Source organism: Anoplolepis gracilipes, chromosome 14 (genome assembly GCF_047496725.1).
Source record: "Anoplolepis gracilipes chromosome 14, ASM4749672v1, whole genome shotgun sequence".
Classification (NCBI taxonomy): Eukaryota; Metazoa; Arthropoda; class Insecta; order Hymenoptera; family Formicidae; genus Anoplolepis; species Anoplolepis gracilipes.
The window spans coordinates 10430459-10502547 of record NC_132983.1 but is presented as its reverse complement, the minus strand read 5'-3'; the positions used below and the strand labels follow the sequence as shown (position 1 = coordinate 10502547).

General features: G+C 47.9%; 2 protein-coding genes and 3 pseudogenes across 2 annotated transcripts; 2 read left to right on the top strand and 3 right to left on the bottom strand.

Moving 5' to 3' along the window:
- The first annotated feature begins 33489 nt into the window (after positions 1-33489).
- On the top strand, positions 33490-34806 carry LOC140673349 (NADH-ubiquinone oxidoreductase chain 5-like; annotated as a pseudogene).
- Positions 34807-36054: 1248 nt separating this feature from the next.
- Positions 36055-37877, bottom strand: LOC140672946 (cytochrome c oxidase subunit 3-like; annotated as a pseudogene).
- Positions 37878-39421: 1544 nt separating this feature from the next.
- Positions 39422-45743, bottom strand: LOC140672945 (cytochrome c oxidase subunit 1-like; annotated as a pseudogene).
- A 1766-nt stretch (positions 45744-47509) lies between these two features.
- LOC140672944 (uncharacterized) lies at positions 47510-49892 on the top strand. Its single transcript, XM_072905422.1, has 2 exons — positions 47510-48583; positions 48732-49892. Exons 1-2 carry the CDS (start codon positions 47510-47512, stop codon positions 49890-49892), a joined length of 2235 nt encoding a protein of 744 aa, XP_072761523.1.
- Positions 49893-55764: 5872 nt separating this feature from the next.
- Positions 55765-56457, bottom strand: LOC140672942 (uncharacterized). The gene has a single exon (XM_072905421.1). It carries the CDS (start codon positions 56455-56457, stop codon positions 55765-55767), a length of 693 nt encoding a protein of 230 aa, XP_072761522.1.
- Positions 56458-72089: the final 15632 nt, after the last annotated feature.

Here is a 72089-nt window from a genome sequence, read left to right as displayed (position 1 = left end):
CCTCAGCGGGGGAGGTTTGCAACATGACGTCGCACATCCCTCCTCGCATCTGAGTCGCTCCATCGCAAATATCGGGGGAGATCTGTGACATAAAGTCACAGACCTCCCCCCCGACCCGCGATGCCTCCACAAAGGGAGGCCTGCACTGTCATCCCCCGCGTGGCTGGGCCTCATCCTGGACAATGGCGCTTCATCGCCCATTTTATCTGTCTGGCCCCGAGGCTTGACGCAGCGGCGGCCTCATTGGGTCGCCTGCTGCCCAACCTCGGTGGTCCAGACGGGCGTGTAAGGAAGCTGTATGGGTGGACGGTCCTGTCCATGGCTCTTTATAGGGCCCCGGTATGGGCGGCCGATATACGGGAGAACCTTTCAGTTTTCCCGATTTTATGCAGGGTCCAGCGCAAGGTGGCCCTGCGGGCCGCCCGGGCGTATAGGACCGTCGCCCATACAGCCGCCGTAGCCCTGGCGGGGACTTCGCCTGCGGAGCTCTTAGCCCAAATGTACGCCGACGTATATCGGCGTATACGGGAGCTTCGTGAAGGGGCGGGACCCAACACCATTATCCCCCACCAGGGTGTGGCAGGCGGTGAAGCGTCGCGCTCGGCGATGCCTGTTGGAGAGCTGGCAAGACCAGCTGCTCCACGTTGGCCCCGGCTAGCCGGGCCACAGGATCGCCGACGCGATTGGGCTCTATCTACCAGAATGAGTGGACAAGGTTTTTGATGGCACGTCCTACTAAATGACGCAGGTGATTTCCGGGCATAGGTGCTTCGGGGAATACCTGTGTCGCATTGAGAGGAAGCCCGCACTACGGTGCCACCACTGTGGAGCGAGAAATGATACCACTGACTTCAATTTCTTTGGCGTCAGTAGTATCATGACGGGGGCGGTGGACTCGGCACAGCACACGCTCGAGTACTGCTTGGCGTGGAGCGAGCTTCGCCGGGTTCTTATCGACCAGATCGGCGATGACCTCGATCTGTGGGCCGTGGTGCAAGCCATGGTCCGCAGCGAGGTCAACTGGCGGCCCCTTTAATAGTGCGCCACCTTGACGTGGTGGAGGGACTCTGTCCCGAAGCTCCGGGAAACCAGGGTGTAAGGATAGCTAAGAGCGCACCGATAGCCGGATACCTTCGTGGGCCCCGGCTCGGACAGGATGGATAGCACCGGCATGCATACCTGGGTGTCGGACGACTACGACTCGGTCTCCGCTACGGACGTGACGGTCACGGCCGAAATGATGGCGAACGCCACATAGGACATCGGGGCGGAATCCCTTAAGCCGGAGCGTGGCTGGGCGGGGGCTGGGGAGTAACGAAGACACTACGCGAGGGCCTTAGCGTGCCCGCCTGAAGAGCGTCCTTCCTTCCGGAGGAGTCCTCTTCAGAAGAGCCGATCGGATAGAGAGGCGCGCGAAGCTTAAGGCTCCCGGGTTCTGATCCTGAGGTGAGGCTTACGTGTCGCCTAAACCCAACTGGACGGGAGGCAAACGGTTGGGACACGGCTTCTTGAAGGAGGCGGACCTTCAGGTACCGACGAGCCTCCTGGGACGGTCGTTGCTTCCGAGCCGCCCGGTGGTGGGAGGTCTGTCGTTCCTTTGGGGATGGCGGGTCTCACCGGCACTATGCGGTCGTTTTAAAGTAAACGTACACTCTACAATGTAAAGTTTAAGTGAGACCTCGACCTGTTGGCTTGACAACAGGACGAGGCATCAGAGGTCCATTCCCCCCTGATTCGGTGGTTTTGGTGGTGGGTGATAGAGGGATCTTCGGCTAAATTCGAATCCCAAAGTCACTCAACACCGCAACAGGGGTTCCTTTTCCCCTGTATAAAAAAATGTCGAAAGGTCCGGTGGCAAGACGCCCAATGTGGATTGACTACGATCCCGATGGTACACACGGTACGCACAGGGGTCCGCCTTCTTTCCTTGTAAAAAACGCGAAGGCGGGGACACGGGTTAGGAAGCCCGATGTGGATTGACGGACAATGGTCCCGATGCTACACACGGTTCGCACAGGAGTACGCTTACCCCCTGTATAAAAACTCGGAGGCGTTCGGCACAGGATGTTCATCGGCATGCGATAACATCCTGGAAATGGTATGACCTGACCGGCGGCAATCGGCACGTACCGGATTTGGGCGTCGTTGCACAGAAAACCCACTGGGCCAAAAATACCCTTGGGCCAGTTTGTCTCGACTCCTTCCCTGGGAACTCGTCCAAGGGGAAGCGCCCTGCTGGATCGGGGACCTTAAACGGGTACCTGTTAGTAGTGGAACCCCAAAAGGGGTTTCTGCGAAAGCAGGGCCCTGTGGATGAGTCTTATCAAGGTGGGAACCCGTGAAGGTGGCGACCGGTCTGTCAACACAGGCGTCCGTCTAATGGTAACTCGTCTCGCCCACTATAAAAATCGAAAGACGCACGCGAAACGGCTATCCTCCGAGGGTGTACACTGGAGACAGAACGCCAGGGGTGTCACCTGGGGGATGCGAAAAACGGTGTGGCCCGGGCGAGCTAGGAGCCAAAGGGGATATCGCCCGGTCCGGTCAAACGGCACGGCCCGCACCACCGTGTACGTGGCCGGACCATACGGGCCATCTATCGACCCTCTTCGGGGGGTGCACCACCCTGACGGTGCGCCACCTTGTCGTGGTAGGGGAGTTCACCCCGAAGGTGACCCCGGTGTGATTATCGAATCTTAGGACTCACGAACCCTGGGCGATTCAGAGGGGTGCTAAGAGCGTACCAAAGAGAAGAAGCACCATGAAAGTCACACCAATTGTGAAGACCTTCGTAGTTTCGGATGCTACGGACCGGCGGAAGGGGGTATCGTCCCTGCCCTCCCTTTGTCGTCATCCTGCGAAGGGCCACCTAGGGATTGACGGCGAGTCCCCCGGGAGCATGGGTTATCGCCAATGAGACGAGGAACCCCATGGTTCTCATTGATATGGCCTTGAGGACATACTTCAAGGGATATTTGAGAGGGGCGGATCTTGAAACCACGATCCGGAAGAGATGGAGGAAATTTTGTGGGCTTGACCCGGACGAGGAGACCCGCGAGTGTGCCCTTGGTCTTGTGAGGGCAGGCGAGGATATCCTGGAGGCGGTCATATACCTCACAGAATTTCTAAGGAAAGGCTTTAGTGGATGGCGCTTGTGTAAGGATCCCTCATTACACAGTGATACTAAGGCCCCCTCGAGGGATGCCTCTACACAAACGGAGGCAACAGCAGTGGACACCCCCACTGATGTGGAAGCGTTCACGGAAGTAAAGAAGGCGTTGTGGCGCCTGATCAGAGAGGAGGTAGGGCTCATCCTTGCTGAAAGGCTGGATGGACCCACACGTCCCCTTCCTCTAAAAGAGAACACGACCATCGTGTCAGAAACGGGGTCATCACCGAGTGGCCCCGTTCCTATGGAGATGGAGGCACCACCCTTTGGGGAGGTTTGTTTCTCCCCTCTTCCTTCTCCTCCTCAAAAGAGGAAGAAGAAGAGAGAGGCTCCCTTTCCGCGGGACTCCCGCCTTCCTTTGGGGGGTGTTAGTTCCCCCGGAAAGATTGGTCCCTCTTTGGATGGAGGGACTCATTTTCCTCTTCGGAGAGGATGGATATCTCCCCCGTCGTTGTAGAGAGACGCAGTCCCGTCGTAGCCCCAGGGCAGCGGTGGCACCTGTCGTGAGGTGGGTGCAGGGGACACTTCCATCCTGACGCCTCTGCGGGGACTTTGGAGTCCCGGCTGCTCACCCTTTGGGGAAGGGGGACTATGCTCCCGTTCCCTGAGGGTGATACCGCAAAAGGATCCTCTCCGCCCGCTATCTAGGAGAACCGGTGGTGGGGATGAGTGGAGAGTAGTGGCGAGGAGGCCAGAAGGGAGAGGAGACGAGAGCGAGGACGGCTAAGCCGTCAAACCGGTGTCCCTCCCTGCTTTCCCTGTCCTTCCTTCCTTGTGGTGACGTGTCTGCATCCCACTTCGGCGGGCGTCTCATGGGGTTGGGGAGGGGCAGTGAACACAGGGTCGGTATATTTAATATGTCGACCTCTCGCCTCTCTGCCGCGGGAGCCGGTCGCAAATGGGGAGCGCGCTGGGGGAGCACACCCCAGTGTCCCCTCCTGTCTCCCCTCTTCCGGAACACCAATCCCACGGCGCGTGTAGGCAGGGGTGGAGGATTGGGGCACGGCGAGTTAACGCGTAAGCGTGCGCTTCTGGGCTCTGACTCCCTCCTCCGCTGGACAGTTAATGTGTGAGCCGTTCCCACGAATGGGAAAGGCCCGTGCTACCTCGCCCTTTCAGGCATACGCCACATATTTACATCTACTGTGTATCGGAACCGCCCCGAGACGGGCGATGGAAAAATCCAGTAGCGCCTGCTGGTTCGTTTGTGCAGGATGGACAGTTTGGCCACGACGAATAAGCCCATCCTTCCTTCCTTAGGGTGACATAAACTCCGCCGGCTGGCATTCGCCACTATCCGACTCCTTCATCCCGCTATCTTATCCGTCGTGCCCACGGGGACCACGGGGAGGCCTGTCCATTTGCATCCCGACCTGGATGAACGCTTCTGACCCTGTTGGGCGAAGAGAGTAATGGGATAGGTGGGCGTGTTAAAGTAAAGTGGAATCCTACCTAATTCTTTTTTTAACGCGACGCGAACGCTGCTCGAGAGCGTGGTTGTCCCGAGAAGATTACGGGGTCACACCCCCATACCTGAAGGCTCCGACCTCTTCGGTTGAACAACGGACCTACCTTATATATAATCTACGATTCGTATCCCTTCAGCCAGAGGGATTCTCGGCAATGTTCCGCTGGACAGGGAAGGGGACTCGGGCGGAAAACCTGGGTCTTTTTTCATCCAACCTCTCCAGTGAAGAGTGGCGGAGTGATTGGTGCACACTCCGCCATTGGGCCATTAAATAGGCCAGTAAAGAAAATGTGGCCCAACAACATCTGGGCTACAGTGAAGGGAGTTCCCTCTTGGGGTGAACTCAGGCCAGGGAAGGATCGCGGGATAATGCCGCTGGCATGGAACGCATAAGAAGGAGGGAGAGATCAGGCAGGTCATCCCCCCTATACTCCCCGTGGACCCTGACCCCCCGTGGTTCAGTGACGAAGGTAGCGGGGAGGAGGCGAGGAAGGGGAGAGAGCGGATGATGTTAAGAGGGGAGAAGAGTAACTCCCCTCTCATATCCCCCCTCTGGTGCATCGTCTTTATTACCCCTTTCCCTTTCCCTATTAAGCCTCCTCTCTTGCCATAAAGGAGCCGTGAAGTCGGGGTTTACCTTGAATTGGTAACTCCTCGCCCCGACACATAGCCGCCGGGGAAGGGTTGGATGGGATGGAAGAGGCTTTCCCCCTGTTAATCCGTCTGGCCTCCAACCTCTATTAAGCTGGATCCCTCACCATCTCCAAATAAGATCGCACCTATCAAAAAATTTAGTGCTAATTATGTGCTAATTTGTTGCCGTAGTCCGGATTTTGTTACTCTTATCGTTTAGCAGGAATTTACGTTCAAAATGGTGGAGGGGGCCAGCTTGACATTAAGCTAGCCCCTCCCATAATGAAAAAAAATATATAGAGTGTTCGAAACAAAAAATCGTCTGCACTAGAATTTGTTGCTATTTTGTTGCTCTAAGATAACGTGAAAAGAATTTTAAAAAATTATATAGAAATATGAAAACTTGATATCTTGTCGTTGTGTAACAGATACGCCGCGCACTAAAATCATTATAATTCCATAAAAAATGTGTTGCCAGCATGTATATGGTACTAAACTAATCTGTGAGCAATATACTATCGAAATATATATGTTATTGAATTTGTTGCTCGTTATAAAGTATCGAAAATCGACACTTTGTCGTGATACCGACTCTGTAACGACAAAGTGTCGATTTTCGACACTTTAAAACGAGTAACAAATTCAAAAACGTATATGTTTCGATAGAATATTGTCCACAGATTATTTTGCTACCAATAACACACGAGCAATCAATTTTTTTAATTAAGACGCGTAGGGTCTGCGACGACAAAGTGTCGCTTTTCGACACTTTAAAACGAGTAACAAATTCAAATAAAATTTTCATTTATGACGGAGGAATATATTCTTGCTGGGATAGTTAATTTCAAGCCACCTGCAAAACAAACAAGAAATACTATGGATCAAAATATTGGCCATTATACTGCCATTAATTATCGACGAAATAAGTGGATAGAGTACGATGATTGTAAAGAAGCAGAAACAATTTTAAAAGATAGTGGTATTGTTTGCCCACATAGAATTTTATATACAGCATAATTATAAAAAAGAGGTATTAAATATTACACACACATGCACGCGCACGTACATGCACACGCACGCACACACAATAAGCACGCATATATATATATGTGTATATATATATATATATAATATATAGCCATATGTGTATATAGTAATACTTGTCATACCTTATGTTTTTAGATTATTACTTTTTCAACAATTACACTAAGAGAAAGTCTTCCATGTAGATTTACATGTTGATATATAAAATTAACTTAGAAAATATATTAACTTATATGGATTTGCATATATATATATATATATATATATATATATATATATATCTGAAAGCTAGTATGCATATACCTTTTGAAATATGCTTTACTAAATAGTATTTCTTTTTTCTTATCATTTATTTTTTATAATAATTATGAAAATGTAAGATTTATAATTGATAAAGTGATTGTTAGTATGTTTTAATTTTGATATACTAACATAATTAATTTGCAAGTATTTCTCTTACGATCGCGTAATTTATTTATTGAATTTCAACGATTCTTATTATAGTAATATATATATATATATTTTTATATATTTTAATAGAGAAAATTTTTACTTCTATTTAGAAAATCAATATATAGTAGTACAATGATTGCAATTTTATAAATTTTTTTTTATTGATAAGGGTCAGTATTATTTTGTTAATACTTCTATGTAAGCAAGCAATATCCAATTTAATAGCTATATAATATTTTGCTCGATTAAATATTTTATTAAGCTGAATTTGAGAGATATACGTATATCTCATAGCATGTTTTATAATAATTCTAGCGGTATGTTTATTTTTTGAAAAATTTAATTTGAAATTTTTTTTGCGAGACGTTACACGATGTAGATTTACATGTTAATATATAAGATTAACTTAGAAAATATATTAACTTATATGGATTTGCATATATATCTGAAAGCTAGTATGCATATATCTTTTGAAATATGCTTTACTAAATAGTATTTCCTTTTTTCCTTATTATTTATTTTTTTATTAATAATTATGAAATTGTAAGATTTGTAATTGATAAAGCGATCGTTAGTATGATTTAATTTTGTTATAATAATATAATTGATTTCCAAATATTTCTATTACAATCGCATGATCTATTTATTAAATTTCAACGATTCCTATATTTTAATGAAGAAAATTTCAACTTTTATTTAGAAAATCAATATATAGTAATCTGATGATTGCAATTTTATGATTTCTTTACTGATAAGAGTCAGTATTATTTTGTTAATATTTCTATAAGCAAGCAATATCCAATTTAAGGGGATACCGTACCGTACTACCTTACCGATCAAAACGATTGTTTAGTTTTTAAAAGAAATTATTAAATTGGTGGCACAGAATGAAAAATGCTTCTCCATGATTAAAGTACATATAATAACGAACCAGGTTATGTTCAATTTTCAGTTAAAAACAAGAAAAAAAAATTACAGTTTTAAATTATCAACTGCTAGCGTCAAGTCATACATATATTTGTTTAATATAAAAGTTTTGCAATTTGCGCGTACAAAATAAGATAGATTCCCGCTTGGAAATGCATGAAAGAATATATGTAAACTTTTAGAAATGATTTTGAGATCTAGTAAAAATAATTTCGTTTTAAAACACTTTCGTGTATATTATCATATGAAAATCGAGGATAAATGGATAAAAAAGAGCAGTAGATTAGTGCACCAGCAGATTGATTGGTGTCGCGATAGTCAGAGCTCTAATCTTTTTCTGTGACAAGGAAGGACAATAGTACTATCCTTGTCTGTTTCATGCGTAGAGTAATATACATGCACGCCGGTGATACCGAACCGGACCCGTATGACACACACACAAGCGCGAGCCGTTTACATGTGAGCTTGGCACGTGCGCGGTGCCACATATACACGACTCGCGCTTGTGTGTACGTCATACGGAAAGTGAGCCATGCATCTAATTTGGCATTACTGATGCACGCTCTAATATTGTTTAGTGTAGTGAAGTTATTTGTGTAGTGTTAGTTATTTATGGGTCAACAGCACGATTGGAAATATTTGTCTCTCTGTCAACGTAGAGTTTTCTTCAAGGAAGACTGGATGAAAAGGTTAATATTTTCATTTATATAAAAGGAAATGTTTTAATGTTGTTATATCATATGTTATTTATTATATTATATTGTTATCCAAATATGTTATGGCATATCGTTTTCGAATGAAAGATTTCATTACTCAAAGAGCGATCTTATTTTCCAATAAATTTATATTTTTTATCAAATATGAATTTTGATTCATAAGTTATATATAAATAATATATACATATACAGGGTGTCCCATAATTCGCGAACCACCTGTTACGTGCAGGTAGAGTAGGTTAAACTGAGTAAAAAAATTATCTACCATTTTGCAATTTTCGCAATAGTTAATGAGATATTAATTATAAGAAATCAGCCAATCGGCGCTCGGCAGGAGCGCGCGGCACAAAGGAGCCTCCCATTGTTACTTGATACTAGGCGCGCCGACGAAGTGGTGGGAGGAATGCTCTGCATTGACAACATGAAGAGTCACACACATAGTCACACACACATATCGGCGCGCCTAGTATCAAGTAACAGTGAGAGGCTTCTTCGTACCGCGCGTTCTTGCCGATTGACTGATCTCTTCTAATTAATATCTCATTAACTATTGCGAAAATTGCAAAATGGTAGATAATTTTTTTACTTAGTTTAATCTACTCTACCTGCACGTAACGGGTGGTTCGCGAATTATGGGACACCCTGTATAATATATATATATATATATATATATATATATATATATATATATATATATATATATATATATGTAAAATATAATAATATATAATATTATTTAAATAATATAATATATATAGAGAAAGTTACAATGTCCCATTTGACACTTTCACTTTTATAAAGCACATACTTTATTCTCTAATAATTAAATTATCAAAATAATAAAATAATGTTATAATGTTCTTGAAATTGTCCATTGATCTAAAAATCCAAATATTTCTATTAACACAAGACGGATTTTTAACGTCATTAATCACACTTTTTGAGTGATGACTTGTTTCATTTGAAAACGATAATATTTCATAATTTGACTTCCATAAAGTCCATTAAAACATTAGTATTATGAAAATTGTTTTACATTTTTTTCCAAATTATATCTTTAAAACAATTCCTAAATAAAACATATAAGTAGTATATAAAGTCTATTATTAAAATATGGTTTGCATGTGCGCATTAGTTAAAAAATAATCCCAGAGGCAATTTAGTTGTAATCTGGTTGCAATATTTTATGCCAGATGCGGTTTGCAAAACGCACTGGTTAAAAAATTATCCCAGAGGCGATTTATTCGTGAGCTGGTTGTAATATTTCGTACTAAATGTGGTTTGCATGTGCGCATTGGTTAAAAAATAATCCTAGAGGCGATTTATTCGTGAGCTAGCTGCATTTTATGCCAGATGCGGTTTGCATGTGCGCACTGGTTAAAAAATTATCTTAGAGGCGATTTAGTCGTAATCTGGTTGCAATATTCTATGCCAGATGCAGTTTGCAAGGCACACTGGTTAAAAAATTATCCCAGAGGCGATTTATTCGTGAGCTGGTTGCATTTTATGCCAGATGCAGTTTGCATGTGCGCACTGGTTAGAAAATGATCCCAGAGGCGATTTATTCGTGAGCTGGTTGCATTTTATGCCAGATGCGGTTTGCATGTGCGTACTGGTTAAAAAATAATCCCAGAGGCGATTTATTCGTGAGCTGGTTGCATTTTATGCCAGATGCGATTTGCATGTGACATTTTGCGCTGCAATTGTAAAGAACATTTTGTTCCCTCCCTCTATCGATACCGCGGCTATGAAATATAGTTGCGAGAGGAAAAAAATTGCAAAAAAAATTGGACAAAAAATAAGAAAAAGAAGATTAAAACTTGCGGATTATTCATTGATGTTAAAAATCCATGCTTGGGTGCTTCTCCTGATGAGCTCATAGATAAAGATGGCCTGGTAGAAATAAAATAGTCGGTCGAACATCTAAATTTCATTATAATTACCCATTTAGTTTTGTCACTCTAGTTGCAGTACCTCAAAAATAAAAAGGAAACATAATATTAAGTACGCGTCCATAGAATAGCATAAATTAAGTAATAGCGATAATATAAGTCAATGTTCACTCCACCTCGCCGTCATCACTCTTACTAAACACAAACATACACTTACACATCACCATAGACACACGCATCGAGAATTAACCACCACCCGGTATAACAAAAATATAAAGAAAATCTATATCACAAGCTAAAATCACGCAAAGAAAGAACAACTGCGAATAAGCGGAAATACAACTCCCGACATGTTCACCTCAATAAATTGACACCTGGTATATAAACTAACATTGACATTATCGAAACATTAGTATAAAATAGTGTTTAACAACCAACCCATTCATTTCGTTAAATTACATTAGCAAATAAAAATTCGGTCAGCTATCATTTATAATTTATTCATATATCAACCATGAAGATAACTCGGTGCATACACATATACATATTTATATATATATATGCGACTCGCTGCAGAAATCATAATCCACAGATATTTTAAAGACAAATTATAATGACCTGACAAGAACTCCTCGAGGCTCAGACAACATTTAAGTGATCAATTAAAACCAATATTAAAAAAAATGGACCACTCATGATACATATATATATATATATATATATATATATATATATATATATATATATATATATATATATATATTATAGCGAAAACAATATAAATATCCCATAAAAAATTTAAAACGAATAAAGCTCTGGAAGATAACAAAAGTTAGACAGTCACACACAAATATATACAATTAATTAATTAACTCTTACTTATATAAGGTGTCCGAAATAACTTGAACACGATAATATTCTTAAAACCCCGTTTTCATTTTATTGGATATGAATAATAATTACAATATCCATATGCATAATTAACAAAATGATCATACCTATATACACGGTGGTACAATAACACACACATCATACATTATATAAATCAAGTATAAACGCATAATGAACACCTAGAAATAATTACATAGATACACGCTCCATAAGAAACACACCATAAAATTATATAACAATAGTCACCTAATATACCCGGTGATACAAAAATACGCGCGTTATAAACTTATTATATACACAATATTTAATCAGTATCTGACTATTATAGTTATGTTATCCACCCAGTAACACACAAATATACATATCCTATAAATAATTTATATACACGGTGACGCAATAGTACGCACAAACAACGCATTCTCAATAGACCTATTATAAACTTATTACAGGCATACACATATATTAATATATGCATAATCAACATATCATATACACGGTAACACAATAGTTCCGGATCTTATAGCTAATTCATACATATTCCATACACATTATTTAAATTACACACTCGATCTCTCACAATATAAACTTATCACACATTTATGCGTTTATACACATTTAGACACTTTTCATCCATTCATTGTAAATAAATCACGGCATATTACATGTACATTTATACCATTATTACTTATATATAATATATAAACTTTTACTACTAGTTATAATGATATACGTACACATAGTTATATAATAGCGAGTTTAATGTCTGTAAACTAATTTAGACCTTGTAATCCACAAATAACATTATGCGACATTATAAATAATTGTTAATTAATAAGTTAATTAGCGAAATGCTGTCACATCTCTACAATTATTTAAGTTCAACGAAATAATACGGTTTGCGATATTACAAATTGCTCGCAGTACTTTGAATAGTTTAGTATCGCATCAGTTGTCCGTACATAAGGTTGTGCTAAAAAATGTGCTCCACAAAAGAAACCAACAAGATGAATTTTTACATTCCGATTGAGAACGGTGAAATTTAATAAAAAAATGTAAGTTTTATTTATTTTCTAAATATTATTTTTTAATATATATTTTAATATTTTATATAGCGTTTCATCTCATCGTGCGGTTTGCATACTTGGTTATACCTTAACCCCGACATCTTACAAATATTTGGAGATTGGAATAAGCGTTGGAGCTATGTCTTATGTGGAATTGATACTTGGTGATAACCGAGGCAATCGAGTAGTATTGCCTATCGTACTCTGGCACTTATTGATGCAGAAACGTACAGACATTGAACGATATGTACAATTGACTGAAAGTCAGCCATTATAGATCTGCGATCTATCTATCCAAATGATTAAATTAAACGGATCGAGGATTGTTAAATTAACATTATCTAATAAGTCTTTGTATATGCAACCTTAAACATTATTACATTTATTCAATTTTGAAAATTATATCGATCATATGCATTCATGGTTGTGTCAAAATACACATCTCGTGAATGAAAAGTTTAAACAATTTTGTAACGTTTTGCAACGTAACAATATTATTAATGTAAATGATGCTGTGAAAGCGATTCGCGAGGTTAGGTTAGGTTAGGTTCCTCCCCCCGGTGCAAACAGTTGCACCCCCGCCCACACCCTTTCCCGACCAGGATGCAATTCGCATTCTTATTAGAGAGGAAGTGGCTCGGGCTCTCCATGAGAAGCCGAATTACACTGGAGAGAAAGATCCCAATAGGGTTCCCAAGGTGGGAGAGAAAAGGGAGACAAAGGAGAAAAAGGGACAGGAGCAGGAGTGGAGAGAGGTAAAGAAAAAAAGGAAGTCGGGGAAGGGTAACGGAGAGGTCCGACCCAGTAACACTGAGGGCGGAAAAGATGGGAAGGAGAGGAGAGGGGGTGGCGATAAGATCAAAAAAGATCTACAAGACAGCCCTCTGAGATGTTTCAGGTGCCTCACAGTGGAGCATCTGAGCACCTCCTGCCGCTCTGGAGTGGACCGTGGTAACAGGTGTTACACCTGTTAACCGGTGTGGTACACCTGTAACACCACTCCATGGTGGGATGCAGATCGGCCCCCAGGTGCCCCTTATGTGGGGACCTGGGGGTCGACGACGGTCATACTCTGGGTGGGGAGAACTATGTTCCGTCCCCCCTCGAGCGGAGAATAGGGGGAGGTGGAACACACCTCTCCCTCTGTCATCCCCCAATAAAGGGGGATGACGGTCAAGTGGGGGAGTAGGAAGGGGTAAGACATAGTCTTTTCCCCTCTCCCCCACGGGGCAGTGAACTCGGGGGGTCTTTTACCCTCCTCGCCCCAAAACGGCTTTCAATCAGGCCATTAGCGGGGGCGGTGAGAGTCATATTCTCACCTCTCCCAGGGGTCAAGGGGAAGTGGGTGCGGGAACACCCACTCCCCATTGCACCTTGGCCCCAGGGAAGGCGGCGGGGTTGCGTGGTGGTCCCGCAACGCCGCCGTTAATGCGTCACTGAAGTTTCTCTCAGTGACGCATTAAAAGGCAGGAATCTCTTCCGACCATCTGGGGGAGAAAGGCGGGGGTGGGTCCTGGTTGAATGCTAACGCGACACCAGAGCCCACCCGCCAACCGCCGAGAGGACCACCGTCTGGTTTTAGCGGGTATACCCCGTTAAATAGGGGGAGTACCACATACCCCCGGGGAGTTCCCGCCCCTCGGGGGATGCGTAACGCATTTTCAGACGAAAAAAAAAAAAAAAAGGTTAGGTTAAGTTCCTCCTCGTCGTGCGCCACCTTGTCGTGGTGAGAAGGCTTAACCCTGAAACCCCATGGAACACCCACACGGCTCCGGCCAAGTTGGGTTAACTTCCGGGGTGGAAGGGGAACTAAGAGCGCACCGTACCCTTAGTAAGGGTACAAGGGAAGCCCAGCGACTCCCTTAGAAACTACGGGAGGAGATAGTGGCCCTTCCGTCGCAGAGTAAAAGTTTGATTTGGAGAGGAGGAGAGTATAAAATATATTCTTTTCTCCCCTCCCTCCCAGGAAGAACTCCAACTAAGGAGTGCGGCGAGGGGAGGCTTTTGAAGTATTGCATCGCTAGTTCCAGGAGTCTCCTCTACAATCGCCGAAGATGCCACTCGTGAGGTTTTTAGTGGGTATGCCCTTAAATAGGGAGAGTCCCACATACCCCCCAGACACCCACATTCCGGGGGGATGCGTAATGCATTTTCCTCACGTAAAAAAAAAAAAAAAAAAAAAAGGTTCCTCCTCGTCGTGCGCCACCTTGTCGTGGTAAGGAGGCTTAACCCTGAAACCCCATGAAACAACCACACGGCTCCGGCCAAATTGGGTGAACCTCCGGGGTGAAAGGGGAACTAAAAGCGCACCGTACCCTTAGTAAGGGTACAAGGGAAGCCCAGCGACTCCCTTAGGAACTGTGCCCACCCTCTTGGGGGTGGTCTAAAGCGCGGACCTAATCGCTGGTAGGGGTAGGCGGCCCTGAGTGCAATCGCCCGGTGGTACGGCACCGTTGGGGGAGGACTGCTCCCCGCCCGTGACACACCGCTGGGTGCTCCTGGCACATGAGGGTTTCCACGCGTGCGGGTGTTCCCGCCGTGCGGCGTCCCTCGGGGGGATGTGGGTGCTGGTATGGGCTGGCGTCCCACAATCGTGGGGCTCCATCTCGCGTGCAGGCGGCTCAGTGGGTTCTACCCCTGAGTGCGCGCCGCGAGGAGAGCGGACGGGCCGATGGATCTCCGGAACTCCCGGACCCATCGGGCCGGGCCTCTTCCGAGCCGCTCGAACGTTTTCCGAGGACGGGGTCGGGGAGGCGGAGGAAGGCCGGCGCGGGCCGCACGGGCATAGCCCAACGGCGCCGGGTCGGCCCGGCCGTCGGAGCCGCTCGGACGTATTCCGAGGCAGGGTTCGACGGCGGGGCGGAGCCCGACGGTGCATCGCGACCGTTTCCCTTCCGAAGCAGTGCACCGTCGGGGCCCTCTGACGGGAGGTAACTTCCGTCAAGGGCGCGTGCAAGCTGGTCGCCATGGCGGGTAAGACTGGGCCGGGGAGCGGCGACCCAGTCCCAACCGTCCATGGGGCCCCCCGGGTGGCACCACCCGCTGCGGTATCCCGGAGGTCGGAGGCCGGGAACCCCCGAAAGCCCGTGGAGGCGTCAAAACTTCCATGGGTGAGTAAGGGGCCGGGGACCAGTGCCGGGGATGTATATCCCCCAGCCCGTGTCGTATGTCACTCCTCCGGGGGAACTTGGGGCCCTGTCGTGGAGTGTTGCCGGTCATGTTTCGGGACACTCTGCGGCAGGTGAGGGTACACCCTGGGTGACGGAGCCGCAGCGGGGAGCGGGATTATTCAGAACAATAAATTTCCAAAAAATAAATAAGAAGACCAAGGCGGAACCCACCGCAGAATTGTCTGCGGATGGAGCAATTGAGGAGACCTTTAAGGTCCCCAAAAAACCCGAGGGCTCTGAGGGGAAGGATATGCCTTCGTACCCAGGGCCATCGACATCCGGCAACAAACCTACCATCACGGCTATCCAGGATGGTAAGGCAGCGAGGGAGGCGTTGGAAAGGAGATACCTCCAATTTCCAATGGCCAAAAAGCAAGTGCCCTCAAAGCGCAAGGCATGTATGCCATAGCTGCCGAGCGAGCGGGAAAAGGAGGAAACATACCGATACAGGTATAACTCCTGCTCCTAGTGACGAGGACTTGGCGTTCCTAGCGGGATCACGCGCCAGTAGCGCGGCGGGTGATCCTGACGAGTACGAAGCAGGATCACACGCTGGTTCGTACTATGCCGGCTCGGAGGACGAACAGTCGAACGTTAGCTCCGTTAAAAGAGGCAGAGGAAGGCCCATCACCACGGGTGAAAAGACGAGGGAGAAAAGAGAGGCAAGGGCCAGAGCGAGGGAAGAGGCCAGAGAGAGAGGGGACACGGAGTGGGCCCTAAGTGCCTCAACGCCCGATGGACAGGCCTGGGAGAGATGCCGGGACAACCAGAGGATGGCGAGGGAGATTCCGCCACTCTCCGACACCGGCTGTGGTGTCGGATACCATAGCAAACTGCGTGACCATTTTCAAGAGTCTGCAGGTCTCCAAGAACATCAAGGGCCCACTGGAAGGGGAAATGAAGAAGGCTGTGGCGTCCATCATGGCTGCCACAGCAGTCCTGCACGACAGGACTGTATCGTCCTCGCCGAGCAACGCTGAAGCGGAGGAACTTTGGCACCAATTGGAGCTCCTCAAAACCGAGAAAGAAAAGAAGACGAGCGAGCTCAAAAAACAGATGGCGGAACTCTCCGAGGTAAGAGTGCTGACGAACCAGCTCAGTACTCGCCTGATCAAAAAGGGAAGCATCACAAAAAGTGAAAAGGAGAAAAGGGATAGGAACCTTAGAGGACGGAATCGCATAGAATCTGACCTAGAGTCAGATTCCGACAGCGAAGAGTGGCAGTCTGTTAGGCTGAGGACACCCCAAAAAGTCTCCTCAAAGCAGACCGCCCCGAGGAAGGGCAGACTATCTCCAGCATGCGTGTCCCCAAACCTAATTGGGGACCCCTGCATGGAGATAGAACCGCAGGCCGCGAGCGTAACGGAGGCACAGGGACCCCTTTTGAGTGGATCCCCCCGACCCCTTCCTCCAATCACTCGCTCTCCAGTACAGGATGAGTTCGCAATCCTGTACGAAGCCCTCAATCAACACCTACAAATCGGTGTTGATTTGAGGGAAAGGATGTTGCGATTCTTCGAAGCAACGAACGGGCAAGGGAAGGCGGTCCAATCTGCCCCCCTAAACGCACATACCCAGCCGCCAATGGGGAAGGAGGCCGAAGCTGAGATCCCCTCGCCAACTCAACCCAAGACGCGGAAAACCGCTCCAGCCAAAAGCAGCCAAAAAAGTAAAACGGCCAAGAAGGGAAAGAAGAAGGGAGGAAGCCAGGTTCGTAACACCAAAACCTCTCCCCCCCCTTCCCTGCCGGTACCCGCAGCCGATGAGAAAATACCTGGAAATAAATCTCGCCAGGATGCGGAACCCTCTGGGGCTCCACCCTCTGACGGAGGACCATTAGGCCCGGGGCCCTTCGACAAGAAGTCGACAGACCCCGGGACATATGGCTTCTCTCCGACCACTGAAACTCCGTGGAGCGTGGTGGTCGGACGTAAGGGAAAGAAAAAGGTAGGACAGACTCCCCTCCCCTCCAAAGCTGTACCCGTTGCTGCGGCCCGGTCACCGCCCAGCGAATAGGATAAGCGAAAGCGGGGGCAGGTAGCGGGGGGAGAGAAACCCGGTAAGAGGAAAGTTCCCAAAACCTCGGCGGTCATGATAACTTGCCCAGAAGGGAAATATGGCAAGAACATGGCCGCCATCAGAAAGGAGGTAAAACTTGACCAACTGGGAATCAAGGAAGGAAGCCTCAAGATAAGGAAAGGTCTCACCGGAGCCTTAATCCTGGAGATCTCCGGCGAGGACAAGGCACGCAAGGCGGGGCAACTCGCCGAACGCGTAAGAGAAGTGACTGGGGACAACGAAGGGGTGCGAGTCACGTGCCCCCAAAAAATGGCCGACCTCCGCATTCGGGGGCTAGAAGACTCCATTACCCGGGCGGAGATTGTTGCCGCAATCTCCGGGGAGAGTAAGTGCGGGTTCTCGGACGTCAAAGTGGGAGCGTTCGTGAAGGCCCCCCGCACCGGCTTCAATACGGTGTTGGTGCAGTGTCCAATAGACGCGGCCAACAAATTGACACAGATGGGAAAGATACCGATATCGTGGTATAAATTACCCATCGAGCTGTTGCCGCGGCTCCCTCTCCGATGCTTTAAGTGCATGGAGGAGGGGCATGTGCAGCAGCAATGTGGCAGCGACCGATCTTGTGCCAACCTGTGCTTCCGCTGCGGCAAAGAGGGCCACAGGGCCAACTCCTGCTCGGAGCAAAGAGTGCACTGCGCACTTTGTGCCGAACTTGGGGCACCCGCGGGGCACAGGATGGGGGGAATGAACTGCCACCCCCCGAAAAAACCCAATAGAAAGAAGGCCAAATCGATTCCTCCCTCCAAAAAACCCACCCCGTCGGTAGGAGGGGAGAAGGGGGGAATCGACAATAAAAACAATTCCGTCCCTGATGGAAGTCGTTGTGGGAGAAATCCCACAAGCGAACCAAACGGCCCCAGACGAGTCTGCGCCCGCGCCGATGGACACATCGGAGTGTCGCAAGCGGCGCGCGGACTCGGTCAGGGAAGAAAACGAGGAGGGTGCGGGGGGCAAAGAGCTTTGCTCCGACCTCCCCAACCCCCAAAGGAAGCCACGCTTAGGTAAAACTAAGCGAGGCAACGAGAAAGAAGACACCCTTACCCCGGGCGCAATTGAGCCCGTGCATAATGCATCATCGAACGCGGACGGAGCCCCCCTTCCACGGCCACGTGGTGCGGGGTCTGAAACAACGGAGGCCCATCCTACCGACAGCAATGAGGGCCTGTAGATTCATGCAAGCAAACATCAACCACGCTCGGCGGGCGCAGGATTTACTCCTGCAGACTATCGCCGAGCGTGGTATAGGACTGGCGATCGTGTCGGAGCCGTACTGTCCCCCGTTAAAACACCCTAACTGGAGGGTGGACGGCTCTGGCACGGTAGCGGTGGTACGCGGCACGGACAACCACAACCCCCCCTGCTCCTTACTCAAGTCAGGGAAGGGGTATGTGGCAGTGAAATGGGGTTCCATCGCGGTGGTGGCGTGTTACGCACCGCCTAGTTGGGGCCTCTCCCAATTTGAGCTGTATCTGGGGGAGTTGGAGCACTGCATACGCAGCATACTCCCTCAGGAGGTGGTGGTGGCCGGTGACTTTAACGCCAGAGCGCAAGCCTGGGGAGACCGGCTCACCACCCCCAAAGGAGAGGTCCTACTGGACTGGATGGGGGCTCTCGGGCTATGCCTACTAAACACCGGCAACGAGCCTACGTGCGACCGGCTGCTGCGGGGGGCGTCCATAGTGGATCTCACTATGATAACCCCCTCCGCGGCACGCCTAAATTGGTCATGGGGAGTGGTCGACCAAGAGACTTTATCGGACCACCGATATATAGAGTTCGGTTGCACCACCCTCCAGCCCAGGAGCCCGACCGGCGGTGCGCAACCGCCGCGATGAAACCTGAAAAAATTAGACCCGGATAGGTTGACGGCGGCCGTCCAGGCCATCCTCTGGCAACACCATCCGCCAGAGGAGGGAGTGGGGAGCCTGGTGGAAAATGTCGCGCACCTGGTAGACTCGATCACCCAGGCGTGCGACTTCTCCATGCCCAAGAGCAGGCCCCACTCGCGCCGGGCTGCGTACTGGTGGACGGAGGAGATCGCGTCTCTTCGCCGCTCCTCCGTCGCGGCCAGGGGACTTCTCAAACGCGCCCAGCGCCGTGGCGACGAGGCCTGGAAAGCCGAGGCACTCAGCGACTACCGGTCCGCTCGAGTGGCGCTGAGTGTCGCCATTCGCTCCTCCAGGACGAGATCGTGGGACGAACTGATCGCGTCCCTTGTCGCCGACCCGTCGAGGCGCCCATACAAGATAGTGACGAATAAACTACGTCACTGGGCGCCCCTCGTGACGGAAACTCTCCCCTCGGGATCCCTGGACCGAATAGTCGGGACTCTGTTCCCGACCAAACCCGATCCTCGAGGTCTCGATTGGGGCAGCGCGAACACCGGCGCTGCCGAAGCCTGGTCCAGGGATCTCGAAATCACCGAGGAGGAGTTGAGGGATGCCGTCCGGGGGGGGTCAAGAACAACAAGGCCCCTGGCACGGACGGCATCCCAGGGCGCGTCTGGAAGTTCGTCCTGGAGGAGCCAAACCTATCCGGGTGGCTGCGAGGCATCTTCAATAGATGCCTCGCGGAGGAGGAATTCCCCCCAACGTGGGGAAGGGCCAAGTTGGTTCTTCTCCACAAGGGCGGTAAGAAGGAGGGTGACCCGTCATCGTACCGGCCAATTTGCCTGCTGGACGAGGTCGGCAAAATATACGAGAGGATTCTCGTTTGCCGACTCGTCCAGCATCTGGCGCGCGATGAGGTCCCTTCCCTTCACGAGGAACAATACGGCTTTCGTGAGGGCAGGTCCACGGTGGACGCCGTACTGCGCGTCAGGGCCCTCACGGAGTCAGCTGTGGAACGCGGGAGGGTGGCATTGGCCGTCGCTTTGGACGTGTCCAACGCCTTTAACACCCTCCCGTAGAAGGCAATCGGGGACGCGATTAACACCCACCGCGTCCCCGAATACCTCGTGAGGGGTATTCGAGCCTACTTCGGTCACCGTAGGCTCGAATACAGGGACCAAGAGGGCCGGGGTCACACCCGTCGCGTGTACTGCGGGGTTCCACAGGGCTCGGTGTTGGGCCCGCTGTTGTGGAACCTCGGGTACGACGTGGTCCTCCATACCGCCCTCCCCCTCGACTGCCGGGTCATCGGGTATGCCGACGATACCCTGCTGGTAGCTGAGGGGGACAATTGGGGGGAAGCCCTAAACAGGGCTAACGAAGGGGTGGCAGGCCTCGTGAGGGCCATAAGCCGGACTGGCCTGAGGGTGGCTTCCAGCAAGACCGAGGCGGTCTACTTCTACAACCGCCGGGCCGCTGGGGAGCATCCCCCCACCTCCCGACTAGATGTGGACGGTACTGTTGTCCCAGTGGGGTCCCAGATTAAATACCTGGGGCTCCACATTGACGGCCGATGGAGCTTCGCGTGTCACTTTGACCGCCTGGTCCCGAGGGCGGAGAAGGCGGCGGCAGCGATTAGCCGCTTGCTGCCGAATCTCGGTGGGCCGGACGATCGGGTGCGCCGCATCTACGCGCACACCGTCCTTAGCATACTAATGTATGCAGCACCGGTGTGGGCGGGCGAGGCGATAGCCACCAGACGCATACAGGACGCGATGCGTCGCGTCCAGCGTAGATTGGCCATTCGTCTTGTCCGAGGCTACAGGACGGTGTCGCACGCGGCGGCCACCATCCTGGCCGGACTACCCCCCCTGCATATGTTCGCGGATTCATACAGACGTTTGTATGACCGGAAATCCGCGGCACGCAGAAGAGGAGTAGCCAAGATCCCGGCCAGGATACTGGGCACCTGGAAGCTCCAGGAGAAAAAGTCCCTCGAGCAGCGATGGATCGCGTCGCTGCACGAGCGCCCCCCAACATCCGGGGAGAGGACTATATCGGCCGTCCTGCCCTGTCTGGCGGAGTGGCTGGACAGGGCGTGGGGCAACAGTACATTCAGAATGCAGGTGCTCTCCGGACATGGGTGTTTTGGAGAGTACCTGCACCGCATCGGACGGGAGGCAAGCGAGGCCTGCCACCATTGCGGTCACGAGAAGGACACCGCGCAACACACCCTCCAAGCATGCCCAGCTTGGAGGGACGAGCGCGACGTCCTAACCCGGACTATCGGGGACGACTTGGCGCTGCCGAGCGTCGTTGTCAAGATGCTCGGCAGCGAAGACAACTGGAGAGCCGTGGCCGCCTTTTGCGAGGCGGTCATGGCTCAGAAGGAAAGCGCCGAGAGGGAGCGTAGGCCGGGACGGGCGAGGGGAAGAACTCCTGGCAGGAGACCCCAACCTCCCCCACCACCTGGGCGACTTCCGCCGCACCCGCCGCCGTCACCGTCGCCACCGGCGACAGCGCACCCATCGACACGTATAGGAGCGCCGCCGAGATGACAGTAAGTGGGAAGGAGGGAGCAGACTGGTTCTGCTCGTCCTTCCCCCCTTACTTCCCCCTCTTTTTTGCCCTCCCTGCTTAACCCTCCCAGATGAGAGGAGGGTCGAGATTCTAAATCTCGACTCTTTTCCTCCCCCCCATTGGGGGGAAGAGAAGACACGACGGGAGGAGATAGTGGCCCTTCCGTCGCAGAGTAAAAGTTTGATTTGGAGAGGAGGAGAGTATAAAATATATTCTTTTCTCCCCTCCCTCCCAGGAAGAACTCCAACTAAGGAGTGCGGCGAGGGGAGGCTTTTGAAGTATTGCATCGCTAGTTCCAGGAGTCTCCTCTACAATCGCCGAAGATGCCACTCGTGAGGTTTTTAGTGGGTATGCCCTTAAATAGGGAGAGTCCCACATACCCCCCAGACACCCACATTCCGGGGGGATGCGTAATGCATTTTCCTCACGTAAAAAAAAAAAAAAAAAAAAAGGTTCCTCCTCGTCGTGCGCCACCTTGTCGTGGTAAGGAGGCTTAACCCTGAAACCCCATGAAACACCCACACGGCTCCGGCCAAATTGGGTGAACCTCCGGGGTGAAAGGGGAACTAAAAGCGCACCGTACCCTTAGTAAGGGTACAAGGGAAGCCCAGCGACTCCCTTAGGAACTGCGCCCACCCTCTTGGGGGTGGTCTAAAGCGCGGACCTAATCGCTGGTAGGGGTAGGCGGCCCTGAGTGCAATCGCCCGGTGGTACGGCACCGTTGGGGGAGGACTGCTCCCCGCCCGTGACACACCGCTGGGTGCTCCTGGCACATGAGGGTTTCCACGCGTGCGGGTGTTCCCGCCGTGCGGCGTCCCTCGGGGGGATGTGGGTGCTGGTATGGGCTGGCGTCCCACAATCGTGGGGCTCCATCTCGCGTGCAGGCGGCTCAGTGGGTTCTACCCCTGAGTGCGCGCCGCGAGGAGAGCGGACGGGCCGATGGATCTCCGGAACTCCCGGACCCATCGGGCCGGGCCTCTTCCGAGCCGCTCGAACGTTTTCCGAGGACGGGGTCGGGGAGGCGGAGGAAGGCCGGCGCGGGCCGCACGGGCATAGCCCAACGGCGCCGGGTCGGCCCGGCCGTCGGAGCCGCTCGGACGTATTCCGAGGCAGGGTTCGACGGCGGGACGGAGCCCGACGGTGCATCGCGACCGTTTCCCTTCCGAAGCAGTGCACCGTCGGGGCCCTCTGACGGGAGGTAACTTCCGTCAAGGGCGCGTGCAAGCTGGTCGCCATGGCGGGTAAGACTGGGCCGGGGAGCGGCGACCCAGTCCCAACCGTCCATGGGGCCCCCCGGGTGGCACCACCCGCTGCGGTATCCCGGAGGTCGGAGGCCGGGAACCCCCGAAAGCCCGTGGAGGCGTCAAAACTTCCATGGGTGAGTAAGGGGCCGGGGACCAGTGCCGGGGATGTATATCCCCCAGCCCGTGTCGTATGTCACTCCTCCGGGGGAACTTGGGGCCCTGTCGTGGAGTGTTGCCGGTCATGTTTCGGGACACTCTGCGGCAGGTGAGGGTACACCCTGGGTGACGGAGCCGCAGCGGGGAGCGGGAATTAACAAAGAAATGAAGTCATTATCAAAAACAAATATGGAGACGGGCGTAAAGAGAAACACTGCGAGTCTCGCGGGAAGAAAAGGAAGGAGAGCCTCGGTCGGGGCGACCGCTAGTGTCCTGTGGTCAGGGAAACTAGGTTACTGACCGACCTGTAAAAAGCGACTCTAGACCCGGTCTTGAGAAAGATGAGGGCGAGACCGCTTAAAAAGGAGAGAAGCGAGAGCAAGAAAGAAAGGACCGGTGAGGTTATCGAGGTGGAGGATGATTCCGACGTTGACGGTTCGGAATCGGCCGGCTCGACGAACTCACAGAGCGATACCGGGTCCTTCCTCTTTGAAAAGAGGAAACAAGGTCGTCCGATAACCACGGGCGAATATGAGGTGAAAAAGACTATGGACCGGATCAAACAGGTTCAGGAAGAACTGGCTCTGTTCCAATGGGTCTATGACAGGTCTGCTCTACCAGGGGAAAGGAATAAAGCCTGGAAAAAGCTAAAATCGCAAAAGGAAATTGAGGAGGAATTGAAAAATTCTCCGGCAGCTGATGTCTGCGCAGAGATTCTCACCGCAACACAGGCGGTGGAGAAGGTGGCGAAGGTCTCCAAGAATCTCAAAGGAGACCTCGTCTGGCTTCTTAAGGAAGCCGTGCTGGTGACCTCTGCGGGGGCGGTTACCCTAGCCAGTAGGGGAAGCATGTCCTCCGATGAAGTAAGGAGGCAATTGGAGAAGACTAAGGCTCAGTTTGGGGCCCTCATTGAGGAAAATACCAAACTGAGAAGGGACGTCGAAGAACTGAAGGGAGCGAGCGGTTCCCTTCAGCGCCAGATGGAGGAGTTGACGCGGAGAGAGACCGCGCTTAAAGAGGAGAATGCACTCCTAAGGAAAAGAGTGGAAGAAGGAACGCCTATCAGGAGGAAAGAACCTCCCCTGGAGGTGGCTCCAAGTACCCCTACCCCTGCCCCTCGTACGAGGAGCAGAAAGGGTACGGGAGTAATTAATTACGCGGAAGAAGGCTCCAGCGAAGAGATGGAGACCGAACCGCTCCTGGGGAAAGGGGCCCCAAAAACCGATTCGGTGCTTCCTAAATCCATGGGGACAAACACATCCCCCGCGGGATCATACAAAGGAGGGAAGTTCCCAAATATAAAAAGAAAGGTGGGACCTGACAAAAGGGAAGGGAAAAATAAAAGAAAAAACAGAAAAAAGGGGGCGGCAAGGAAATTGGAGGTACCGCAACCCCAAGGTAAAGAACCGCCAATCTCCCTCTCGCTCATGGAGGAGGAAGAGATTAGAATCAGGGCCAACCCCGAGGTGGGCTGGAATGTGGAGGAGGTCGTGTCCGAGGCCCTTAAAGTTATCAAAGGGCGGAAGTATCTCAAGGAGGGAGACCCGATGGTAGAGGTTAGGTACGCCGAAAACCTCGCCTCGGGATCGACCTTTATGAGAGAAAATCAGGGCCCTTTCAGAGGGCAAAAAGAAAGAGGAGCGGGAACTAAAGCCGCCATAATTAAAGGCGGAGGAGGACCCGTTCCAAAACCGTCGCGGGCAGCCGACAAGGAGCGACTCACATATGCGGCGGCACTGGAAAAGAAAAGGAAGCTGAGGAGCGGGAAGGAGACCGCATCCCCGGCACCCCCGACAGCCAAGGTAAAGGGAAAGGAGAAGGGGGAGAAGAAGAGACCACCACCACCACCTGGACCCCCTGATGGGGGTAAGAAGAGAGCTGGTGCCCCCAGGCCGATAAGAGTCCCCCGCACTGCGGCGGTTGTTTTTACGTGCCCGGAGGGACAGTACAGCGAAATGGTCCGCCGTGCGAGGGGTCAGATCGACCTGACTGAGCTCAACATCACGGAGCTCAGGAACAGGAGGGCCCTTACAGGGGCGATTATATATGAAGTGGGAGGTGAGGGAGCCAGCCAAAAGGCTATGGCTTTTGCCTCCAAACTTAGAAAGGCGTTGGAGGGGGCGGAGGGAGTTAGGGTATCCCTCCCTATCAAGACCGCGGAGCTCCTGTTTCGGGACCTGGACGATGCAGTCCAGGCCTCGGAGGTAAGGGACGCAATCGCGGAAGTCGGTGGATGTGCCCACGGGGACATCAAAGTGGGGGCGATAAGAAGAGCCCCCAACGGGATGGGCTAGGCGTGGGCCAAATGCCCTGCAGCTGCCGCCAATCTGGTGGCAAAAGCCGGCAGAATAAGGGTTGGGTGGGCCCACGCCAGCGTTGAATTGCTGGAAGAGAGGCCCCTCCAATGCTTTAAATGCCTGGGTAGGGGACACGTACAGTCGAAATGCACGGCAACCGTGGAACGAAGATTCGGTTGCTTCCAATGCGGGGAGGAGGAACACCGAGCGGCGGACTGCAGGGCGGCGCCTAGATGTCCCATATGCGCGGATAGAGGGAAGCCGGCAAGACATAGGGCGGGGAGTGCGGCCTGCCCCATTGCGCAGGGTGGTCGCATAACTGGGCGAACTACCGGGGGCCCTTAGGGGGGGAACACGCAGGCCCGTAGAGGAAAGCACTGGCCGGAAACCTTCCTCTATAAAGGGGAAAGGATCCTCTATAAGGGAAAAAGGACACGACGCGGCGAAGAGGACAGTGAATGCGGGAACTCCCACACCCCGCGGCGCGTCGACCCCTAGGTCGCAACCGAAGAGGAAGAGAGAGGGAGAATTGGAGAAAAAAGCCAAAGACCTCAACAATTCCTGCTCCTCACCCCCCAACAAGCAGCTGAAAGAGGGGGGGAGGAAATGGAGGGGAATGAGGAAACGGAGGATGTCCCCACCACCATAAAAAGGGAGAATACCCTGGAAGGAGTACCCGCCGGTCAGCGGGTGGTGGGCGGTCTGGGATGGTGGGCAAGACCGAGGCAAAGATGGGAAACAAAGGGGAGGACGAGGATACAAATCTCCTCCCCCTAGACTATTCCCCTGAAGGAGAAGGTACAGGATGGGAAAGGGGTCCCGAAAGCCCCTCTTCATTAAAGGGATCGGAGGCAGGCCCGAGTCATAATTTAAATAATAAATAAATGGCGGCTCGGGTCTTGCAAGCAAATCTCAACCACGCCCGTCAGGCGCAAAACTTGTTTGTGCACACTCTGGCGGAGCGTGGTTTGGGCATTGCTGTGGAGCCGTACCGGATCCCCGAGCACCCTTCGTGGGTGGGGGACGAGTTGGGCTCCGTAGCGATTACATGGAGGGCGGATGCTCCGGCCTCACTTCCTGCCAAACTGGTGGCCAAGGGCAAAGGGTAAGTGGCGGTCAGATGGGGACCCGTTTTGGTCGTCGGGGTCTACCTGCCGCCTAGTCTGGACCTCTCAGGATTTGCTGAGAGGTTGGACTCCCTTACCGCTATCATCAGCGGGATGGGAGTGGGGCGGGTGGTGGTCTCGGGGGACTTTAACGCAAAATCGATGACGTGGGGTTCCCCGAGGACGGACCGCCGAGGTGTCGCGGTCGAGGAGTGGGCCGCGACACTGGATTTAAGGCTGCTGAACGAGGGAGGAATAAGCACCTGCATACGGGAAAGGGGCGAGTCGGTGGTGGACCTTACCTGGGCCTCCCTAGCGACCCTCAACAGGGTGCTAGGGTGGAGGGTGGCCACGGAGATCGAGACTTTGTCTGATCATAGGTACATAGTCTACGGCCTCATGGTCACACCCGAGCAGGTGCTCCAGTCGACGGCTGAGAGAGACGACCTCTCCTAGGCGCTGGAGCACAAAGAAAATGATCGAGGACGCCTTTATGGCCTCGATCCTCTCGATCACGTGGTTGGGGAGAGGAGAACCGGGAGAGGCCAACAGGGACATAGAGCAGGAAGTCGAGTGGATCCGGGGCGCCATGTCTGATGCATGTGACGCGTCAATGCCCCGGATCAAGGCTGGTCCGCAAGGCCGTAGAGCGGCGTACTGGTGGACCGGGGAGATCGCGAAATTGCGGCGGTCATCGGTCCATCAAAGGAGGAAATACGCCCGGGCCAAGAAGAAGGATAGGCCGGTAGAGGAAGTTAGAGGCCTTTACCAGGCGTACAAAGTGGCCAGGGACGCCCTACGCCTGGAAATAAAAAAAGCGAAAGCTAGGGCGTGGGACGAGCTCCTCTCGCACTTGGAAGAGAACCCTTGGGGACGGCCATACCAAATGGTGCTCAGGAAGCTTTGCAATAGAGGGCCACTGGCTACGGAGACCCTTTCCCCGGAAGCCCTGGACCGGGTGGTCGGAGGGCTCTTTCCACAGTCTGAGGAGGAGGATACCCCCTCCCCCATCTTTGCGAAAGGAGGACCCGAATGGTCAGAGGAGCTGGCGTTCTCGGGAGAAGAAATGGAGAGGTGCAGGCGGAGACTCTGCGGCATCAAGGCCCCCGGACCCGATGGACTCCCTAGGAAGGCGTGGGCTGGAGCCTTTGAGGTGATGGGTGGGCATCTTGCACACCTACACACGAAGTGCCTCAGACTGGGAGTCTTCCCCGAGAGGTGGAAGAGAGCCAATTTGGTCCTCTTGCAAAAGGAAGGCAAGGATATGGAGACCCTCTCGTCGTTCAGGCCCATATGTTTGCTCGACGAGGCTGGCAAAATCCTGGAGAAGATAGTCGCCAATCGCCTCGTCGAGCACCTGGAAAGCATCGGGCCGAACTTGGATGACCTGCCGGTCCGCAGTACGGCTTCCGCGGTGGAAGATCAACCGTGGACGCAGTACTGAGGGTGCGCGCCTTTGCGGAAGCCGCGGTGCGGGAGGGCAGGGTGGCGATCGGCGTCTCTTGACATCTCGAACGCCTTTAACACCCTGCCCTGGAGATGTATCCAAAGAGCCATGGCCCGCTTCGACGTGCCGGGATACCTCCGCCGGATCATCCAATCGTACCTCAGCGACCGCTCCCTACATTACACCAACAGGGACGCGGTAGAGGTTACGAGACGAGTGGGATGTGGAGTCCCACAGGGGTCGGTCCTCGGGCCACTCCTGTGGAACCTGGCCTTCGACGGGGTGGTAAGGACGGCCTCCCCCGGCTGCACGGTCGTCTGCTACGCGGACGATACGATCGTGTTAGCCGAGGGGGAAAACAGAAGGGAGGCCTCGGCCACGGTAGCGACGGCGTGTATTACGCGGGCTATCAAGGAGTTGGGCCTGAGGGTGGCGCCCCAGAAGACGGAGGCAATCATTTTCCGGCCAGGTGCTAGAAGTGTGCCGCCGAGCCTTCGGGTTATGGTGGAGGGGGTGGAGACGAAAGTGGGAAATACCCTTAAATATCTGGGGTTACTGCTGGACGGTGGGTGGCGCTTCGCCGCGCACTTTGCCCAGTTAGTTCCCCGCCTGGAGAAAGCAGCTGCCGCGCTGGGCCGTCTATTCCCGAACCTGGGAAGCCCTGACGGTCGAGTCAGGCGGCTGTATGGATGGACGGTTCACGCTATGATGCTATACGGGACACCCGTATGGGCCGAGGATATCAGCGGCAACCGGAGGACCCTGGGCATTTTGCACGGGGTCCAAAGGAAAATGGCATTACGGGTGGTACGTGTTTACCGTACAGTGTCATTCGAAGCGGCGACTGCTTTGGCGGGGATTCCTCCCGTGGAGTTTCTCGCGAAGATGTACACCGATGTGTACCGACGCATGCGAGAGCTCCGGGAGGCGGGGCGGAACATCGTCCCCCGGGCGAAGATTGCGGAGAGGCGGCAGCACCATAGAAAGATGCTGGAACGGTGGAAGCAGCAGTTGCTCTCTCCGTCTGGCAGAGCTGCGGGGCGTAGGGTGGCTGAGGCCATAGAGCCTCACTTAGAGGCCTGAGTGGAAAAAAGGAAGGGGGGAATGACCTTCCGTATGACTCAGGTGTTCACGGGGCACGGCTGCTTCGGCGAATATCTGGACCGTATTGGGTAGGAGACTACGGGCAAGTGCCACCACTGCACCGACCCCCTGGACTCAGCGCAGCACACCCTGGAGGTGTGTCCTGCGTGGGTGGAAAGCCGGGCGGAATTGTCCACGGCCGTGGCAGAGGATCTCTCCCTCGTAGCCATAGTGAAGGCTATGGTAGAAGGGGAGGATAAATGGAGGGCGGTGGCCTCTTTCTGTGGAGTAGTCTTCAGCACAAAGAAAGAGGCGGAGCGAGAAAGAGAGAGAGAAGAACGAGAGAGACGCCGGGGGAGGGAAGATAAGACCCCTCCTCCCTCTCCCGGGAATTCGGGCGAGAACCCCCAACAGCAGACCCCCACCCTTGGAAGCCGACCCCCACTAGTAAGTGGGCGGTCGGACCAGGGGGCCGGAGCAGGCAGTGGGGTGGACAAGGAAGTAAGACGAAAATGACGATAAAGGGGGGGACACGATTATCCCCCCCCCCATTACGTCTCTGGTGTGGGAGAGACGCAGAGCCGGAAGTGGGGTAGGAAACGGACATTCCACCTCCGTCTACTGCAATCTGGGAAGGAGAAGACCCCGGTTGGTATCCCGGGGTCGTAATAGGGAAGGGACGCTCCTGCGAGTGCTCGTTGGACCCAGGTCCAAGCGTGTGTGTGTACGAGACGGGCAGGAGGAGGGAAAGTGCCGATGGCGAGGCCCTCCTTTCTGCATAAACCGTCTGGGAAGGATACCCAGGGGGGGTTTTAGTGGGTATTCCGGTGCTTCCTCTATAGCGCCGGCGAGTCCCACATACCCCGGCCAACCAATACCAGGCCGGGGATGCGTAAAGGCATTTCCCCCTCGTAACAAAAAAAAAAAAAAAAAAGGTTAGGTTAGGTTAGGTTAGGTTAGGTTACCTCCCTACTCCTTCCCGATGATGCGCCACCTTGACATGGTGGGGAGGCTCTGTCCTGAAGCCCGGGAAACCGGAGTGGAGAGATAGCTAAAAGCGCATCTTTAGCCGGATTTCCTCTTGGACCCGGGCTCGGGCAGGATGCATAGCACCGGCATGCATACCTGGGTGTCGGACGCGTACGAATCGGTTCCTGCTACAGACGCGACGGTCGCGGCGGAAATGATGGTGAACGCCACATAGTACGCCGGGGGCGAAAGCCCTTAAGCCGGAGCGTGGCTGGGCGGGGGTTGAGGAGTAACAAAGACACTACGCGAGGGCCTTAGCGTGCCCGCCTGAAGAGTGTCCTCCCTTCCGGAGGAGTCCTTTTCAGAAAAGCCGATCGGATGGAGAGGCAACCGATGCTGATCGGGCTCCCCGGGTGCCGATCCTGAAGTGAGGCTTACGCGTCGCAAATCCCAACAAGACGGGAAGCGAGCGGTCGGGGCGCGGCTTCTTGGAGGGAGGCGGATCTACGGGTGCCGACGAGCCTCCTGGGACGGTCGCGCTTCCGGGCCATCTCGGTGTCGGGGGATCCTCCGGCTCTTCGGGGACGGCGGGTTTGGCCGGCATCGCTTTGGTCGTTGTAGGGTAGTCGCCACCCTACGATGCAGGGTTCGGGTAGGACCTCGACCAGTTGGCTTGACAGCAGGGCGAGGTGTCAGGGGGTCGCTCATCTCTGATTCGGGTCTTGGTGGTGGGTGATGGAGGGATTTTCGGCTGGATCCGAGTCCCAAAGTCACCAAACACCGCAACAGGGGTCCTCTTTCCTCTGTATAGGAAACTCGAAAGACGGATCGGTTGACAGGACGCCCGATGTAGGTTGAAGGACCGCAGTCCCGATGCTATACACGGTACGCACAGGGGTCCGCCTTCCCCCTCGTATAAAAACGCGGAGGCGGGGACACGGGTCAGGAAGCCCGATGTGGGTTGAAGGACACTACCGTCCCGATGCTACACACGGTTCGAGCTGGGGTGCGCTTAGCCCCTGTACAAAACACGGAGACGTTCGGGGCAGGATGTTGATCGACAATGCGATAACATCCTGTGAAATGGCTGGTGCCTGACCGGGGGAAACCGGTTCGCGTTGATTGGGGCGTCGTTGCACCGAAGACCCCTCCGAGCCAAGTGCCGTTGGGGCTAGTACGTGTCTCGACTCCTTCCCTGGGAACTCGTCCAAGGGGAAGGGCTCTGCTGGATCGGGAACTGGAAGCGGGAACCTGTTAGTAGTGGAACCCAGGAGGGGTTCTGCGAAACCAGGGCCCTGCGGAAGCTTCTCGTCAAGGTGGGGACCCATGAAGCGCGGCCGGACCGCCAATACAGGAGTCCGCCTAGTGGTGATTTGTCTTGGCCACTATAATAACCGAAAGACGCACGCGAATGGCTACCCTTCGAGGGTGGACACCGGAGACAAGAGTGTGAGCCAGGGGTGTCACCCGGGGGATGCCAAAGAGGTGTCTGGTCCGGGCGAGTTTAGGGCTAAAAGGGATGTCGCCCCGGTCTGGTCAAACGGCACGGCCCGCACGACCGTGTACGCGGCCGGACCACTATGGTATAATTAAATTATTCTATTATTTATTTTTTTTGAATTAATATGATAAAATTTTTATTTTTTTTTATATTTATAATTTTATTAATAAAAAATAAAAAAATTATATTTTTTTATAATTCATGTTTTATTTTTAGATTTTTATTTTTATTTAAATTTATATTTAAAGATGATATTTGAATTAGGGTGAGAATATTTATAGGGTTTGATTTTTATTCATTTTTTTATTAGCTTTAAGATTTTGAATTTTAGCTTTAATAAAAATAGTTATTCAGTTGGAGGAGAGGAGTGGTAGGCTAATTAAAATAAATTATGAGAAAAAATTGTTAATATTTGAAATTATATTATTAATTTTAATTATTTATTTTTCTTCTATAAATTTAATATTATTTTATTTAATGTTTGTGAGTTAAGATTAATTCCTATGTTTATTGTCATTATTTATTGAGGGTTAAATTTTGAACGAACCTCTGCATTTTATTATTTATTAATATATACAATATTTATTTCTTTGCCTTTATTAATTTATTTATTTGAAATTTATAAGCATAATATAACATTTGATTTTAATTTATTGATAAAAAATATAATAATTAATATAGGATTTTGAGATTATTTAGTTTATTTTATAGCATTTTTTATTAAGCTACCAATTTTTATTTTTCATGTTTGGTTGCCTAAGGCCCATGTTGAAGCGCCTGTTTATGGGTCAATAATTTTAGCTGCTGTTTTATTGAAATTAGGGGGGTATGGTTTATTACGTTTTATTATAATATTTATTTTTCAAAGGAATAAATATAGGTATGTAATTTTTAGAGTTGGGATTGTAGGAAGGTTGTTTATTGATATTTTATGTTTAGTTGAAATTGATATAAAAAGTTTGGTGGTTTATTCTTCTGTTGTACATATAAATGTAATAATATGTTCAATATTAACAATAATAAAATTAGGATTTATTAGTGCTTATATTTTAATAATTTCTCATGGCCTATGTTCATCAGGTTTATTTTTTATAGTGAATTTATATTATGAGCGATCAGGGAGTCGGTTGATTTTTTTTAATAAAGGAATATTAAATATTTTTCCGTCTTTAAGAATTTGATGATTTTTATTATGTGCTGCTAACTTTTCTTTTCCTTTTTCTTTAAATTTTTTTAGAGAGATTTTTATAATTAGAGTTTTAATTAGATGAGAGATATCTGTTATTATTTATATAATAATGATTTGTTTTTTTAGGAGTGCTTATTCATTATATTTATATTCATATATTCAGCATGGATTTAATTATTTTGAAGAAAAATTTTCAACAATTTATTTATATAAAAGATTATATGATTATTTTGATTCATTTAATTCCTTTAATTTTAATAATTTTAAATTTAAGTTTAACACATTAATTTTTTTAAATAGAATTTAGTTTTGTTATATTAGTCAATATAGATAATATTAATTATTAATAAATAAGTAATGTTTATTATTTATTTATTTTATTATAATGTCATTATTTAAGTAGTTTAAAATAAAATATTAATTTGTGAAATTAGTGATATAAAAAAAATTTATCTTAGATTATTATAAATTTATTCATTTTTTATAATAATTATTTTTATGTTATTTTTTTTTATAAGATTATATTTAAATTTAATAAATTTAAGATATATAATGGAATGATTATTTTTTAATTTTAATTCAATTAATGTAGAATTTTATATTTTATTTGATTGAGTCTCATTGTTCATTGGGGTAGTTATATTAATTTCTTCAATAATTATATTACATAGAATAATTTATATAGGCGATGACATATTTATTGATCGGTTTATTAAGTTAGTAATTATATTTGTTTTATCAATAATTTTAATGATTATTAGCCCTAATTTAATTAGAATTTTATTTGGGTGAGATGGGTTAGAATTAACTTCTTATTGTTTAGTGATTTATTATCAGAATTATTTATCATATAATTCTGGGATAGTGACAGTCTTATGCAATCGAGTGGGAGATATTGGGTTATTAATAAGAATTGGATTAATATTTACATTTTGAAGTTGGAATTTAAGTTTTATGGAAAATTATAAGTTAATTTTAAGAATAATTGTTTTAGCAGCAGCTACAAAAAGTGCTCAGATTCCTTTTTCTGTTTCATTACCAATAGCTATGGCCGCCCCGACCCCAGTATCAGCCTTGGTTCATTCATCAACTTTGGTTACTGCAGGGGTTTATCTAATAATTCGTTTTAATAAATATTTAATGAATAGGGGCATTGAGAAAATTTTATTATATATTTCAATTTTTACTATATTTATAGCTGGGTTGATGGCAAATTTTGAAAATGATTTAAAAAAAATTATTGCTTTATCTACTTTAAGTCAATTAGGGTTAATGATAATAATTTTAAGTTTAAGATTTAATTTTTTAGCCTTTTTTCATCTATTGACTCATGCAATTTTTAAGTCATTATTATTTATGTGTGCAGGAGTTATAATTCATTTAATGAATAATAATCAGGATATTCGATTATGTGATAATTTAAATGAGTTTATTCCATTTACTATAATAAGATTTTATATTTCTAGATTAGCATTAATAGGAATTCCTTTTTTAGCCGGATTTTATTCTAAAGATTTAATTATAGAAATTATCTATTTAAATAATATTAATATTTTTTTATTAATAATAATTACTTTATCAATTTCTCTTACTGTGTCATATTCTTTACGATTGATTTATTATATTTATTTTGGCTCATTTAAAAATTCAAGATTTTATTATTATAAAGAAGATAAATTAATGAATTTATCGATGTTTGTTTTATTAATCTTAAGGTTAATTAGAGGATCTATATTAATGTGAATATTTTTTTTTGATAATTACTTTTTATATATGAATGTAAATGTAAAAATAACTACAATGTTATTATTATTTGTGGGAGTATTATTAAGGTTGATTATGTCTATAAAAAATTTAATTAATATATTAATATTTAGTTATTTTTTTAGATCTATATGATTTATAAATTATATATATATATGAATTTATAGTCCTATTATAATTTGTAGATTAAACACCTATAGGATAGATAAGATATGGATTGAATTTATGGGAAAGAAAATTATTTATAGGATAATAAATAGATTAGTAATTAAGATAAAATTATTTAAAATTTATATATTTATTTTTATTTCAGTATTAATTTTATTAATTATTTTTTTTATTAGTTAATTAATTTTTAAAGTAATTTATATTTAAATAGCTTAAATTTCGTAAAGCATAATATTGAAGATATTAAGATAATAAGATTTTATTTTTAAATAATTTATTTATAAATAAAGAAAAATTTATTATTTTTATAATGAAAATATAAGGTTTTTATTAATTAAACTATATAAATGAATAAAAAAGAAAAATTAACTAGAATTTTTTTATAGATTCAATATAATTATTAACAATAATTTATCTCTTTTTTGGTTTTAGTTAATAATTTTTAATTAGATATTTATTAAATTTATGAAATAAAATGAAACCTTTCATTGAATGTTGAGTTAGAAGCTCAAAAATATTATTATTTCAAAAAATAAATTTTATTCGATGTGGTTCTTTTAGATTAATTGAAATTAATCAAATTTTTAGGTCGAAATTAAATGTAAATATTTACTTTAAAAGAAAATTAAGATTTAAATATTAAGATATTTAATTTTTAATTGCAATTTAAATGTTATTTATGTTTAACTAAAATCCTGAATAAAATTTATCAAGAATAAAAAATAAATTTATAAATGTAAAAAAATTATAAATTTTAATTAGTTTTTCAGTCAATTGATTTTTCTAAATATTCAATGATTAGGCCAGAAATTAGAATGAAAATGAACAATAATGAGGAAAAAATAATAATTTTATTTATAAAATATATGTAAATTAATGGGATTAAGAGAGTAATTTCAATGTCAAAAATTAAAAAGATTAAACTAATTAAAAAAAATTGAATTCTAAATGGGAGACGAGAATTAGATAGAGGATCAAATCCACATTCAAATGGTGAGATTTTTTCTCGATTTGCTAATGATTTAGATGAGATAAGTAAATTAATTAATAAAATTAGAGTTGATAGAATAATAAAAAATGTAATTATATAAATAAAAGTTAAAATTATTTATATTAAAATTTTATTAATTTTTTTAATTGGAAATTAAATGTAATATGAATATACTATATAAATTTATAAAATAATAAATTAATTTAAATTAAGTAATATTTTAGTATCTTCATCAATAAATAGAAATATATAAAAATAATCAAACAACATCTACAAAATGTCAGTATCAGGCTGCTGCCTCAAAACCAAAATGGTGAGATTTTCTGAAATGAAGAAAATTTATGCGAAGCAAACAAATTGAAAGAAATAGCGTCCCAATAATTACATGAATTCCGTGAAAGCCTGTAGCTAGAAAAAAGGTTGACCCATAAATAGAGTCAGCAATTGAAAAAGGTGACTCGAAATATTCAATTATTTGAAGGGAGGTAAAATAAATCCCAAGTATAATTGTTAATAAGAGGCTTTGATATCTTTCATTAAAGTTTTTATTTAAGATAGAATGATGCGTTCAAGTTACTGTTATCCCAGAGGATAAAAGAATAATAGTATTTATTAGAGGGATATCAAATGGATTGAATGGTTTAATGCCTAAGGGGGGTCATAATTGACCAATTTCTATGGAAGGGGCTAAAGCAGAATGAAAATAAGCTCAGAAAAAGGAAATAAAAAAGAAAATTTCTGAAATAATAAATAAAATTATCCCTAAGCGAAGGCCAATATATACATTAATTGTATGAGATCCTTGAAATGTTGATTCTCGTGTTACATCTCGTCATCATTGATATATGCATAATAATGTGCAAGGAATAGAAATTATAATTAGATAATTTAATTTATGAAATCATATAATTATTGAAATTAAGTTATTAAATAATCTGAAAGAAATAATAATAGGCCAAGGTCTAATTGATACTAAATGAAATGAATGATTTTGATGTAATTTTGTCATAATGATAATACTATAAAATTTGATTATAATTATTTATTATTTATTTATTTGAAATAGTAAAAATTAATTAAATTTCTCTTCTATATAATGTAGAAAGAATGGAAAACACATAGGCCTGAATAATTGATACAGATAATTCAAGAATAAATAATAAAAGTTGAGAGGAGATTATAATTAAAAAAATTAAGAAATTATTAATAATTTGCCCAGAAAGATCCTAATAATGATAAAAGTAAATGTCCTGCAATTATATTTGCTGTCAGACGAATTGCCAACGTGAGAGGCCGGATAATCAGACTGATTGATTCAATAATGACTATAAATGGTATTAGAATGAAGGGAGTTCCTTGAGGGGTAAGATGAGAAAAGAAATCATTAGTGTAATTTAAAATTCTAAATAACATTATAGAAATTCACAGGGATAAAGATAAAGAAAGACAAAAACTTAAGTGACTAGAAGATGTAAAGATATAGGGGAATAAGCCTATGAAATTATTTACAATAATAAATAAAAATAAACTAATAAAAATAATTAAATTAGAATAGGAATAATTAATTAAAATTTTAAATTCTTTTATTAGAAAATTTAATAAAAAATTAAAAAATATATGTAAACGAGAGGGGATAAGTCAATATTGATATGAAAAAATAAGAAAAATAATTAAAGTTCTTAATCAATTTAGAGAAAAATTAATTCTAGTTGAGGGGTCAAAAATAGAAAATAAATTTATTATCATTTTCAAATTCATTTTTTAGGATTTGTTAAAATTATATTATTATAATAATTAATTTTTAAGTTGATAGGATAAAAATAAATAATGCTTAAAATCATAAAAAGTGAAAATATAGATAAAATTAACATTATTGCTCATATTATCGGTATTATGTGTGGTATAAAAGAATATTTTTGTGGGGGTGAAAATATTTTTAAATTGACAATTTAATGTTTTTTAATATTAAACTAATTCTTTACATTAAAAATAGGGTGTTAGATCTATTATAATTTGACTTAAAAAGTCAAAACTTACTTTCAGTCATTTAATGAATGTAAAAATTATATTTTATATTTATTAATTATTCAATTAAAATAAAAAAAATTAGTTAAAAGGTAAGAAGTCAGTCTTTGAAGTTAGGAAAGTTTGTTGATTCAATAACAATGAGTATAAATCTATGATTTATACCACAAATTTCAGAACATTGGCCAAAAAAAAGACCTGGTCGGTTTATAATTAACATTGATTGATTTAGTCGTCCGGGTGTAGAATCTATTTTAATTCCTAAAGATGGGACTGTTCAAGCGTGAATTACATCTATAGATGTAGTTAAAACACGAATGGGATAATTATATGGAAGAATACAACGATTATTTACGTCTAATAGACGAAATTCATTGGGGTTTAATTCATTAGTAGGAATTATAAATGAATCAAATTCAATATTTAAAAAATCTGAAAGTTCATACCTTCAATATCATTGATGTCCCATAGATTTCAGGGTAATTTTATTATTAAATATCTCATCAGTTAAATATAAAATTTTAATTGATGGGATGGCAATAAAAATTAAAATAAATATTGGAAAAATAGTTCAAATTAATTCAATAGTGTGGCCTTGAAGTATAAATCGGTCAGTAAATTTATTATTAATTATTGAAATTATAATAAAAAGAATTAATAAAGTAATGAAAATTAAAATTATTATAGTAAAATCATGAAAAAAAATTATTATATCATATGTAGGTGAATTAGAATTTTGAAGGGAAATTATTCAAGTATTTATTTTTAATAAAAGAATTTATCTTTATATATAGAGTTTAAATCTATTGCACTAATCTGCCATATTAAAATTTTTTAAAGTTGATAATTTTTAATTAAATTGAAGGAATTTCATTATATCTGTGATTAACAGGTGGTAATTTTCTTAGTTCTAATGAAGGATTAAGAAAGAATATATTTAAAACAAGACGTTTAGATGATAGGGATTCTCAAATTAAATATATTAAAAAAATTAATCTGATGATAGAAATTAATGAACCAATTGAAGAAATAATATTTCATGAGAGGTAGGTGTCTGGATAATCTGAGTATCGTCGAGGTATGCCTCTCAGCCCTAAAAAATGTTGTGGGAAGAATGTTAAATTTACACCAACAAATATTGAGATAAATTGAATATTTAAAAAGTAATTATTTAAAGAATATCCTGTCATAAGAGGGAATCAATGAATAAATCTTGCAATAATGGCAAATACAGCTCCTATAGAAAGAACATAATGAAAGTAGGCAACAACATAATATGTATCATGAAGAATAATATCAATTGAGGAATTGGATAGTATAATTCCAGTTAATCCCCCCATTGTGAATAAAAAAATAAATCCTATAGCCCATCAAAGAGAGGAATTATAATTAATTTTTGTACCATGAAGTGTTGTAATTCAACTGAAGATTTTAATTCCTGTTGGAATTGCAATAATTATTGTTGCTGAAGTGAAATAGGCTCGGGTATCAACATCTAGCCCAATAGTAAATATATGATGAGCCCAAACAATAAAGCCTAAAAATCCAATTGCTATAAGAGCATAGATTATTCCTAAGGCACCAAAGGTTTCTTTTTTTCCTCTCTCATTTATGATAATATGGGAAATTAGCCCAAATCCTGGGAGAATAAGAATATAAACTTCGGGGTGACCAAAGAATCAAAATAAATGTTGATAAAGAATAGGATCACCCCCTCCTGACGGATCAAAAAATGAAGTATTTAAATTTCGGTCTGTTAAAAGTATTGTGATTGCTCCGGCTAAAATTGGGAGGAATAAAAGTAAGAGAATTGCTGTAATGAGAATTGATCAAACTAGAAGGGGTATTTTATCAATTGCGAGATTTTTATGTGTATATTTAAGATTGTAGAAATAAAATTAATAGCCCCTAGAATAGAAGATATTCCGGCAATATGAAGAGAAAAAATTGTTAAATCTACTGAAGGACCATTGTGAAATGTATTAGAGGCTAAAGGGGGATAAATTGTTCATCCAGTCCCAGTTCCATCATTAATAAAATTACTTAATAAAAGTAGAGAGAGTGAGGGGGGTAGAAGTCAAAAACTTATATTATTTATTCGAGGGTAGGCTATATCAGGTGAACCAAGTATTAGAGGGACAAGAAAATTTCCAAATCCCCCAATTATAAATGGCATAACTATAAAGAAAATTATAATAAATGCGTGTCTAGTAACTATTGAATTATAAATTTGATCATTATTAATTAGTGCATTAGATGATCCTAATTTTAAACGAATAATTATTCTTATAGAAGATCCGATTATCCCAGCCCAAATTGCAAATAAAAAATATAGAATGCCAATATCTTTGTGATTAGTTGAATAAAGTCACTTATTCATAGTATATTTTTATTGATAATAAAATTATTTACTAAGTTTAAGTGAGATAATAATAGATATCATGTCTGATTTAAGTAATAAATTGTAAATTTATTTAAGAAAATTTTAATTTTCTGATATTACATTAAATGTGTTATAAAAATAAAAATTTTTTATATATTTTATAGTTTAACTAATAAGAATATTAAATTGCAAATTTAAAGAAATTTTTAATAAAAAATTAAAATATTAGAATTTTTAAAATTTAAAAATTTTTAAAAATTTTATTGTGTAAACTTTGAAGGTTTAAAGTTTATAAATTTAACTTAAAATCTTAATATTTAAAATTTATTGATTAAGTGGGGTGAAAATTATATATCTAATTTTAAAAAATTGTATACAAACTAAATTGAAATTATAATTAATGAAAAGATTAAGCTTAAAATCATGAAAAAAATAAATAATCTATATGAGTAAGAAAATTTATATATGTATATTGGTTTATTAAAAAGCTTAATTTTAATTGAATAAAAATATATTATTAGATTTATTAAATTAATATAAACATAAATTAAAATGAAAGAATTTAAAATCATTAAAATAAAAATAAAGTAAAAATTTGAATTTAATAAAAAAATATAGACTATAGTTCATTTAAAAATAAAAAACGTTAGTGGGGGAATTCTGGCTAAATTAAAAATTAATAACAAACAAATTAAATTAAAATTAATTGAAGGAAAGTTATTACTTAAAGAAAATCTAAATGAAATTTTAAAATATATAAAAATTATAATAATAATTAATGGGATAAGTGTATAGAATATTAAATATGAAAATCAGATTAGGGTTTTAAAATAAATTAAAATTAATATTCATCCGGTTAATTGAAAAAAACATTTGGTTAATTGAAGAAAATCTTAATAAAATTTTAAAATTTATTGAATTAATTATTTTAAAGGCGGAGATAAATGCAGATGTTAAAATTATAAAATATAGTAAAAAAATTGGAGGGTTAATAAGTGAAATTATGTATAAAGGAATAATTTTTTGAATTGTTAAAAAAATAAATAATGAATATCAATCTAAAAAAATAGCAACAGAAGGGATTCATGAATGAAATGGGGGGATCCCTAATTTAATTATAATAGAGATAAAAAAATTGATTATAATAAAATTTATTTGTATATATATAAAATTATTAATAATTAAAGTTAACATTATTATTAAGGAAGCTAAAGCTTGAATGAGATAATATAAAAAAATAATTTTTTTATTTTTTAATTTAATTGATAAAAAACAAATGAATAAAAAATTATTAATTTCCATAATAAATCAAATTATTAATAAATCGTATAAAAATAAAGAAATAAAAGAAAAATAAATTAAATAAGACAATAAAAAAAATTTTATGAATAAATTATGATGCATATAAATAAAATTAATTTTTTAGTTGTATTAAACTTTGAATAAATATTGAATATTAATATTATATTTTAATGTATTATGAAGCATAAAAATTTTTGAAATTTTTTGAGATAGTTTAAATCTATTAAATATAAAAAAATTAATTTAAATGAAAACATATATAAATTATGTATGATTTATTCTATCAAAATAATCCTTTTATCAGGCATATCATTAAATAAATTTTTAGTTATTAATAAAATTTAAATAGCAAAAATAATTAATTAAATAAGAGAAAGATAAAATTTCTATATTTAGGGTATGAACCTAAAAGCTTAGAGAATTAGCTTACTTACTTTAATTAAATAAATATAAATTAGTATAATATTTTTGAAAATTGACTATTAATCATTAGTTACAATTAAATATGATAAGTAAATTTAATTTAAAAAAAGGTTATAAGTAAATTTAAATAAATAATTTAAATTAAATTTGTATTAGTAAAAATAATAAAAGAATTTATTAAAATTAAAGTAGTTATAAAGATTAATTAATAAATTAAATAATAAAATATTATAAATAAAATTATTATAAAAATTGATTTTTTAAAAATAATTAGTTATTATAGAATTAAAAAAGTATAATTAGTTAAAATAAAATTCAGAGGGAGAGAGTAATTTTATTTAAATTTAATAATTGACTATTTTAATTATATGTATTTATAAAAAAAAAATATATTATTAAAATTAAAATTAAAAAACTTATCTATAAATAAAATAATTAATAATAATTAAAAATCTTATTTATATAAATTTAAGGAGAGTATTTTATAGAAAGTAAAAAAAATTAAAAATTTAAGTTTTTATTTATATATACATTAATATTATTTAATAATTATTATTTAATGTTAATAAAATATTTTAATTATTTTTATAAATATATAATTAATTATATATATTTAAAATATTTAATTAACATTAATTATTTAATATTAATTAATTAAAACTTATTAATCATTATTTTTAATTTAAAATATTAAAAACCTAAAATATAGAAAAAAAAAATTATTTATTAATAAAATATTTTAATATATTTAAATAATTATTAATAATTAATAATAATGATAATAATATAAAAAAGAGGGGGGGGAATATTATTTAATTTTTTTTTTATGTATATTATAAATTAAATTTTATATTCATATTAAATTTAAATTTAAATTATTTTTATAATTTGTTTTTAATAATTAATAAATATAATTAAAAATTAATTTTTTTTTTAAATTTATTTTATAATTTAAAGTATAAATAAAATTTTAAAAAATTATATAAAATTTAAATAATTTAATAATATATAAATTAGTATTTATAATAATTAATTAAATGAAAATTTATAATAGAAAATTATAATTTATTATTAATAAATAAAGTGCCAGCAATTGCGGTTTATACTTTAAATAAAAATAAATTTAAATAATTATATATAAATATAAAATATATAAATAAATAAATATATTTAACTAATTTATTTTTTTATGGTGAAATATGAATAGATATTAAAAGTTAAATAATTTTATTTAAATTAATAATAAAATTAAAAAAATTTATATAATAAATTAAGATTAGATACCCTATTATTTAAATGAAAATAAAATATAATTAAATATTAAATGTTAATCAATAAAAATAAAAAATTTGGCGGTATTTTATGATTTAGAGGAACTTGTTGATTAATTTGATAATCCACGAATAGAATTACTTAATTTAATTTTTATATATTGTTGTTGAAAAATTATATTAAAAGATTAATAATTTAAAAATTTAATTATAATTATAATTCAAATCAAAATGTAGAATAGTTAAGATTTAAATGAGTTACATTTAATTTAATTAATTGAAATAAATTTTTAAAGTTTTATAAATATTGAATTTAATTGTAAAGTTAAAAAAATATTTAAATTGAATTTTAATTAAAATATGTACAAATTGCCCGTCATTTTCATTAATAAAAATTTATGGAAAAAGTCGTAACAAAGTAAATATATTGGAAAATGTATTTAGAATAAAAAAAAATTTTAGTTTAAATAAAAATTTTTCATTTACATTGAAAAGATTAATTAAAAATTATTAAAATTTTATTATAATTAATAAATAAATTATTAATAATAAATAAATATAAGAAAAAATATTATAAATTATTAAATAAAATTATATTAAAAAAAAAAAGTTTTAGTAAAAAATTTTAAAATAATTATTTTAATTTTAATGATAATGTAATGTAAATGAAAATAAAAAAATTTTTAAAAGTAATTTTAGTTAAATGTACCTTTTGTATCAGGGTTTATTAAAAAAAATTATTGATAAATAAATTTCTCGAAAGAAAAAGAGTTAAATAAATAAATAAAATTTAATATAAAAAAATTATTTTTAATATTTATTTAGAGAAGATACTTTAATCAATTTTTTTGATATCTAATTTTTTTTTTATATAAATTTAATTTAGATATAAATTTAAATATGTAAATTTTTATTAAAGTTTAAAATAATTTTTATTTACAATAAATATATTGATTTATATTAAAAATTTATGGGATAATCTATAAATTAATTTTAAAATTTAAAAAATTTATTAATATTATTAATAAAAATTTTATAAAAATGGTTTTAAAATTTAAAATTTTTTGAAAAAATTTAATAATTTATTTATTTTAGCATAGTTTAATTATAATTTTAAAATTAAAATAAATTTAATAAATTAAAAAGATATTTTTATTAATTTAAATTAAAAATTAATAATGATAAAATTAGTATTATTTATAAAATTTATTTTTAAAGATTTGATAATAATTAATAATTTATATTTAATTAAAGAATTAGGCAAAATAAATTTATTTAATATATTTAAATAAAATTAAGTCCACCTGTTTAATAAAAACATGGTTTTTAGAAAATAATTAAAGATTTGTTCTGCTCAATGATGTGTATTAAATAGCCGCAGTAATTTGACTGTGCTAAGGTAGCATAATCATTTGTCTTTTAATTGGAGGCTGGAATGAAGGAATGGATGAGATTTAAGCTTTTTAAATTAAATAATAAAAATTTAAATTTTAAATAAAAATGTTCAAATAATATTATGGGACGATAAGACCCTATAGAATTTAATATAATTTTTATTAAAATACATTAGTTTTTAAATTTAGTATAAAATTATATTTAGTTGGGAGGATTAAAAAATTTTATAAACTTTTTTAATTTTATTTAATAGATAATCATATATTTATGAAAATATGAATAAGTTTTAAAAAAAATTATTGAAAAATTAATTACCTTAGGGATAACAGCGTAATATTTTTTTTAAGATCATATTATAAAAAATGATTGAGACCTCGATGTTGAATTAAAATAAAAATTAGATGGAAAAATTTAATTATTTAGTCTGTTCGACTATTAAAATTTTACATGATTTGAGTTTAGATCGGCGTAAGCCAGATCGGATTTTATCTATAATTAAAGTGTAAATAAATTTGTACGAAAGGACTTTTTATTTGAAATTTTTTTTAAATTAAAGAATAATATTAATTTTATAAAAATTGTAGATTACTTTGGCAGAATAGTGTAATAAATTTAGAATTTATAAATATATAAAAATAATTTATATAAGTAATAATTAAAAATATTTATTATTATTTAGTTTTAAATTTATTAAATTTATTAATTTTATTATTAATTTTATTGTTAGGGATTGCTTTTTTAACTTTATTAGAGCGGAAATTTTTAGGATATGTACAAATACGTAAAGGTCCTAATAAGGTCGGGTTAGTTGGTATTTTGCAACCTTTCAGCGATGCTATTAAATTATTAAATAAAGAATTATTTTATGTTTATAAATCTAATTATCGATTATTTTATTTGACTCCTTTAATGAGATTTGTAACTATATTATCTATATGATTATTATATCCGTTTGCTACTAATTTTTATTATTTAAATTATTCTATTTTATTAATAATTATTTTTATATCTATTAGCGGGTATTCCCCGAAATACCCGAGGGCTCAGAGGGGAAGGTTATGCCTTCGTACCCAGGGCCATCGACATCCGGTGGCAAACCTATCATCACGGCCATTCAGGATGGTACGGCAGCGAGGGAGGCGTTGGAAAGGAGATACCTCCAATTTCCAATGGCCAAAAAAACGAGCAAATGCCCTCACAACGCGAGGCATATATGCCACAGCTGCCGAGCGAGCGAGAAAAGGAGGAAACATACCGATACAGGTATAACTCCTGCTCCTAGTGACGAGGACTTGCCGTTCCCAGCAGGATCACGCGCCAGTAGCGTGGCGGGTGATCCTAACGAGTATGAAGCAGCATCGCACGCTGGGTCGTACTATGCTGGCTCGGAGGACGAGTAGTCGGACGTCAGCTCCGTCAAGAGAGGCAGAGGAAGGCCCATCACCACGGGTGAAGGGACAAGGGAGAAAAGAGAGGCAAGGGCCAGAGCGAGGGAAGAGGCCAGAGAGAGAGTGGACACGGATTGGGCCCTGGGTGCCTCAATGCCCGATCGACAGGCCTGGAAGAGATGCCGGGACAACCAGAGGGTGGCGAGGGAGATGTTCCTCCACTCTCCGACACCGGCTGTGGTGTCGGATACCATAGCAAACTGCGTGACCATTTTCAAGAGTCTGCAGGTCTCCAAGAACATCAAGGGCCCACTGGAAGGGGAGATGAAGAAGGCTGTGGCGTCCATCATGGCTGCCACAGCAGTCCTTCACGACAGAACTGTATCGCCCTCGCCGAGCAACGCTGAAGCGGAGGAACTTCGGCACCAATTGGAGCTCCTCAAAGCCGAGAAAGAAAAGGAGACGAGCGAGCTCAAAAAGCAGATGGCGGAACTCGCCGATCAGGTAAAAGTGCTGACGAACCAGCTCAGTACTCGCCTGATCGAAGAGGGAAGCATCACAAAAAGTGAAAAGGAGAAGGGGGGCAGGAACCTGAGAGGACGGAACCGCATTGAATCTGACCGGGATTCAGATTCCGACAGCGGGGAGTGGCATTCTCTCAGGCTGAGGACGCCCCAAAATGTCTCCCCAAAGAAGACCGCCTTGAGGAGGGGCGGACTATCTCCGGCATGCGTGTCCCCGGGCCTGGCTGTTGACCCCTGCATGGAGGTAGAACCGCAGGCCGCGAGCGTAACGGAGGCACAGGGGCCCCTCTTGAGTGGATCCCCTCGACCCCTCCCGCCGGTAACTTGCCCTACAGTCCAGGGCGACTTTGCAATCCTGTACGAAGCCCTCAATCAGCACCTACAAATAGGCGTTGACTTGAGGGAGAGGATGCTGCGATTCTTCGAAGCAACGAACGGACAGGGGGAGGCGGTCCAATCTGCTCCCCTGAACGCACATACTCAGCCGCCAATGGGGAAGGAGACCGAGGCTGAGATCCCCTCGCCAACTCAGCCCAAGACGCAGGGAATGGTTCCTAAAAGCAGCCAAAAGGAAAAAGCGGCCAAGAAGGGAAAGAAGAAGGGAGAAAGCCAGGTTTGTGCTCACTCCAAAATCTCTCCCCCCCCTTCTCTGCCGGTACCCGCTGCTGATGAGAGAATACCTGGAAAGAAATCTCGCCAGGATGCGGAACCCTCTGGGGCTCCACCCTCTGGCGGAGGACCATTAGGCCCGGGGCCCTTCGACAAGAAATCGACAGACCCCGGGACATGACCCCTCTCCGACCACGGAAACTCCGTGGAGCGTGGTGGTCGGACGTAAGGGAAAGAAGAAAGTAGGACAGACTCCCCTCCCCTCCAGAACTGTACCCGTTGCTGCGGCCCAGTCACCGCCCAGTGAACAGGGTAAGCAGAAGCGGGGGCAGGTAGCGGGGGGAGAGAAACCCGGTAAAATGAAGGTTCCCAAAACCTCGGCGGTCATGATAACCTGCCCAGAAGAGAAATATGGCGAGAACATGGCCGCCATCAGAAAGGAGGTAAAACTAGACCAATTGGGAATCAAGGAAGGAAGCCTCAAGATAAGGAAAGGTCTCACCGGTGCCTTAATCCTTGAGATTTTCGGTGAGGACAAGGTACGCAAGGCGGGACAACTCGCCGAACGTGTTAGAGAGGTGACTGGGGACAACGAAGGGGTGCGAGTCAAGTGCCCCCAAAAAATGGCCGACCTCCGCATTCGGGGGCTGGAAGACTCCATTACCCGGGCGGAGATTGTTGCCGCAATCTCCGGGGAGGGTAAGTGCGGGTTCTCGGACGTCAAAGTGGGAGCGTTCGTGAAGGCCCCCCGCACCGGCCTCAATACGGTGTTGGTGCAGTGTCCAATAGACGCGGCCAACAAATTGACACAGATGGGAAAGGTACCGATATCGTGGTACAAATTACCCATCGAGCTGTTGCCGCGGCTCCCCCTTCGATGCTTTAAGTGCATGGAGGAGGGGCATGTGCAGCAACAGTGCGGCAGCGACCGATCCTGTGCCAACATGTGTTTCCGCTGCGGCAAGGAGGGCCACAAGGCCAATTCCTGCTCCGAGCAGAAAGTGCACTGCGCACTCTGTGTTGACTTCGGGGCACCCGCGGGGCACAGGATGGGGGGCATGAATTGTCACCCCCCGAAAAAACTCAACAGGAAGAAGGCCAAATCGATTCCTCCCTCCAAAAAACCCACCTCGTCGGTAGGAGGGGAGAAGGGGGGAATCGAAAACAAGAGCCCAATTCCGTCCCTGATGGAGGTCGTTGTGGGAGAAATCCCACAAGCGAACCAAACGGCTTCAGCCGAGTCTGCGCCCGCGCCGATGGACACATCGGAGTGTCGCAAGCGGCGCGCGGACTCGGTCAGGGAAGGAAACGAGAAGGGTGCGGGGGGCAAAGAGCTCTGCTCCGACTCCCCCAAGCCCCAAAGGAAGCCACGCTTAGACCCTAAGCGTGGTAACGTGAAAGGAGACACCCTTACCCCGGGCGAAATTGAGCCCGTGGGTAATGCGCCATCGAACGCGGATGGAGCCCCCCTTCCACAGCCACGTGGTGCGGGGTCTGAATCGACGGAGGCCCTCTCTACCGACATCAATGAGGGCCTGTAAATTCATACAGGCAAACATTAACCACGCTCGGCGGGCGCAGGACTTACTCCTGCAGACTATCGCCGAGCGTGGTATAGGACTGGCGATCGTGTCGGAGCCGTACCGATCCCCATCAAACCATCCTAATTGGAGGGTGGACGGCTCTGGCACGGTCGCAATCATACGAGGATCAAACAGCCACAACCCCCCCTGTTCCTTACTCAAGTCAGGAAGGGGGTATGTGACGGTGAAATGGGGATCCATCGCGGTGGTGGCGTGTTACGCACCGCCTAGTTGGGGCCTCTCCCAATTTGAGCTGTATCTGGGGGAGTTGGAGCACTGCATACGCAGCATACTCCCCCAGGAGGTGGTGGTGGCCGGTGACTTTAACGCCAGAGCGCAAGTCTGGGGAGACCAATTTACCACCCCCAAGGGAGAGGCCCTACTGGACTGGATAGGGGCTCTCGGGCTATGCCTACTAAACACCGGCAACGAGCCCACGTGCGACCGGCTACTGCGGGGGGCGTCTATAGTGGATCTCACTATGATAACCCCCTCCGCGGCACGCCTAAATTGTTCATGGGGAGTGGTCGACCAAGAGACTCTATCGGACCACCGATATATAAAGTTCGGTTGCACCACCCTTCAGCCCGGGAGCCCGACCGGCGGTGCGCCACCGCCGCGATGGAACCTTAAAAAGTTAGACCCGGATAGGTTGACGGCGGCCGTCCAGGCCACCCTTTGGCAACACCATCCGCCAGAGGAAGGAGTGGGGAGCCTGGTGGAGAATGTCGCGCGCCTGGTAGACTCGATCACACAGGCGTGCGACTTCTCCATGCCCAAAAGCAGGCCCCACTTGCGCCGGGCTGCGTACTGGTGGACGGAGGAAATCGCGTCTCTTCGCCGCTCCTCCGTCGCGGCAAGGAGACTCCTCAAACGCGCCCAGCGCCGTGGCGACGAGGCCTGGACAACCGAGGCACTCAGCGACTACCGGTCCGCTCGAGTGGCGCTGAGTGTCGCCATTCGCTCCTCCAGGGCGAGATCGTGGGACGAGCTCATCGCGTTTCTTGACGCCGACCCGTGGGGGCGCCCATACAAGATAGTGACGAACAAACTACGTCACTGGGCGCCTCCCGTGACGGAAACCCTCCCCTCGAAATCCCTGGACCAAATAGTCGGGACTCTGTTCCCGACTAAACCCAATCCTCGAGGTCTCGATTGAGGCAGCGCGAACACCGGCGCTGCCGAGGCCTGGTCCAGGGATCTCGAAATCACCGAGGAGGAGTTGAGGAATGCCGTCCGGGGGGTCAAGAACAACAAGGCCGTTGGCCCAAACGGCATCCCAGGGCGCGTCTGGAAGCTCGCCTTGGAGGAGCCAAACCTATCCGGGTGGCTACGAGGCATCTTTAATAGATGCCTCGCGGAGGAGAAATTCCCCCCAATGTGGGGAAGAGCCAAGTTGGTTCTTCTCCACAAGGGCGGTAAGAAGGAGGGTGACCCGTCATCGTACCGGCCAATTTGCCTGCTGGACGAGGTCGGCAAAATATACGAAAGGATTCTCGTTCGCCGAATGGTCCAGCATCTGGCGCGCAATGAGGTCCCTTCCCTTCACGAAGAACAATACGGTTTCCGTGAGGGCAGGTCCACGGTGGACGCCGTACTGCGCGTCAAGGCTCTCACGGAGTCAGCTGTGGAACGCGGGAGGGTGGCGTTGGCCGTCGCTTTGGACGTGTCCACCGCCTTCAATACCCTTCCGTGGAAGGCAATCGGGGACGCGCTTAACACCCACCGCGTCCCCAACTACCTCGTGAAGGGAATTCGAGCCTACTTCGGTCACCGTAGGCTCGAATACAGGGACCAAGAGGGCCAGGGTCACACCCGTCGCGTGTACTGCGGGGTCCCACAGGGCTCGGTGTTGGGCCCGCTGCTGTGGAACCTCGGGTACGACGGGGTCCTTCATACCGCCCTCCCCCTCGACTGCCGGGTCATCAGATATGCCGACGATACCCTGCTGGTAGCCGAGGGGGACAACTGGGGGGAAGCCCTAAACAGGGCCAACAAAGGGGTGGCAGGCCTCGTGAGGGCCATAAGCCGGACTGGCCTGAGGGTGGCCCCCAGCAAGACCGAGGCGGTCTACTTCTACGACCGCCGGGCCGCTGGGGAGCCTTCCCCCACCTCCCGACTAGATGTTGACGGTACTGTTGTCCCAGTGGGGTCCCAGATCAAATACCTGGGGCTCCACATCGACAGCCGATGGAGCTTCGCGGGTCACTTTGACCGCCTGGTCCCGAGAGCACAGAAGGCGGCGGCAGCGATTAGCCGCTTGCTGCCGAATCTCGGAGGGCCGGACGGTCGGGTGCGCCGCGTCTACGCGCACACCGTCCTTAGCATACTAATGTATGCAGCACCGGTGTGGGCGGGCGAGGCGATGGCCATCAGACGCATACAGGACGCGATGCGTCGCGTCCAGCGTAGATTGGCCATTCGTCTCGTCCGAGGCTACAGGACGGTGTCGCACGCGGCGGCCACCATCCTGGCCGGACTCCCCCCTCTGCATATGGTCGCAAATTCATACAGACGTTTGTATGACCGGAAATCCGCGGCACGCAGGGGAGGAGTCGCCAAGATTTCGGCCAGGATACTATGCACTTGGAAGCTCCAGGAGAAAAAGTCCCTCGAGCAGCGATGGATCGCGTCGCTGCACGAGCGCCCCCCAACATCCGGGGAGAGGACTGTATCGGCCGTCCTGCCCTGTCTGGAGGAGTGGCTGGACAGGGCGTGGGGCAACAGTACATTCAGAATGACGCAGGTGCTCTCCGGACATGGGTGTTTCGGAAAGTACCTGCACCGCATCGGACGGGAGGCAAGCGAGACCTGCCACCACTGCGGTCACGAGAGGGACACCGCGCAACACACCCTCCAAGCATGCCCAGCTTGGAGGGACGAGCGCGACGTCCTAACCCGGACTATCGGGGGCGACTTGGCGCTGCCGAGCGTCGTCGTCAAGATGCTCGGCAGCGAGGACAACTGGAGAGCCGTGGCCGCCTTTTGCGAGGCGGTCATGGCCCAGAAGGAAAGCGCCGAAAGGGAGCGTAGACCGGGACGGGCGAGGGGAAGGGCTCCTGGCAGGAGACCCCAACCTCCCCCACCACCTGGGCCCTTCTTGCGTCCGGTGACGGTCCGGCTGGTGCGACTTCCGCCGCACCCGCCGCCGTCATCGTCGCCATTGGCAACGGCGCACCCACCGACACCCACGGGAGCGCCGCCGAGATGACAGTCAGTGGGGGGAGGGAGCAGACTGGTTCTGCTCGCGCTTCCCCTCTTTACCTCTCCCTTTTTTTGCCCTCCTTTTTAACCCCCAGATGAAATGAGGGTCGAGATCCCCAAAGTCTCGACTCCTTCCCCCCACCATCGGGGGGATGAGAAGACACGACGGGAGGAGGTAGTGGCCCTCCCGTCGCAGCGTCAAAGTTTGATTTGGAGAGGAGGGGAGTATAAGATATATTCTTTTCTCCCCTCCCTCCCAGAAAGAACTCCAATTAAAAAGTGCGGCGAGGGGAGGCTCCTGAAGTATTGCATCGCTAGTTCCAGGAGTCTCCCCTATAATCGCCAAAGAAGCCACTTGTGAGGTTTTTAGTGGGTATGCCCTTAAATAGGGAGAGTCCCACATTTGGGGGGGATGCGTAATGCATTTTCCTCACGTAAAAAAAAAAAAAAAAAAAGGTTCCTCCCTGATCTTCCCCGATGATGCGCCACCTTGACGTGGTGGGGAGGCTTTGTCCTGAAGCCCCGAAAAACCGGAGTGGAGGGATAGCTAAGAGCGCATCTTTAGCCAGATTTCCTCTTGGACTTCGGCTCGGGCAGAATGCATAGCACCGGCATGCATACCTGGGTGTTGGACGTTTACAAATCGGTCCCTGCTACAGACGCGACGGTCGCGGCGGAAATGATGGTGAACGCCACATAGTACGCCGAAGGCGAAAGCCCTTAAGCCGGAGAGTGGCTGGGCGGGGGTTGAGGAGTAACGAAGGCACTACGCGAGGACCTTAGCGCGCCCGCCTGAAGAGCGTCCTCTCTTCCGGAGGAGTCCTTTTCAGAAGAGCCGATCGGATGGAGAAGCAACCGATGCTGATCGGGCTCCCCGGGTGCCGATCCTGAAGTGAGGCTTACGCGTCGCAAATCCCAACAAGACGGGAAGCGAGCGGTCGGGGCGCGGCTTCTTGGGGGGAGGCGGACCTACGGGTGCCGACGAGCCTCCCGGGACGGTCGCGCTTCCGGGCCATCTCGGTGTCGGGGGATCCGCCGGCTTCTCGGGGACTGCGGGTTTGGTCGGCATCGCTTTGGTCGTTGTAGGGTAGTCGCCACCCTACGATGCAGGGTTCGGGTTGGACCCGACCTGTTGGCTTGACAGCAGGGCGAGGCATCAGGGGGCCGCTCACCCCTGATTCGGGTTTTGATGGTGGGTGATGGAGGAATTTTCGGCTGGATTCGAGTCCCAAAGTCACCAAACACCGCAACAGGGGTCCTCTTTCCTCTGTATAGGAATCTCGAAAGACGGATCGGTTAACAGGACGCCCGATGTAGGTTGAAGGACCGCAGTCCTGATGCTATACAGGGTGCGCACAAGGGTCCGCCTTCCCCCTCGTATAAAAACGCGGAGGCGGGGACACGGTTTAGGAAGCCCGATGTGGGTTGAAGGACATTACCGTCCCGATGCTACACACGGCTCGAACAGGGGTGCGCCTATCCCCTGTACAAAACACGGAGGCGCCCGGTGCAGGGTGTCTATCAGCATGCGATGGCACTCTGCCTCTAGATATAAGGTAGTTCTTCACCTTACAATGTGGGTGCGAGCAGAACCTTAGCAGTTGGTTTCACGTGGAAACAATCCTTGAACTAGCGATGCAATACTTCAGGAGCTTCCCCTCGCCACACTCCTTAACTGGAGTTCTTCCTGGGAGGGAGGGGAGAAAGGAACATATCTTATACTCCCCTCCTCTCCAAATCGAACTTTTATTCTGCGGGAGGGCCACTACTTCTTCCCGTCGTGTCTTCTCTTCCTCCCGATGGGGAGTGGTGGGGGAGAGTCAAGATTTAGAATCTCGACCCTCCTCTCATCTGGGAGGAAGGTTAAATAGGGAGGGCAAAAAAGAGGGAAAAGTAAAGGGGGGAAGGTCGAGCAGAACCAGTCTGCTCCCTCCCCCCACTTACTGTCATCTTGGCGGCGCTCCCATGGGTGTCGATGGGTGCGCCGTCGCCGGTGGCAACGATGACGGCGGCGGGTGCGGCGGAAGTCGCACCAGCCGGACCGTCACCGGACGCAAGAGGGGCCCGGGTGGTGGGAGAGTTTGGGGTCTCCTGCCAGGAGCCCTTCTCCTCACCCGTCCCGGTCTACGCTCCCTCTCGGCGCTTTCTTTCTGGGCCATGACCGCCTCGCAAAAGGCGGCCACGCCTCTTCAGTTCTCCTCGCTGCCGAGCATCTTGACGACGACGCTCGGCAGCGCCAAGTCGTCCCCGATAGTCCGGGTTAGAACATCGCACTCGTCCCTCCAGGCTGGGCACGCCTGAAGGGTGTGTTGCGCGGTGTCCTTCTCGTGACCGCAGTGGTGGTAGGCCTCGCTTGCCTCCCGTCCGATGCGGTACAGGTACTCTCTGAAACACCCATGTCCGGAGAGCAACTGTGTCATCCTAAACGTACTGTTACCCCACGCCCTGTCCAGCCACTCCTCCAGACAGGGCAGGACGGCCGATATCCGTTTTCCCTCTCGGCTAACACGATCGTTTCGTCCGCGTAGCAGACGACCGTGCAGCCGGGGGGGATGGCCGTCCTTACCACCCCGTCGAAGGCCAGGTTCCACAGGAGTGGCCCGAGGACCGACCCCTGTGGGACTCCACATCCCACTCGTCTCGTAACCTTTACCGCGTCCCTGTTGGTGTAATGCAGGGAGCGGTCGCTGAAGTACGATTGGATGATCCGGCGGAGGTATCCCGGCACGCCGAAGCGGGCCATGGCTCTTTGGATACATCTCCAGGGCAGGGTGTTAAAGGCGTTCGAGATGTCAAGAGACACGCCGATCGCCACCCTGCCCTCCCGCACCGCGGCCTCCGCAAAGGCGCGCATCCTCAGTACTGCGTCCACGGTTGATCTTCCACCGCGGAAGCCGTACTGCCGGTCATCCAAGTTCGGCCCGATGCTTTCCAGGTGCTCGACGAGGCGATTGGCGACTATTCTCTCCAGGATTTTGCCAGCCTCGTCGAGCAAACATATGAGCCTGAACGACGAGGGGATCTCCATATCCTTGCCTTCCTTGTGCAAGAGGACCAAATTGGCCCTCTTCCATCTCGGGGAAGACTCCCAGTCTGAGGCACTTCGTGTATAGGTGTGCAAGATGCCCACCCATCACCTCAAAGGCTCCAGCCCACGTCTTCCTAGGGAGACCATCGGGTCCGGGGGCCTTGGTGCCGCGGAGTCTCCGCCTGCACCTCTCCATTTCTTCCCCCGAGACCGGCAGCTCCTCTGACCATTCGGGTCCTCCCCCCGCAAAGATGGGGGAGGGGGTATCCTTCTCCTCAGACTGGGGAAAAAGCCCTCCGACCACCCGGTCCAGGGCTTCCGAGGAAAGGGTCTCCGTAGCCGGTGGCCCTCTATTGCGAAGCTTCCCGAGCACCATTTGGTATGGCCGTCCCCAAGGGTTCTCTTCCAATTGCGAGAGGAACTCGTCCCACGCCCAAGCTTTCGCTTTTTTTATTTCCAGGCGTAGGGCGTCCCTGGCCACTCTGTACGCCTGGTAGAGGCCTCTAACTTCCTCTACCGGCCTATCCTTCTTCTTGGCCCGGGCGTATTTCCTCCTTTGATGGACCGATGACCGCCGCAATTCCGCGATCTCCCCGGTCCACCAGTACGCCGCTCTACGGCCTTGCGGACCAGCCTTGATCCGGGGCATTGACGCGTCACATGCATCAGACATGACGCCCCGGATCCACTCGACTTCCTGCTCTACGTCCCTATCGGCCTCTCCCGATTCTCCTCTCCCCAGCCACGTGGCCGAAAGGATCGAGGCCATAAAGGCGTCCTCGTTCATTTTCTTTTTGCTCTAGCGCCTAGGAGAGGTCGTCTCTCTCAGCCGTCGAAGCTGGAGCACCTGCTCGGGTGTGACCACGAGGCCGTAGACTATGTACCTATGATCTGACAAGGTCTCGACCTCCGTGGCCACCCTCCACCCTAGCACCTTGTTGAGGGTTGCTGGGGAGGCCCAGGTAAGGTCCACCACCGACTCTCCCCTTTCCCGTACGCAGGTGCTTATCCCTCCCTCGTTCAGCAGCCTTAAATCCAGTGTCGCGACCCACTCCTTGACCGCGACACCTCGGCGGTCCGTCCTCGGGGAACCCCACGTCATCGATTTTGCGTTAAAGTTTTTCGAGACTACCACCCGCCCCACTCCAATCCCGCTGATGATAGCGGAAAGGGAGTCCAACCTTTCAGCAAATCCTGAGAGGTCCAGACTAGGCGGCAGGTAGACCCCGACGACCAAAACGGGTCCCCACCTGACCGCCACCCACCCTTTGCCCTTGCCCACCAGTGTGGCGGGAAGTGAGGCCGGAGCATCCGCCCTCCATGTAATCGCTACGGAGCCCAACTCGTCCCCCACCCACGAAGGGTGCTCGGGGATCCGGTACGGCTCCGCAGCAATGCCCAAACCACAACCACGCTCCGCCAGAGTGTGCACAAACAAGTCTTGCGCCTGACGGGCGTGGTTGAGATTTGCCTGCAGGACCCGAGCCGCCATTTATTTATTATTTAAATTTTGACTCGGGCCTGCCTCCGATCCCTTTAAAGAAGAGGGGCTTTCGGGATCCCTTTCTCATCCTGTACCCTCTCCTTCAGGGGGGTAATCTGAAGTGAGGAGATTTGTATCCTCGTCCTCCCCTGTGTTTCCCTTCTTCACCTCGGTCTCGCCCACCATCCCAGCTGTCGCTGTTCCGGCGGGTACTCCTTCCAGAGTATTCTCCCCTTCTATGATGGTGGGGACATCCTCCGTTTCCTCATTTCCCTCCATTTCCTCTCTCCCCTCCTTCAGCTGCTTGTTGGGGGGAAGCAGGAATTGTTGAGGTCTTTAGCTTTTTTCTCCACTTCCCCTTCTCTCTTTCTCTTCGGTTGCGACCTAGGTGTGACGCGCCGCGGGGTGTGAGAGTTCCCCCATCCACTGCCCTCTTCGCCGCGTCGGGTCCTTTTTCCCCTGTAGAGGATCCTTTTTCCCCTATAGAGGAGGGTTTCCGGCCAGTGCTCTCCTCTACAGGCCTGCGTGTTTCCCCACTAAGGGCCCCGGTAGTTCGCCCAGTCATTCGACCACCCTGCGCAATGGGGCAAGCCGCACTCCCCGCCCTATGTTTTGCCGGCTTCCCTTTATCCGCGCATATGGGACATCTGGGCGCCGCCCTACAGTCCGCCGCTCGGTGTCCCTCCTCCCCGTACTGGAAGCAACCGAATCTTCGTTCCACGGTTGCCGTGCATTTCGACTTTACGTGTCCCCTACCCAGGCATTTAAAGCACTTGAGGGGCCTCTCCTCCAGCAATTCAACCCTGGCGTGGGCCCACCCAACCCTTATTCTGCCGGCTTTCGCCACCAGATTGGCGGCAGCTGCAGGGCATTTGGCCCACGCCGAGCCCATCCCGTTGGAGGCTCTTCGTATCGTCCCCACTTTGATGTCCCCGTGGGCACATCCACCGACTTCCGCGATTGCGTCCCTTACCTCCGAGGCCTGGACTGCATCGTCCAGGTCCCGAAACAGGAGCTCCGCAGTCTTGGTAGGGAGGGATACCCTAACTCCCTCCGCCCCCTCCAACGCCTTCCTAAGTTTGGAGGCAAAAGCCATAGCCTTTTGGCTGGCTCTTTCACCTCCCACTTCATATATAATCGCCCCTGTCAGGGCCCTCCTGTTCCTGAGCTCCGTGATGTTGAGCTCAGTCAGGTCGATCTGTCCCCTCGCACGGCGGACCATTTCGCTGTATTGCCCCTCCGGGCATGTAAGGACAATCGCCGCGGTGCGGGGGACCCTTATCGGCCTGGGGGCACCAGCTCTCTTCTTACCCCCATCAGGGGGTTCAGGTGGTGGTGGTCTCTTCTTCTCCCCCTTCTCCTTTCCCTTCATCTTGGTTGTCGGGGGTGCCAGGGATGCGGTCTCCTTCTTGCTCCTCAGCTTCCCTTTCTTTTCCAGTGCCGCCGCATATGTGAGCCGCTCCTTGTCGGCTGCCCGCGACGGTCCTGGGACTGGTCCTCCTCCGCCTTTAATTATGGCGGCTTTAGTTCCCGCTCCTCTTTCTTTTTGCCCTCTGAAAGGGCCCTGATCTTCTCCCACAAAGGTCGATCCCGAGACGAGGTTTTCGGCGTACCTAACCTCTACCATCGGGTCTCCCTCCTTGAGATACTTCCGCTCTTTGATAACTTAAGGGCCTCGGACACGACTTTCTCCACATTCCATCCCACCTCGGGGTTGGCCCTAATTCTTATCTCCCCCTCCTCCATGAGCGAGAGGGAGATTGGCGGTTTTTTACCTTGGGGTTGCGGTACCTCCAATTTCTTCGCCGCCCCCTTTTTCCTGTTCTTTCTTTGGTTTTTCCTTTTCCTTTTGTCAGGTCCCACCCCCCTCGTGGGCACACCTTGTCGTGGTGAGGGGGCCTAGTAACCGAAAGGTGAAGCCAACGTGCCCAAACAGCATTGCCACGAGTCGGTGTCAGCTTGCTGAACGAATGGCTCTTATGTGGCAAGCGCACTGCGTGCGTTGTTCAGACGGTGTACGGCCGGCCCCCGTTTTTTTTTTTTTTTTTTTTTTTTTTTTTTTTTCCCTCCCAATTTTTTGCGGGTGCTCCCGCGGGATGAGGGTGCGGAGCGGTGGGTGCTCCTGCCGTGAAGCGTCCCTCAGTGGGGAAAAGTGGGAGCCGGTCGGGACCCTCGCCCGAAGGACTGGATGGGTGACTCAGTCACCCGCCGGGCCAGAGGCGGGGACCACCCCGATCCCAGTGACTCCCACGTGTGAGTGTGTGTGTGTCTGTGAGCGTGTACTAATTCTCTCTTCATTTTCAGGAATTTTACTTTCAGGTACAATCGGGTTTCGGATGTTGCCGTCTGTGGCTTCGTCGGCTGGGGCGGTCGTTAGGTCGTCGTTGTCGTCGCGGTCGCTCTCGTCGAGGTCGGGCCCGCATAAGTCTAAAGACTAAGGTGTTAGGAACCGTGCTTAGGGTCTGCATGATCGCGTAGACGTTAAATGTCGCGGTCGCGAACGGTCCGCTCCGGGATACCTGCCGTCCTCCCGGAGTATTTAGGCTTGGCGGCGTAAAGGTGGCTCTACGTCGCTCGACCACCCCTTCCACCGTACTCGTGGGAATCAGTATGAAATTTAATAATATCTTTGACGTGGTGAGGAAGAGTGCCCGCCTGGCCGACCGCTTCCGGTCTGGCGCGGCCGCGAGTAGGGAAGCGCGGGGTGTCTCCGTCGTTGAGTCGCGGGTCTGCTCGACCGCGTGCTCGGTGGCGGCCTCCGCCTCCTCGAGAGCGCCTCACCGAGCTGTGCGCGGGCGGGCCCGTGACACAATACGCGATGGCGCACAGCCCCGAGATTGCGGCCTTCCTGCCGCTAGAACCGCGTTCGTGAATCGCGAAGCAACCGGGATTAGATCCGCGTACGTTGTGTTAGAGCGCTGTTCTATTACTACGATCAGGTCGGCGTCGGTCAATTCAGCGCGAGAATCGGAGACCGGCGTAAAACAAATAGCGCGCGAAATAGAAAAGTCCGCGATTAGGCCCGCGATTAGACCCGCGCTTAGATCCGCGAACATTGCGACAACGGTGCGAAAGACGGTTAGATTCGCGGACCCAACCCCACCCCACACAGCGAGTGGCCCGGCGCCACAGGAATTAGGTAGGATAAGCTCTAGCTTAGGTAGTGCGTCCACGGGTGTTAGGATGCTGCAGCTGAACATGCGACGTTCGGCTGTAGTAACGGGTGAGGTACGTCAACTCGTAGTCGAAAAGCGACTTGACGTCTTAGCACTGCAGGAACCACACGTCGGGAAACAAGGTTCGGGTTACAAAGTCGTAGGATTAGGCATAGGGATGAGGGTTGCCGCAGTGCGCTCACAACGTCCGTGGGCAGCAGTGGTAATCTGCAATCCCAATTTAGATACGGTTTTTGTCTCGCAGCTTAGCACTACGCATTGTGTCTGCGTGGAAGTGCGGGCCCCCAGCTTCTCTTTCTACGTTGTCTCGTGCTACTTCCAGTACAGCGACGAGATTGAGAAGCACCTCAGCCACCTCGAAACGGTGCTTCGTTCACTGAGGGGGGAGAGACTTATTATAGGTGTAGACGCCAATGCTCGATCGTCACTCTGGGGTCCCCAAGAGACAGACGATAGAGGTGCCAGATTCGAGGACCTCATCAGGGCATTTGGCTTGTCAGTGGTCAACGATGCTGGACAGCCGCCCACCTTTTGGACGACAAGGGGTTCGTCATTCATCGACGTAACCCTGACGTCGCCCTCCATGAACAAGTTCATCTGTGACTGGAAGGTAAGGTGTGACTGGACCACCAGTGACCACAGGGCCGTGGACATAAGATTGAGATTGCCGAAAGAGTCAGGTGCCGATCGGGGCGCTGGGAACACGAGGTTCGACACAAGTCGGGCCGACTGGGAACGGTTCTCTGTCACCCTGACAGATCTTTCAAGATCGCAACTGGAGGCTATCGATCTGTGCTCCACAATAGAAGTAGAGAAAATGGCAGAAACGCTCACAGTGGTGCTCACGGAGACCTGTGTCGCGTCAATGCCTAGGAAGCGCAAATTTAGGAAGTCCAACCCGTGGTGGACTAAAAAATTAACTATAATGAAGAAACAGGTATATAGATTGCGTCGTGCCCTTCAGGGAGGGCGAGAGGACCCTACTTACCTCCGGGTGCTGCTGGAGTATCGTTCTTCACAAAGGCAGTACTGTAGGGGGGTGAGGCGGGCGAAACTCGCAAGCTGGCGGAAGTTCGTCACATCGCACGGCAACCGGGAGCCCTGGGGCTTCGTTTACAAGCAACAGGCGAGCAAACTCCAGGTTGAGGGGGTGCTAAGCACACTCCGGTGTGGCGAATATTCCACAAAGTCACTAGGGGAGACCGCTAGTTACCTCCTGGATGTGCACATCCCAGATGACCGGGAGATAGAAGACACGCTCGAACAGCGTGAAATTAGAAACGAATGCAGGGTCGCTCCCGATACAGCCGACGCCTCTTTCTTCACGGAGGCGGAAATGGCTCGCGCGGTGAAGACTTTTAAGAACAATAAAGCTCCGGGTTTAGATCTAGTCGAGGTCGCCGTACTCAAGGCGGCCTGTAAAATAATCCCCGGTCAGTTAGTTAGGCTTTTCAACGGGTGTCTCCAGTGGGGCGTCTTTCCTTCTGTCTGGAAGGAGGGTTCACTCCGAATCCTGCTGAAAGGCGAAGACAAGGACGAGAGAGACCCGAAATCCTACAGACCCATTTGTCTCCTCTCCGTAGTAGGAAAACTTTTCGAGAAGCTTATAAAAGCTCGTCTGCTAGACACGTCACTGGCACCGGGGAAGGTCTCCGATCGACAATTCGGGTTCATGCCCGGAAGGTCGACGGAGGAGGCTGTCGTGGAGTTGCGACGGATGGTCTCTGCCTCCGAAAGGAGGTACGCCATTGCGCTTCTCTTCGACATTTCCGGGGCTTTTGACAATGTCTGGTGGCCCCTTGTGTTAGATAGCCTTAAGAAACGAGATTGTCCGCGTAATATTTTCGAAGTACTCCGGAGTTACTTCAGCGATCGAAATGTAAAAATCTCTCTTAGCTCCGCGGAGGTGTCCAAGCGGGCCGAGAGGGGGTGCCCTCAGGGTTCCGTTCTGGGCCCGGCCTGCTGGAACCTCATGTTTGATGGCCTATTGAGATTACTGGAAGACGTGATTCCAGAAAGATTCGCCGCGTACGCGGACGACCTCGTGGTCGTCATAAACGGAAACTCGCGAAGAGAACTGGAAACAGAAGGCCAACGTGTAGTCAACATAATAACAGAATGGTGTAGGTCCGCGAAACTTCAGATTTCCGAGCGTAAAACTGAAGCCATCATTCTGAAATCCGACGCGATCGCGAGAAACCCGATAGGTAGACGGGGAGGAGCACGACCGGATAGGAAGCGAAAAACAAGCAAGAAAACCGTCGACTTCGATAACAGACCGCCAATTATTAAAATCGGTGAATCGAAAATAGGATTTAAGCGAACGGTTAGGTATCTTGGCGTCTATTTGGATAGAAATTTAAAGGTCAGATCGCACTGCGAATATTTAAACAGCAAAGTCGGTCCGCTGTTCGAAAAGTTAGGTAGAGTAGCGAGAGCCCATTGGGGCCTGCGTTTTAGGACACTCTCCACAATCTACCGGGGCGTGTTCGCACCGACAGTGGCTTATGCCGCTGCGGGGTGGGCCGACCTGTGTACGGAGAGAGATATTAGAATTCTGAGAGCCTTGCAGCGTCGAGTCCTAATTTCAATGACTGGCGCATACCGCACGGCCTCGTGGGAGTCGCTTTGCGTCGTCGGAGGAGCGACTCCTGTAGACATAGTTCTTCGCGAAGGTGCCGCGCGTTATAACGTTAGATCGGGAAAAGACGCCAAGATCGGTAATATTGAGATCCCCGCCGGAACCGAAAGAAAAACCGCGATCGTAGGAATAAAAAACGAAGCGATAAATATGTGGCAGACCCGATGGAACTCTTCAAGTAAGGGTCGTACCACGTTCGCCTTCTTTAGGGACGTGCGAGATAGGCTAGCTGCGCGTTCGTTAGATATAAATCATTGGAGCACACAGGTCCTCACTGGACACGGGGATTTCAGAGAAAGACTCGCGTCGTTAGGTCTCGTTGAAAGTGACGTGTGCATTTGCGGAGGTGGAATCGATTCAGTCCAGCACTTCTTGCTGGAATGTCCCCTCTTTGACGCGCAGAGAGAGATACTGCGAAGCGTCGTACCGGAAGGTGAATGGCAGTGGCCGGATGTGGCACGCTTCTTCGTGTCAAACCCAGAGGCCCTTTCCGTATTCACCGATTTTTGCCGCGAATCCCTTTGGCTGAAGGGATACGAAACGTAGATAATATATTAGGTAGGTCCGTTGTTCAACCGAAGAGGTCGGAGCCTTCGGGTATGGGGGTGTGATCCCGTAATCTTCTCGGGACAACCACGCTCTCGAGCAGCGTTCGCGTCGCGTTAGATAAAATTAGGTAGGACTCCACTTACCTTATTACGCCCACCTATCCCACCATTCCCTTCGCCCGACAAGGTCAGAAGCGTTCATCCAGGTCGGGATGCAAATGGACAGGCCTCCCCGTGGTCCCCGTGGGCACGACGGATAAGATAGCGGGGTGAAGGAGTCGGATAGTGGCGAATGCCAGCCGGCGGAGTTTATGTCACCCTAAGGAAGGAAGGATGGGCTTATTTGTCGTGGCCAAACTGTCCATCCTGCTCACACGAACCAGCAGGCGCTACTGGATTTTTCCATCGCCCGTCTCGGGGCGGTTCCGATAGACAGTGGATGTAAAAATGTGGCGTATGCCTGAAAGGGCGAGGTAGCACGGGCCTTTCCCACTCGTGGGAACGGCTCACACATTAACTGTCAGGTCCCACCTCTCCTTTTATATTTGGGAACTTCCCCCCTTTGTATGATCCCGCGGAAGATGTGTTTGTTCCCATGAGTTTGGGAACCACCGAATCGGTTTCTGGGGTTCCTTTCTCCAGGAGCGGTTCGGTCTCCATCTCTTCGCTGGAGCCTTCTTCCGCGTAATTAACTACCCCCGTACCCTCTCTGCTCCTCGTACGAGGGGCAGGGGTAGGGGTACCTGAAGCCACCTCCAGGGGAGGTTCTTTCCTCCTGATGGGCGTACCTTCTTCTACTCTTTTCCTTAGGAGTGCATTCTCCTCTATAAGCGCGGTCTCTCTCCGCGTCAGCTCCTCCATCTGGCGCTGAAGGGAACCGCTCGTTCCCTTCAGTTTTTCGACGTCCCGTCTCAGCTTTGTGTTTTCCTCAATGAGGGCCCCAAACTGAGCCTTGGTCTCCTCCAATTGCCTCCTTACTTCGTCAGAGGACATGCTTCCCCTACTGGCTAGGGTAACTGCCTCGGCAGAGGTCACTAGCACGGCTTCACAAGAAGCCTGACGAAGTCTCCTTTGAGGTTTTTGGAGACCTTCGCTACCTTCTCCACAGCCTGTGTTGCAGTGAGTATCTCTGCGCAGACATCAGCTGCCGGAGAATTTTTAAGTTCCTCCTCGATCTCCTTTTGAGATTCAGTTTTCCCCAGGTTTTGTTTCTTTCCCCTGGCAGAGCAGACCTGTCATAGACCCATTGGAATAGAGCCAGTTCCTCCTGAGCTTGTTTGATCCGGTCCATAGTCTTCTTGTCCTCGTACTCGCCCGTAGTTATCGGGCGACCTTGTTTCCTCTTTTCAAAGAGGAAGGACCCGGTATCACTCTGTGAGTTCGTCGAGCCGGCCGATCCCAAACCGTCAACGTCGGAATCATCCTCCATCTCGATAACCTCATCAGTTCCTTCTTTCTTGCTCTCCTTTTTGAGCGGTCTCGCCCTCATCTTTTTCAAGACCGGGTCTAAGTTCGCTTTTTCCAAATCAGTCAGCGACCTAGTTTTCCTGACCACAGGGACACCAACGGCCGCCCCGACCTAGGCTCTCCTTCCTCTTCCTCCCGTGAGACTCGTAGTGTCTCTCGTTACGCCCACCTCCGTATTTGTTTTTATTGGCTCCATTTCTTGTTAGTTCCCGCTCCCCGCTGCGGCTCCGTCACCCAGGGTATATTCTCACCTGCCGCAGAGTGTCCTGAAACGTGACCGGCAACACTCCACGACAGGGCCCCAAGTTCCCTCGGGGGGGTGACATACGACACGGGCCGGGGGATATACATCCCCGGCACTGGTCCTCGGCCCGTTACTCACCCATGGAGGTTTTGACGCCTCCATGAGCTTTCGGGGGTTCCCGGCCTCCGACCTCCGGGATACCGCAGCGGGTGGTGCCACCCGGGAGGCCCCATGGACGGTTGGGACTGGGTCGCCGCTCCCCGGCCCAGTCTTACCCGCCATGGCGACCAGCTTGCACGCGCCCTTGACGAAAGTTACCTCCCATCAGAGGGCCCCGACGGTGCACCGCTTCGGAAAAGAAACGGTCGCGATGCACCGTCGGGCTCAGTCCCGCCGTCGAACCCTGCCTCGGAATACGTCCAAGCGGCTCCGACGACCGGGCCGACTCGGCGACGTCGGGCTATGCCCGTGCGGCCCGCGCCGGTCCTCCTCCGCCTCCCCGACCCCGTCCTCGGAAAACGTCCGAGCGGCTCGGAAGAGGCCCGGCCCGATGGGTCCGGGAGTTCCGGAGATCCATTGGCTCGTCCGCTTCCCTCGCGGCGTGCACTAAGGGGCAGAACCCACTGAGCCGCCTGCACGCGAGATGGAGTCCCACGACTGTGGGACGCCAGACCATGCCAGCACCCACATCCCCCCGAGGGACGCCGCACGGCGGGAACACCCACACGCGCGGAAACCCTCATGTGCCAGGAGCACCCAGCGGTGTGTCACGGGCGGGGAGCAGTCCTCCCCCAACGGTGCCGTACCACCGGGCGATTGCACTCAGGGCCGCCTACCCCTACCAGCGATTAGGTCCGCGCTTTAGACCACCCCCAAGAGGGTGGGCACAGTTCCTAAGGGAGTCGCTGGGCTTCCCTTGTACCCTTACTAAGGGTACGGTGCGCTTTTAGTTCCCCTTTCACCCCGGAGGTTCACCCAATTTGGCCGGAGCCGTGTGGTTGTTTCATGGGGTTTCAGGGTTAAGCCTCCTTACCACGACAAGGTGGCGCACGACGAGGAGGAACCTTTTTTTTTTTTTTTTTTTTACGTGAGGAAAATGCATTACGCATCCCCCCGGAATGTGGATATCCGGGGGGTATGTGGGACTTTCCCTATTTAAGGGCATACCCACTAAAAACCTCACAAGTGGCATCTTCGGCGATTGTAGGGGAGACTCCTGGAACTAGCGATGCAATACTTCAGGAGCCTCTCCTCGCCACACTCCTTAACTGAAATTTTTCCTGGGAAGGAGGGAAGAAAGGAACATATCCTATACTCCCCTCCTCTCCAAATCGAACTTTTATTCTGCGGCGGGAGGGCCACTACCTCCTCCCGTCATGTCTTCTCTTCCTCCCGATGGGGGATGGAGGGGGAGAGTCGAGATTTAGAATCTCGACACTCCTCTCACCTGGGGGGGGTTAAATAGGGAGGGCAAAAAAGAAGGGGAAGTAAGGGGAAGAAGGTCGAGCAAAACCAGTCTGCTCCCTCCTTCCACTTACTGACATCTTGGCGGCGCTCCCATGGGTGTCGATGGGTGCGCCGTCGCCGGTGGCGACGATGACGGCGGCGGGTGCGGCATAAGTCACACCAGCCGGACCGTCACCGGACGCAAGAGGGGCCCGGGTGGTAAGGGAAGTTGGGGTCTCCTGCCAAGAGCTTTTCCTCTCGCCCGTCCCGGTCTACGCTCCCTCTCGGCGCTTTCTTTTTGGGCCATGATCGCCTCGCAAAAGGCGGCCACGGCTTTCCAGTTGTCCTCGCTTCCGAACATCTTGACGACAACGCTCGGCAGCGCCAAGTCGTCCCCGATAGTCCGGGTTAGGACATCGCGCTCGTCCCTCCAGGCTGGGCATGCCTGAAGGGTGTGTTGCGCGGTGTCCTTCTCATGGCCGCAATGGTGGCAGGCCTCGCTTGCCTCCCGTCCGATGCGTTGCAGGTACTCTCTGAAACACCCATGTCCGGAGAGCACCTGTGTCATCCTAAACGTACTGTTGCCTCACGCCCTGTCCAGCCACTCCTCCAGACAGGGCAGGACGGCCGATATAGTCCTCTCCCCGGATGTTGAGGGGCGCTCGTGCAGCGACGCGATCCATTGCTGCTCGAGGGACTTTTTTTCCTAGAGCTTCCAAGTGCCCAGTATCCGGGATCTTGGCGACTCTTCCCCTGCGTGCCGCGGATTTCCGGTTATATAAACGTCTGTATGAATCCGCGACCATATGCAGGGAGGGGAGTCCGGCCAGGATGGTGGCCGCCGCGTGCGACACCGTCCTGTAGCCTCGGACGAGACGAATGGCCAATCTACGCTGGACGCAACGCATCGCGTCCTGTATGCGTCTGGTGGCCATCGCCTCGCCCGCCCACACCGGTGCTGCATACATTATTATGCTAAGGACGGTGTGCGCGTAGACGCGGCGCACCCGACCGTCCGGCCCTCCGAGATTTGGCAGCAAGCGGCTAATCGCTGCCGCCGCCTTGTCCGCTCTCGGGACCAGGCGGTCAAAGTGACCCGCGAAGCTCCATCGGCCGTCGATGTGGAGCCTCAGGTATATAATCTGGAACCCCACGAGGACAACAGTGCCGTCCACATCTAGTCGGGAGGTGGGGGAAGGCTCCCCAGCGGCCCGGCGGTCGTAGAAGTAAACCGCCTCGGTCTTGCTGGGGGCCACCCTCAGGCCAGTCCGGCTTATGGCCCTCACGAGGCCTGCCACCCCTTCGTTGGCCCTGTTTAGGGCTTCCCCCCAGTTGTCCCCCTCGGCTACCAGCAGGGTATCGTCGGCATACCCGATGACCCGACAGTCGAGGGGGAGGGCGGTATGGAGGACCCCGTCGTACCCGAGGTTCCACAACAGCGGGCCCAGCACCGAGCCCTGTGGAACTCCGCAGTACACGCGACGGGTGTGACCCTGACCGTCTTGGTCCTTGTATTCGAGCCTACGGTGACCGAATTAAGCCCGAATACCCCTCACGAAATATTCGGGGACGCGGTGGGTGATGAGAGCGTCCCCAATTGCCTTCCACGGGAGGGTTAAAGGCGTTGAACACGTCCAAAGCGACGGCCAACGCCTCCCGCGTTCCACAGCTGACTCCGTGAGGGCCCTGACGCGCAGTACGGCGTCCACCGTGGACCTGCCCTCACGGAAGCCGTATTGTTCCTCGTGAAGGGAAGGGACCTCATCGCGCGCCAGATGCTGGACGAGTCGGCGAACGAGAATCCTCTCGTATATTTTGCCGACCTCGTCCAGCAGGCAAATCGGCCGGTACGTTGACGGGTCACCCTCCTTCTTACCGCCCTTGTGGAGAAGAACCAACTTGGCTCTTTCCCACATTGGGGGGAATTTCTTCTCCGCGAGGCATCTATTGAAGATGCCTCTAATCCACCCGGATAGGTTTGCCTCCTCCAGGGCGAGCTTCCAAACACGCCCTGGGATGCCGTCCGGGCCAGGGGCCTTGTTGTTCTTGACCTTTCGGACGGCATCCCTCATCTCCTCCTCGGTGATTTCGAGATCCCTGGACCAGGCCTCGGCAGCGCCGGTGTTCGCGCTGCGCCAGTCGAGACCTCGAGGGTCGGGTTTAGTCGGGAACAAAGTCCCGACTATTTGGTCCAGGGATCCCGAGGGGAGGGTTTCCGTCACGGGGGGCGCCCAATGACGAAATTTGTTCGTCACTATCTTGTATGGGCGCCCCCACCGGTCGGCGTCCAGAAACGCGATCAATTCGTCCCACGATTTCACCCTGGAGGAGCGAATGGCGACACTCAGAGCCACTCGAGCGGACCGGTAGTCGCTGAGTGCCTCGGCTTTCCAGGCCTCGTCGCCACGGCGCTGGGCGCGTTTGAGGAGTCTCCTGGCTGCGACGGAGGAGCTGCGAAGAGACGCGATCTCCTCCGTCCACCAATACGCAGCCCGGCGCGAGTGGGGCCTGCTTTTGAGCATGGAGAAGTCGCACGCCTGTGTGATCGAGTCTACCAGGCGCGCGACATCCTCCACTAAGTTCCCCACTCCCTCCTCTGGCGGATGGTGTTGCCAAAGGATGGCCTGGACGGCCGCCATTAACCTATCCGGGTCTAACTTTCTCAGATTTTATCGCGGCGGTGGCGCACCGCCGGTCGGGCTCCCGGGCTGGAGGGTGGTACAACCGAACTCGATATATCGGTGGTCCGATAAAGTCTTTTGGTCGACCACCCCCCACGACCAGTTTAGGCGTGCCGCGGAGGTGGTTATCATAGTGAGATCCACTATGGACGCCCCCCGCAGCAGCCGGTCGCACGTAGGCTCGTTGCCGGTGTTTAGCAGGCATAGCCCGAAAGCCCCCATCCAATCCAGTAGGACCTCTCCCTTGGGAGTGGTGAGCCGGTCTCCCCACGCTTGCGCTCTGGCGTTGAAGTCACCGGCCACCACCACCTCCTGGGGGAGCATGCTGCGTATGCAGTGCTCCAGCTCCCCCAGATACAGTTCAAATTGGGAGAGGCCCCAACTAGGCGGTGCGTAACACGCCACCACCGCGATGGAACCCCATTTCACCGCCACGTACCCCCTTCCTGACTTGAGTAAGGAACAGGGGGGGTTGTAATTGTCCGTGCCGCGTATGACCGCGACCGTGCCAGAGCCGTCCACCCTCCAATTAGGATGGTTTGATGGGGGTCGGTACGGCTCCGACACGATCGCCAGTCCTATACCACGCTCGGCGATAGTCTGCAGGAGTAAGTCCTGCGCCCGCCGAGCGTGGTTAATGTTTGCCTGTATGAATTTACATGCCCTCATTGATGTCGGTAGAGAGGGCCTCCGTCGACTCAGACCCCGCACCACGTGGCCGTGGAAGGGGGGCTCCATCCGCGTTCGATGGCGCATTACCCACGGGCTCAATTTCGCCCGGGGTAAGGGTGTCTCCTTTCACGTTACCACGCTTAGGGTCTAAGCGTGGCTTCCTTTGGGGCTTGGGGGAGTCGGAGCAGAGCTCTTTGCTCCCCGCACCCTCCTCGTTTCCTTCTCTGATCGAGTCCGTGCGCCGCTTGCGACACTCCGATGTGTCCATCGGCGCGGGCGCAGACTCGGCTGAAGCCGTTTGGTTCGCTTGTGGGATTTCTCCTACAACGACCTCCATCAGGGACGGAATTGGGCTCTTGTTTTCGATTCCTTCCTTCTCCCCTCCTACCGACGGGGTGGGTTTTTTGGAGGGAGGAATCGATTTGGCCTTCTTCCTGTTGAATTTTTTCGGGGGGTGACAATTCATGCCCCCCATCCTGTGCCCCGCGGGTGCCCCGAAGTCAGCACAGAGTGCGCAGTGCACTCTTTGTTCTGTGCAAAAGTTGGCCTTATGGCCCTCTTTGCCGCATCGGAAGCACAGGTTGGCGCAGGATCGGTCGTTGCCGCATTGCTGCTGCACATGCCCCTCCTCCATGCACTTAAAGCATCGGAGGGGGAGCCGCGGCAACAGCTTGATGGGTGATTTGTACCACGATATTGGTACCTTTCCCATCTGTGCCAGTTTGTTGGCCGCGTCTATCGGGCACTGCACCAACACCGTGTTAAGGCCGGTGTGGGGGGCCTTCACGAACGCTCCCACCTTGACGTCCGAGAACCCGCATTTGCCCTCCCCGGAGATTGCGGCAACAATCTCCGCCCGGGTAATGGAATCCTCCAGCCCCCGAATGCGGAGGTCGGCCATTTTCTGGGGGCACGTGACTCGCACTCCTTCGTTGTCCCCGGTCACCTCTCTTACACGCTCGGCGAGTTGCCCCGCCTTGCGTGCCTTGTCCTCGCCAGAAATTTCCAGGATTAAGGCTTCGGTAAGACCTTTTCTTATCTTGGGGCTTCCTTTCTCGATTCCCAGTTGGTCTAGTTTAACCTCTTTTCTGATGGCGGCCATGTTCTCGCCATATTTCCCTTCTGGACAGGTTATCATGACCGCCAAAGTTTTGAAAACCTTCTTTCTACCGGGTTTCTCTCCCCCCGCTACCTGCCCCCGCTTCTGCTTACCCCGTTCACTGAACGGTGACCGGGCCACAGCAACGGGTACCGTTTTGGAGGGAAGGGGTGTCTGTCTTACCTTTCTCTTTCCTTTACGTCCGACCACCACGCTCCACGGAGTTTCGGTGGTCGGAGAGGGGCCATATGTCCCGGGGTCTGTCGACTTCTTGTCGAAGGGCCCCGGGCCTAATGGTCCTCCGTCAGAGGGTGGAGCCCCAGAGGGTTCCGCATCCTGGCAAGATTTCCTTCTAGGTATTCTCATCCAATGCGAATGTCGGCAGAGGAGGAAGGGGAGAGATCTTGGTGTTCGCACGAACCTGGCTTTCTCCCTTCTTCTTTCCCTTCTTAGCCACCTTGTTCCTTTGGCTGTTTTTGGGAACAATATCCTGTGTCTTGGGCTGAGTTGGTGAGGGATCTCAGCCTCGGCCTTCTTCCCCATTGGCGACTGGGTGTGTGCGTTCAAGGGAGCAGATTGGACCGCCTCCCCCTGTCCGTTCGTTGCTTCGAAGAATCGCAGCATCCTCTCCCTCAAGTCAACGCCTATTTGTAGGTGCTGATTGAGGGCTTCGTACAGGATTGCAAAGTCGCCCTGGACTGTAGGGCGAGTTACCGGCGGGAGGGGTCGAGGGGATCCACTCAAGAGGGGCCCCTGTGCCTCCGTTACGCTCGCGGCCTGCGGTTCTACCTCCATGCAGGGGTCACCAGCCAGGCCCGGGGACACGCATGCCGGAGATAGACCGCCCCTCCTCAAGGCGGTCTTCTTTGGGGAGACATTTTGGGGCGTCCTCAGCCTAAGAGAATGCCACTCCCCGCTGTCGGAATCTGAATCCCGGTCAGATTCAATGCGGTTCCGTCCTCTCAGGTTCCTGCCCCCCTTCTCCTTTTCACTTTTTGTGATGCTTCCCTCTTCGATCAGGCGAGTACTGAGCTGGTTCGTCAGCACTTTTACCTGATCGGCGAGTTCCGCCATCTGCTTTTTGAGCTCGCTCGTCTCCTTTTCTCTCTCGGCTTTGAGGAGCTCCAATTGGTGCCAAAGTTCCTCCGCTTCAGCGTTGCTCGGAGAGGACTGTGTAGTCCTATCATGAAGAACTGCTGTGGCAGCCATGATGGACGCCACAGCCTTCTTCATCTCCCCTTCTAGTGGGCCCTTAATGTTCTTTGAGACCTGCAGACTCTTGAAAATGGTCACGCAGTTTGCTATGTATCCGACACCACAGCCGGTGTCGGAGAGTGGCGGAACATCTCCCTCGCTACCCTCTGGTTGTCCCGGCATTTCTCCCAGGCCTGTCCATCGGGCATTGAGGCACCCAGGGCCCAATCCGTGTCCTTTCTCTTTCTGGCCTCTTCCCTCGCTCTGGCCCTTGCCTCTCTTTTTTCCCTTGTCCCTTCACCCGTGGTGATGGGCCTTCCTCTGCCTCTTTTGGCAGGAGTGAGGTCCGACTGCTCGTCCTCCAAGCCAGCATAATACGAACCAGCGTGTGATCCTGCTTCGTATTCGTCAGGATCACCCGCCAAGCTACTGGCGCGTGATCCCGCTGGGAACTCCAAGACCTCGTCACTAGG

Coding starts and splice junctions, on each gene's coding strand:
- LOC140672942 (XM_072905421.1), bottom strand. CDS start 56,457: ATGGCGGCTCGGGTCCTGCAGGCAAATCTCAACCACGCCCGTCAGGCG.
- LOC140672944 (XM_072905422.1), top strand. CDS start 47,510: ATGAAGGTTCCCAAAACCTCGGCGGTCATGATAACCTGCCCAGAAGAG. Junction 48,584..48,731: donor CCCCGGGCGAAATTGAGCCC/GTGGGTAATGCG, acceptor CGGCGGGCGCAG/GACTTACTCCTGCAGACTAT.